The following is a 72,089-nucleotide window of genomic DNA, read 5'->3' as shown; positions in this document are numbered from 1 at the left end:
TGTGCTTTTGGTTTTGCTCCAAGTTTGTGCCACCGACTTATTCTCTCACATGGCTCGTTTCTGTTCCCCTGTTTTGATTGAATTCTGTCAAGCTTCGGGAAGTCTGTTAAGCTGTCTAGCCTTAACTTAGCTGGTTGTTCTGTGTTAGATTTTGACTCACCCTCGAGTGATCTGGAACCATTTCTCCTGTCCATTCCAGGTAGGATTGTGAGCATTTTTGTCTCCAGCACAGCGATTTTCCGTAGGAGTCTGTAGCAGTTGGAGCAGCACGAAGAACCCGCTGTAGTGATAGGAGCCATGGTAGTCCTGATAACTGTGCCCGAGTTTTTAGTCTGACGGCTAGTGGAAAACTCAGTTAACTAAATGTCTAGTTTAATGTATTTCTGTAATTCTGTGCCTTTCCAGTCGATCTATTGTCGGTGTCTGCTGATTGAGCTCTATATTTTAGAAATAAAAGATAAAAAATAACAAAAATAACTAAAAACTAAAAGCAAGCGGAGAGCAGACAGAAAGCGTGCAGCCAGAGCGAGTGTCAAGGACAAGGAGTGCAGGCAGTAGAACGTCGAGACAACAGTCAAATGGAACGATGGTTTATATTTGGTCTAATTACAGAAGTATTTCACATTTAGACTCACATTAGAGATCATACGTTTTAAAAACATGAGATTTTGAGACTTAACAACAGCTCGTTTTATTTTTGACTAAATAATTTTAACACAAACTTCATTTAGACTGAATAGAGAATCTCCATCTAGCGTGGCGTCTTTTGGAATAACCACGTTTCCCACAGGCCACCACCCTCATCAGTGAATATTTGCAGCACTGGCTTCATCTAGCGGCGACCGGTCAGTGAGAGAAAATCATTGTCTGATCTCAATTCTGCTCTCTGTCTTTTTGAAATGACCCTAAATCCAAAATAAGGAACTTCTTTATGTAAGGTTCTGCGGCGTCAGTGGAACTTACCACTCTTCCCTGACGTCGCAGGCCTTACAGAGCAGTAACGAGCGTGGCCTTAAATAATAGGCCAGCTCATTAGGGCGAACGACCTGCAGCTGCGGTTCCCTTATTTAAGGGAGCCTCGCCAGGCTGCAGGCGTCGCACCTTCTGCTTTTGTTTCCTTTTTGTTTGTTTGGCACTTCGGTGTCCGTGAGGGCTGATGGCGGCTCGCCCACACGCCTTTCTTAGGGTCAGAGGGTTACCCCGGGTGGCACTAGGTCATTCGGGTGTGTAGGCTGCAAGGCCGAGGTAGTTAGCCTTTTGCTTTTGACTCTATTAGGGTTAGTGTGGTGCGACTGCGAGCAGCCCTCGTGCTGCGTTTATTTTTTAGCGTTAGCTTTAGCACTGGAGGCCTCCTTAGCAACACGCTAAATCGTGGTTGTGGCAAGCCTGTTAAGCAGTGCTTATGTTCGCACGTGCTAGTGGGTTCAGCAACTGCCTGATGGCGATGCCGTTAAGCGCTCGGCTACAACGCCATTACCCGGTTCGAATCCACCTCCTTTTATTTTCAGCGCTAGCTTTAACACTGGTGGCTTCCTTAGCAACGCGCTAAAGCGTGGTTGTGGTAAGCCTCTTAAACAGTGTTTATATTTGCTTACCTTTCGCACTGGTGGCTTCCTTAGCAACGCGCTAAGTCGTGGTTGTGGCAAGCCTGTTAAGCAGTGCTTATATTCGCTTACCTTTCGCACTGGTGGCTTCCTTAGCAACGCGCTAAGTCGTGGTTGTGGCAAGCCTGTCGAACAGTACTTTTATCCGCATGTGTCATTAGGTTCGGTAACCGCTGGGTGGCAATGCTAGTAAGCGTTTGGCTGTGATGCCATCACTCTGGGTTTGAATCCGCCTCTATGACAGTACCTATCTAATTGCCCTTTTTGTATTTTTCAGATCGGCGCTCTTCCTCGGTTGCGACTTCGTTGAAGCAGCCGCCGATCTTATTCACCGTCCCTGCTGTTGGCACCGCCGGGGCTGCGTCCGGGGCTTGCGTCCCCTCGGAGTCTTGCCCCGTTTGTTTTCTACTAAGCGCTCTTTGGCGCTACCACATTTCCACCCTCCTGCGCCTAAATAGCGTGGTGGTTTACGCCTCCGGTTCGCGCTCAGGCGACCAGGGTTCGCGTCTTCCCTCTTTTGTTTCTTTTTCAGTTCTCGCTGCCTGCAGTGCCCAGCGGCATCCATCGGGGTTCCTGATTGGTTTTTGTTTCTGTTTTATGTTTTGTTTTCTTTATTTTCCATTTAAAAAATAAAATTATTCCTTTTCAATCTCCTCACTTGAGTCCTCCTTTCTCCCACATAACACTTTATGTCCTCTTTGCTCCATCCTTTGCATTGCTTGCACTAAGTAGTCATTTCTATCTACTTTGTAAAGGACCTTAAAATCCAATTTAGTTTTCAGATTTCCCTGTAACCAAAGTTACCAAAGTGTTTGGGAACAGGGCACAGTCTGGGCATTGATGATCTCATTAGCCAAAATAGTTTTTCAGTGAGGGCGAAGCTGAACCTGCGGTTTCCGTCACATCTAGCAGGAGCAGCGTTGTTGGCACGGCAGTCTCGACTACTTCTCTACGTCTTCATCGAAAGCTCCTTTGTTGGCACACTGGCATCTCCGCGAGGCTTCAGGTTTTTAGCTGATGAGGGCTGTCGCCATTCTGTTCATTCCTGGGAACTCACCCTGGTGCAGGGGCATGATAAGCCTCAGGAGAAAACCACCGTGCTGGTCTTGTCGTGGATGGCGTATTGATTTCTGCACTATTCCTTTTCTATCCACCTTCTCTGTTGCAGATTTCACGTCTTTCATTTAGACTTTGTTTCTATTATTATGGACACCTCATGACTTTTAGTCCCAGTATTGTTCTTCTTTGATTCGATATTTGCTGGGTTCTATTTCTTGCAGGCCAAATGTCACCCACCTCTGCTAATGTCTTAACTTTATAAGAGACATTAAGACCCCACTCTTCCCTTTGCAGGTACGTTATGGCCTAAGACACAAAGATTCACAAATCATCTCCAAATAACAGTGACATTACCTCCAGAACTCTATATACACCTCTTCAGCCTTGACTGTATTTTGGTATGAAAACTATAAACTAGCAACAAGGCAAACCCTTGATGGAGTCCAACACCCACCTAAAATGACTTTAATCATCAATACCAAGAACAAGGATACAGCTCCTACTACCCTATGCTACAATTTGGAATGCCAAAGTGACTGTAGCTTAAGCAGCTAAAGCTAGAGCCTTTGAGGAGTTCTGGCAAGTCCAAAGGTATACATCCAGATAACTGTAAGAGTTTCACTCTCTTTCCTTAGTGTTGTGGTCTCCACGATGATGCTACACATGAACAATGTCAGATACACACCACTTCACTGTCACCAGATTTTGATTTGTTCCTTTATCTATTGTTTTTAAAGAGCCGTCATGTTTCCCCTGATAAGTGTGTGTCTATTAAAAGTGCTCCAAGGAGGGAACAGTGGTAAACCAGCGACAGGGTCATGGGCGGATCCAACAGACGAGCTCCTGTAGCTCAAACTGCTGAAGAAGTTCATGCTGGTTCTGATAGAAAGGTGTCAGAATACACAGAGCATCACAGTTTGTTGTGTATGGGGCTGCAGAGCTGAAGACCAGTCAGGGTGCCCATGTTGACCCCTGTCCACCACCGAAAGCATCAACAATGTAAGAAGGTGACCTGGTCTGATGGATCATGTGGAAGGTCGGGTGTGTGAGCGTCGCTTACCTGGGGAACACACGGCACCAGGATGCATTATGGGAAGAAGGCGAGCCGGCGGAGGCAGTGTGATGCTTTGGGCGACGTTCTGCTGGCAAACCTTGGATGTTACTCTGACACGTAGCTCCTACCTGAGCATTGCTACAGACCATGTTCACCCTTTCATGGAGACGGTTCCCTGATGGTAGGATGATGCTCCCTGCTACACAGCTAAAATGCTTCAGGAACGGTTTGAGGAGCACAACAACCTGACTTGACTTGGCCTCCAAATTCCCCAGATCTGAGTCCAATCCAGCTTCTGTGGGACGTGCTGGACAAACGAGTCAGATCCATGAAGGCCCCACCTCACAACTTACAGGAGTTAAAGGATCTGCTGCTGACATCTTGGTGCCAGATACCACAGCACACCTTCAGGGGTCTAGTGGAGTCCTATAGGCCTCGACAGGTCAGGGCTGTTTTGGCAGCAAAAAGAGGACCGACACAAAGTAAACACAAAGTGAACAAGGTAAATGTGCTTGAAATGTTTTATAAATACTGTTTCTGTGCAAGGGGGGCACGCTGGTTCAGTAGATAGCATTGTCGCCTCACGTTAAAAAGGGCCTCGGTGTCTATGTGGGTTTTCCTCCGGGTGCTCTAGTTTCCTTTCACAAGTCCCAAGACATGCAGTCAGGGCAACTGGCGCTACTAGAAATTACTGGTGACACGTTTGGGGTGTTTCCTGCCTTTAAGTTGAGCAGTGCATGTAAACCTCAGTGAAATGGAATGTGGAGGATGGAATGCTGGGTAGATGGAATGCTGACAGCAGGCGACAATGTGGTGCTACCTCACACCTGACCATAATAATGAACAAAGCTCATCATTTACAGGAACGCAGCTCACTCGGCTTCCTCCAGATTCTTCCTGCTAGTCAGGCAGGTATGAAAAACCAAATCTAATATTTCAGATTCATTTCTACTTATTAATTCATCTTTATCAACAGCCAGATGCCCAGTAGAACCCAGGAAACAATAGGTCCAGGACAGGAATACACCCTGGATAGGGTACCAGTCCGTCCCAACACATCACACGTTCATTCAGTCACAAAATCCCCACTTACTCACTCACTCCACCCTCCGCAGGATATTTCCATTTCAAAATACACTGAATGCCAAATGTCTTTATAACAAAGCAGTTTCTTAAATAAAATTAATTTATTAATATTATTAACACATCTATGGACGTCTTGTCACCGAGTCCCAAATTGGTGAGTTTTCCCTCATTTTAAACCAAACAAATAGATCTTTGTGTTCTGGGGCAAAAACGACGTCTTACTTTTACTGTTACTTACTTTTAGCCTGTAATATTTACTACATTTAGATCTTTGTGATCCACATTATTGATTTGGCACAGTTTTTACGCCGGATACCCTTCCTGACACGACCCTCCCTATTTATCCTGGCTTGGGACTGGCACTACAATGGCACTAGTTTATGCATCCTAGCATCTAGGTACCTATAGGACAATTCAGTGTCTCCAATTAGCCTGTGGGAGGAAACCGGAGCACGGGGAGAACACGCAAACTCCACACCTGGGGATCGAACCCAGGACCTTCTTGCTGCGAGGCGACAGTGCTACCCCCAAAGCGACTTACAGTACTGTGACAGTATACTGTCCAAGCATTTTAGGGTTAAGGGCCTTGTTTAAGGGTCCAGCAGTGGCAACCTGGCAGTGGTGGGGCTTGAACCAGCGATCTTCTGATTACTAGTCCAATATCTTAACCGCTAGGCTACAGCTGTACTAGTTTAATACAATATTAGCCACCATTTCCACACTGTGACTGGTCTCTAATGTATAAAACGTTTTTGGAATGTTGGGCCTAATTTGGTCGCCCTGTCAGAACCTAGGTGAGGCAGGTTTGGATGCATTTGAATGTGGTTTATTAACGAAGCTCAGGGGGAGGGCATCACAATCCTAGAGGTGTAGTCAAACATAGGCAAATCAGATCAGGTACAAGGGTTTTGGCTGAAACACAAACAAGGTCAAAACACGAGCTCCGTGGCTACCAAACAATGAAACACTCGGTAAACAAGGGAACACACGAACACGCTACGATACTCGGCATTAAAATAACGAAATACAGAAACACAAACAGAGAGGAACTCAAACACATTAAAGTCATGAACACTCAATACACATAAATAACGTTTAACAGCTGAGATACAACATGAGCAGCTGTAGATCAGCTGTTATGGTACTGGACTAGTAATCAGAAGGTTGCCAGTTCAAGCCCCATCAACAGCCAGGTCGCTACTTTCGGGCCCCTGAGCAAGGTCCCTAACCCTAAAATTGTAAGTCGCTTTAAATAAAAGCATCTGCTAAATCAGGGGCGTCAAACTGGAGCTTAAAAGACGTACGATTGTTGTGACGGTTCGAGTAGTTACGAAGACGCACTCATAATTTAATGGGACACTGGCGCATTTAAGCGGCAACTGTTGACATCGTAGTCATGGCAACTAACTTTGACCTTCGCTAGGAAGTCGCGTCGCGTTTACGTTTTAGCAGCAGAAGAGCGTGGGGTAGCATACTCAGTAGCGTAAACAATAATAAATAGACGTTAATTCTATCACAATCCAGAAGCATCGTCTGTAAGTCGTAGACGTTTATATTCTCAGTTGTTTGTAAATGTTTAGCGAGAATGCTACAGCAATTAAGTTACAAATTTACCGTCATTCTGTAATTAAATATGGTCGTTACCGTTACTACAGCAATTATTATTTTTACACACAATGCTAACCCGTTAGCACTATTTTATGTTTGGTTAAATCTCATATTGTACTAGATGTAACACTGATGTAACTACAGCTGTGCGCCTGTACTGTATTACGTTCTTTATTGTTTATATTGTTTGTATTTTGTTGTTTTACTTCATTCTGATGCTCACAGTGTATCACACAGCTGGGAAGCAAATAAAACCGAACTGTATTCTGAAGAGAGATGTCTGTCTGTCTGTCTGTCTGTCTGTCTGTCTGAAAAGGGGGAAAACTCTTAGCAAGGGTAGAAATACCCTATAAAATAAACATAAACTGCATCTCCCGCAATGCATGCCTATTTTGTGACCTGCAAAGTGACTGTGACTGGCATCCCACCACTAGATGGCAGAGTTTCCACATCATCGTTTAACTGAGGCGATTTTCCAACAAGTGATGTTGAAAAATATTTACAAATAATCCCAAGATTTAGAAGAAGAGAAACTGAAGCAGAAGGAGGAAATGTAATGAACGACGTGAAAGTGAAACGAGTTTGTGCTTCAGGAAGAGAAAGCGGTGCGTCTCTTGTGTTTTGAGGCGTGTCTGTGGTAAAGGAGGACAATATAAATGTAGATATATGTTATAAATATACAGAATAAATTTGGCTTTTTGACACCAAATGCAGATGTGGCCCTCGGTGAAAATGAGTTTGACACCCCTGTGCTAAATGCTGCTAATATAACTGTACATGCTTGGGTTGGAAAAAGTTGACGCCTGTTTACCAGAAGATTTAGATAGAACTGTTTCCTGTTAGCGCTTTACTTAACGGTGTGGAGTATAAACACGCTTTACACTCGCGCCGTCTTTGCCGTGTTTCTTGTCGGCACTCGTGGCATCATCACGTCTCATGTTGTGGTTTTATTCTGCACGTTTTGAAGTCCTCGGTGAAAGAAACAGAGAGTTTTGATGAACCTGAACGAAGGATGGACGGGCAGAAGAAAAACATCCCGCGGCACAGTGGACAATTATATTCATTATATTCATTCATTCTAAATTCATGATTGTTTTGTTTACACTTGTGTTGCACCCTGGTCCTGAAGGAACATTCTTTTTATTTCTATATGTACTTTACAATAAAAGCCTCTTAAACTCAAACAACTCCAAATCAGAAAGAGTTGGGACGGTATGTTTCACTTTTATTTGATGTCAGACAGGATGAAGCTGATATATTTCATCTTTTATCTGCTCGACTTCATTTCATTTATTAATAAACATCCATTCCTGCATTTTAGACCTGCAACATATTCCAAAAAAAGTTGGGACGGGGGGAAATTAGGGCGATTAATGAGGGTAAAAAAACAAGAATCCAACTGCACTTAAGCTGTAGGTCACAAATGACCATCACACTACCACCACCACGTTTCACTGTTATTATGATGCTCTGGTGGTGGAATGTGGTGTTAGCTTTACTCCGGATGTAACGAGTCTTCCAAAAACTCCACCATTGACCCCAAAATAATCCCAAAAGTCTTTGTTGGTCAACAGTGGATTGCTCTCCCATTGTTCTGACCTTACATGAAGCAAGTGAGGTCATTACAAGTTCCTCGGAAGGTACACCAGTGTTCCAACCTTTCTCCTTTTGTGGACAACAGCTCTCACTGTGGTTTGCTGGAGTCCTGAAGACTTAGCAATAGCCTCCTAACCCTTTCCAAAGTTTTGCATCTTTAGATTGAGGGATCATGTGCTGCATCACATTACCAGACCGGTTCTATTTAAGTGATGTTTAGATTCAGCAGGTCTGGCAGTGATCATCCAACCCCACATTGTCCTGTCCTCAGGTTTATATTACACCAAGGGTACCAGCGCGTCACTTAGGTACCGACTCTGATAATGTTGACATTAGGTAATAAAAAGTCTCCTCCCTTTTATAGGAATCAACTCAGCAGAAGCGTGGACAAAGAGTTAGTGGATCAGAAGTTGATGTGAGTAGATGTTCTTTGCTCTTCATTTTAAAAACTAAGACACACTTACTGCTGCTCGGGTGGTGCAGCGGTAAAACATGCTAGCACACCAGAGCTGGGATCTCTGGGCAGCTACATGAACAACGATTGTCTGTTGTTCAGGGTTCCTCATAACAGGTGCAATTACGACCTCTGCTGGCTGATTGAGTTGGAGAATAATGCTGGGTGTGGCTCTCTGTGCACAAGGCTGGTCTGCATATGAACTCACCTCCTGCAGATGAAAAGATGCAGTTAGCTACTGCACATGTGTCGGAGGGGGCGTGTCAGTTGCGAAGCTCCTCAGTTAGCAGTGGAGGGTTGCATTAGCAACCAGGGTAATTGGATACAACTCAGAAGCTCCAGTCATAACTGCATGTGTTTGGACTTGTGGTAGGAAACCGGAGCACCCATAGGAAACCCACACAGACACAAGGAGAACGTTTAGACAGAAAGAACCCTAATGACCCGGCCAGGGAATCAAACCCATTCCCTTCTTACTGTAAGGCAACAATGCAATTCACTCTGCCACTGTGCCATGTTGGTGATTTTATTCGTCCCAATTAAGATATACTCAATTCCCCTGTGCACTCCACAGTTTCTCGATTCTCTTACATTAGCCAGTGATGGATTCGTACTGAGAATTCGTACAGCACGTATAGATTACCACGCTAGTCTCTCTTTTGATACACATGCCTTTGCTTTGACCAGACAGTAGGTGGTGCTGTTGCAAAGAGGTTATTTTCCATTTCTCTTAAGATAAGATTCCTTTATTGGTCCCCATGGGGGACATTCAAGTGTTATGCTTAAAACCTATGTGTCAGAGACCAGTGGCCATGCCTATTAGACCATTAGCCGAGCAACTCAATCGTCTTTTTAAACCTCTAAGCAGCTTTTTTGTTTAGATAATACTGTACATTAATATGTGTGTGCCTGTAATTTCTCACCCCTTTTCTAGGCTTTATCAAAGCAGTTTGAGTCTTGTAACACCTGGGGCATTTTTACCTATGTTTCACAAAAAATAAGGACAGAAGCTGGTTTGACACTGATGAATAATGGTTTGAAGACTTCAAGTTAATTTTGCAACAATCAGGCATAAAGAAGGAGACCAAAAATAATGCTAAATCTTTATCACTTTCTATCATCTAGATGCCAGTAGAGTAAAAGTGAAGTACATTAATCACAAGGTCATGGGTACTTCCACAAAACATTTCTGTCAGTGCCCAACACTCTTGTCACTGCATCCACACTCGCACAGTGAAAACGTGTGTTGTGTTCTAACAATTCAACCCTTTAAAAAGGAACGGACGATGTCTTCTCTGAGCTGAAGAGGAAACACTGGTTTACTGGTGCCCATGCTACGTGTAACTTACCGATAATGCTGTTTTGTACTACTGAATTGGCACAATAGGGTCACACACTACACCATCCATCACCAGGATGAATCTGTCTGGTCTCCTGAACTACATTCTGTTACGAAAACACACGTGAGAAGTGACGAGGGGTTTAATGACACCACGTCCAAAAATACACGTCAACAATAAGCGAGAGATCAGAGTTGTTTGTGTGCTGATGTGCAGAGTAAAATCAAGGAGAAAAAATAAAAGAATGAGTGGATTTGGATACACGACCAGCAGGGGGCGCCTGTTCTGTTCTGTAGTGAGTTAAAGGTTAATAAATATGTTTGCAGTGCAGCGTGGGTATTATGGCTACGTGTGGATGATAAGGTCACAAATACTGTAAAGCTTGTGTGTGTGCTGATGTATTCTGATAGAAACTATATTACCCCCTGTACCACGTTTTTACCCTCCTCCCCGGGTTTCCCCCTCACCCTGTATCCTGTGTTCTCATTGGCTGGTAGTTCGACGCTGCCTTTCACACTTTTTGAGTCGTCGACTGGTTCAGATATTTAGCACGCTAGATATTTTTCTTCAGTTGTTGAATGGTTCATACACAGCGATCAAGAGCCGAGTTGCCTCCAAGCTGCCACATCTAGCAGCGACCAGTCGGCGAGTGAAAATCAGGGCAAAAACTGTGTAGTGTGAAATGGGTATTAGTGACTACTGACAGGCAAATCATGATAACCTCATGCCATCCCACTCCTGTTGTCCAAACTCGACGATCTGGCAAAGTTAACTTAAATTCTAATCCAGTATTAATTTTCTACCTGGTTTTAAGGTAACGATGCAGCATTCAGATGAACTCAATCCAACATCTGTTAAGGTAAGCAGAGAGTGTGTGAGGAAGTATTTAGGGATACAGGAGCTCCTGAGATATGCCTGGGCCAGACCATGAGGGGGTTTAAATATAATGAACAATATTCAGTATGTGATGTTACTAGAAATCAGTCCAACTGGTTAAGAATAGGGTTGATGTGTGATGCATTTCTTCTATAAAAGCTGGAAATGCTTGACCATGTGGCACAAGCTTAGGTAGTTTAAGCATGGATTTGTATTATGAGCTAATTAGCAAGCCCTACATAAGATAAACAATAAAAGCTACCGAAAATGCTTAAAAACAATCAGAATATCACAAATATGTGGTAATCATATGTACTTTATCCATTTTACAGAAGCTAGCACAGAGGTGGGATTGCCTAAAGCCCAGGCATAATGCACCCAAGTTTGGTGACAGCAAAGTGACACAAGATCAGGTGAGTAGAGACTGTTTAAGATATGCAACATGCATGACCTCTTATTTCATAGTTACAACCACTAGGTTCCAACAACAACATCAGAAACAAATGTCACACAAATCAACAGTGAATTAAATAAAACACTCCCCAACATAAAGAAATACACATAGACCAAGTGATCCACACAAGATGCTAAACTGGCCAGACTAGACTTTGCTTACACAATACAGTACGTCACAAGGCAACAGAGACGGTCAAGTTCATTACACACCTACACCAATCAGCCATAACATTAAAACCACCTCCTTGTTTCTACACTCACTGTCCATTTTATCAGCTCCACTTACCATATAGAAGCACTTTGTAGTTCTACAATTACTGACTGTAGTTCATCTGTTTCTCTGCATGCTTTGTTACCCCCTTTCATGCTGTTCTTCAATGGTCAGGACCCCCACAGAGCAGGTTTTATTTAGGTGGTGGATGATTCTCAGCACTGCAGTGACACTGACATGGTGCTCGTGTGTTAGTGTGCGTTGTGCTGGTATGAGTGGATCAGACACAGCAGCGCTGCTGGAGTTTTTAAACATCTCACTGTCACTGCTGGACTGAGAATCGTCCACCTACCAAAAATATCCAGCCAACAGCGCCCCGTGGGCAGCATTTTGTGACCACTGATGAAGGTCTAGAACACGGGTGTCAAACTCACGGCCCGCGGGCCAGATCCGGCCCGCCACGTCGTCTGATGTGGCCCGCGACAGCTTAAATGACTGTACGATTGTTGTGATGGTTCGAGTCGTTACTGAGACGCGCTTATTATTTAATGGGACTCCTGCGCCTTTAAACGGCAACTGGTGACATCGTAGTCATGGCAACTAACTTTGACCTCGCTGAGTTGCCTTGTGACTTTTACTGCAAAAGAACGCGGGGTAGCGTAGTCAGTAATGTAAACAATAATAAATAAATACAGATAATTATCTTGCAGTATAATACCAAAGCATCGTCTGTAAGTCGTGGCGTTTATATTCTCAGTTGTTAGTAAATGTTTAGTGAGTATATCACAGCGCTTTAGTTACAAATTTACCGTAATTAAATACTGTTGTTACGTTACTATAGTAATTAGTATCTTTACAAAGAATGCTAACTCGTTAGCACTATTTTATGTTTGGTTAAATCTCATATTGTACCAGATGTAACACTTGACTACAGCTGTGTGCTTTTACTGTATTAAGTTCTTTATTGTTTTTATTGTTTTTATTTTTACCTCATTCTAGTGCACACAGTGTATCACACAGCTGGGAAGCAAATAAAACCGACTGTATTCTGAAGAGAGCTGTCTGTCTGTCTGTCTGCCTAGCTGGGAAAGGGGGATAAACAATTAGTGAGGGCAGAATGATTGTCTTAAAAATACACTGTAAAATCCTACATTAACTGCATCTCTCAAAATGCAGGCTGATTTTGTGACCTGCAAAGTGACACATCCCACCAGTAGATGATGTTACACATATTTACACATGATCCTAAAATGTACAAGAAGATAAGTAAGAAAATTAAGCATAAGGAGGAAATGTAATGAAAGTGAAAACAAGTGTGTACTTCAGGAAGAGAAACCGGTGCGTCTCTTGTGTTATGAGGCCGTGTCTGTGGTAAAGGAGGACAATATAAATGCAGAATTCGGCCTCCAAGAAAAACAACAGACTGCAATCACAACAGGATACGTTACAATCGGCCCTTTGAGGGCCACCATAATGCTGATGTCGCCCTCGTTGAAAATGAGTTTGACACCCCTGGTCTAGAAGATGAGCGACTCAAACAGCAGCAATAGATGAGCGATCGTCTCTGACTTTACATCTACAAGGTGGACTGACTAGGTAGGAGTGTCTAATAGAGTGGACACAGTATTTAAAAACTCCAGCAGCGCTGCTGTGTCTGATCCACTCATACCAGCACAACACACACTAACACACCACCACCATGTCAGTGTCACTGCAGTGCTGAGAATCATCCACCACCTAAATAATACCTGCTCTGTGGTGGTCCTGTGGGGGTCCTGACCATTAAAGAACAGAGTGAAAGGGGGTAACAAAGCATGTAGAGAAACAGATGGACTACAGTCAGTAATTGTAGAACTACAAAGTGCTTCTATATGGTAAGTGGAGTTGATAAAATGGACAGTGAGTGTAGAAACAAGGAGGTGGTTTTAATGTTATGCCTGATCAGCGTAAGTAGAATTTATATTCTACAGACAAGAAATGTTCCAGGAGTAGTTGTTCTATACTGAACAAAAATATAAACGCAACACTTTTGTTTTTGCTCCCATTCTTCATGAGCTGAACTCAAAGATCTAAGACTTTGTCTATGTACACAAAAGGCCTTTTTCTCTCAAATATTGTTCACAAATGTGTCTAAATCTGTGTTAGTGAGCACTTCTCCTTTGCTGAGATAATCCATCCACCTCACAGGTGTGGCATATCAAGATGCTGATTAGACAGCATGGTTATTGCACAGGTGTTCCTTAGGCTGGCCACAATAAAAGGTCACTCTGAAATGTGCAGTTTTACTGTATTGGGGGGGGGGGGGGTTGTCTGGGGGGGTCAGAAAACCAGTCAGTATCTGGTGTGACCACCTTTTGCGTCACACAGTGCAACACATTGATCAGGTTGTTGATTGTGGCCGGTGGAATGTTGTTCCACTCCTCTTCAATGGTTGTGGGAAGTTGCTTGATATTGGCAGGAACTGGAACATGCTGTCGTATACGCCGATCCAGAGCATCCCAAACATGCTCAATGGGTGACATGTCCGGTGAGTATGCTGGCCATGCAAGAACTGGGATGTTTTCAGCTTCCAGGAATTGTGTACAGATCCTTGCAACATGGGGCCGTGCATCATCATGCTGCAACATGAGGTGATGGTCATGGATGAATGGCACAACAATGGGCCTCAGGATCTCGTCACGGTATCTCTGTGCATTTAAAATGCCATCAATAAAATGCACCTGTGTTCGTTGTCCATAACATACGCCTGCCCATACCATAACCCCACTGCCACCATGGGCCACTCCATTAACAACGTTGACATTAGCAAACCGCTCACCCACACGATGCCATATACGCAGTCTGCCATCTGCCCTGTACAGTGAAAACCGGGATTCATCCATGAAGAAAACACCTCTCCGACGTGCCAGACGCCATCGAATGTGAGCATTCGCCCACTCGAGTCGGTTACGGCGAAGAACTGCAGTCAGGTGGAGACCCCGATGAGGACGACGAGCATGCAGATGAGCTTCCCTGAGACGCTTTCTGACAGTTTGTGCAGAAATTCTTTGGTTATGCAAACCGATTGTTGCAGCAGCTGTCCGGGTGGATGGTCTCAGACGATCTTGGAGGTGAAGATGCTGGATGTTGAGGTCGTGGTCGGCGGTTCTGAGGCCGGTTTGATGTACTGCCAAATTATCTGAAACGCCTTTGGAGATGCTTATGGTAGAGAAATGAACATTCAATTCACGGGCAACAGCTCTGGTGGACATTCCTGCAGTCAGCATGCCAATTGCACACTCCCTCAAAACTTGTGACATCTGTGGCATTGTGCTGTGTAATAAAACTGCACATTTTAGAGTGACCTTTTATTGTGGCCAGCCTAAGGCACACCTGTGCAATAATCATGCTGTCTAATCAGCATCTTGATATGCCACACCTGTGAGGTGGATGGATTATCTCGGCAAAGGAGAAGTGCTCACTAACACAGATTTAGACACATTTGTGAACAATATTTGAGAGAAAAAGGCCTTTTGTGTACATAGACAAAGTCTTAGATCTTTGAGTTCAGCTCATGAAAAATGGGAGCAAAAAGTGTTGCGTTTATATTTTTGTTCAGTATATGATATTAGCCTAAACTGCTTTTAATTAAAGATACAGCCTTTCAGTAAGGTTTAGGTCAGGACTTTAGGCCACTACAAAATCTTAATTTGGTTAGAGTGATGTTCTTATTCTGGGAGGCTTTGTTAGCTTTAAGCCAAATGTACCAATACCTTCCAAAACTTTAAATCCACTAATGTTTATTATGTCCTGCTAAAAATGTCTGCAACTGATATCTGGAAGTAGAAACGTTGAAGCTATGAATCAGAAGGCTACATAAGCTTACAAAAAAGAACAAGTTGACTTTTGTTCCACCCTTTTTCCAGACTAAAGTATCTTTGGTGGGAACAGCTGAATGGCAGCCTTCCAGTCTGTCTAGTATCGGACCAGAGCTTTACAGGAGTGAGACAGAAATTAACGTAAGTTTTTTCATTGTGTTCAACATCTCAGTTAAAGTGAATAAAGGTAATTTATTCTCTGTTTTGAAAAAGTTGGACAAGGCAAAAAAGTTGGTAAAATATTCAGGTTAAAGTATTTTGAAACATTCCACAGTGAGCAGATGAGTTGGTACCAGGTGAGGGAATCATGATCAGATATAAAATGACCCACCAAGTCTGTACAAGCAATGATAGCTCGTGGCTCACCACTATGTTCCAAACTTCAGGAGAGAATCAATCAGTTTAAAAGAGCATTTCATTCACCATCTACTGTACATAATATTGTGGAAAATATTCAGGGAATCTAGCAAGATCCCGGTCTGTGATGGTCAAAGCGAGACACCACTGTAGAATGTGCATGAACTTTCTGTCATGCTGCTGTGATAAATACAACCACATGACCTCAGGGGTACTGCAGAAAACTGTTGTTACTGAACACAGCCCACTGCTGCATCAACCTGAAACTCTATTACACAAAGAGAAACTCTGAGTTCTCTGGGACTTGGTCTCATCTCAGAAGTCTCATTAATAGGAAAGATGATCAAACACAGTGCTAAACACGCCAATGTCCCTACGTTTTTTGAAGTGTGTTGCAGGCCTCAAATTCTACATTTGTTTACAAATCACAGCAGTAAAATATTTGCCATTTAAGATTTCAAATGTAGCTTTTAATTGTGTTTTAACAATTGTATTTAAATAAACCTGTTTTCTAGCAAAAATCATGGTGGATGAACGAAGATCAATGGTCAGCGAGTTGGCGAAAAAATTATGGATCAGAGTTTGATGACAGCAGTTTGACACGGGTAAGTAAAAACCCCTCATATTTACCCAAAATACTTTGGGGTTATGAGCCACTTTTTGTTCTTGTATTACATGTTTATTGAGCCCACTGGTAAACACATATCCCAATACACAGCAACTTACCTTCCCAGCATGCATCCAGTGCCCTAGGGGTCTGAGAGCAGCATACCCGCTGTTTTGCTTTTACACTTGGGTAGGGCTGTGACCTAGCCAAAACAGTCTACCACTATCTAGGGGCCTGTGTTGTCTTTAGAAATGTACCTGCTTTTGATAGCCCCAGTGGAATTGCTTGGGCCTGGCTCTAACTTCTGAAGAAGTGGATGTGAAACCCTGGAATGGAAATGAATGAAGACTGAAACGGTGATTAGAAAGCATTTAAATCAGCGTAGTCACAACGTTATCACCTGCACCAACTATGCTTGGAATAGTATGGTGGTGAAATTCTCAGAAAGACAGTTACACCACCCAAAATCCTGACCTTCTCTGTCATAAAACCTCCCAGATTCCCTCTAGTAATGATTTTCCATGGCTTTCCACCCACAACCCACACTTCAACAGTGAGGGAAGGTCACTGCCTGGAGTGATTTCTATCACTCTTGTTGCTTGCAGTCTGCTGCCCACCCCCTGTCCCTCAACTCTGCAATCCACTGTCAAACGATGCTCTAGACCTCTCCAAGGTGCCCTCTGAGTACCACAACCTCCGGGAGGCTCAGACATTTTCTCCCCACCGACCTTATGACTGTGCTATAGACCTTCTCCGAGGGCCCCAACTTCCAACCAGCCACCGCTGCCACTTGTCATACCCGGAGAAAGAAGCTATGGAGAACTTTATCTCGGAGTGCATAGCAGCAGGACTCATCCGTCCTTCCTCCTCTCCATGCAGTGCGGGGTTTTTCTTCATCAAGAAGATGAAAAAGACTCAGAGGTTCTGCATAGACTGTTGGGGTTTAAACCAAATAACTGTTAAACATAAGTACCCCCTCCCATTGACCTCTTCTGGTTTTGAGTTCTTGCAAGAAGCAGCTGTCTCCAGTAAGCTGACACTGACATCTGCGACGCTTACCATCAATGTGTATTTGCAAGAGGGATGAGTGGAGGACAGCCTTCAACACCCTGCTGGGGAACTTTCAGTACCTGGTCATGCCTTTCAGCTTTATAAACGCCCCCTACAATCTTCCAGGCACTCGGGAATGATGTTCTGTGGAACGTCTTGTATCGATTTGTCTATGAATACCTGGACAACATCTTGATCTTTTCCCAGACCCCAGAAGAGCATGACGTTCATGTCTGTCAGGTTTTGACCGGCTGGCTGGAGAATCGGCTATTTGTTAAGGCTGAGAAATCTTCCACTTCCTCTCCAGTTACCATTGTTCCTGCCTGTTCCGCCTGCCTCTATCCCAGTCTCCTGTTTCCTTCATTGCACCTCCTATGTTATTCCTCTTTTGATTTTGTTGTCCTTGATAAACCTGTTAAAATCTACCTCTGAGTTCTTCGTGTAGTGTTCACGTTGTGGCTCCAAAAACTCTTATTGGCTTATTGACTCCACCCCATTGCAACAAGAAGGAATTTTTTTATTAATTATTAATTATTATTTTATATTAACATTCCTAACATGATTGCTAAAAATGTAAACAAGCAGTATTCAAAAGATGTAGAATTGGCAGCAGCATTAACAGTTCATAGCTAGTTTAAAAAAAAAAAATAATAGTATTTTGTTTCACATTTCAGGATGACGCATCTATCAAATTATTTAAGGAGCTGTTGAGTAAACTGGGCCTAGAGTGTCACACTGCTTAGCCTCTGTGTGCTCATATGTGCCACGCCCCCCTTCTCCGTGAGCACACTCACTCCTGCCATGCCTCTCTCCTGATTGGTCCCCCTGAGCTAATCAGCCCCAGCTGCTCCTCATCAAGGACCATTTATAAGGAGAGCTGAGGAACAGGCTGGCAGGGGTTATTTTGGTTATTTTTGGTTTAGGTTGGTTTGGACTCTCTTGGACTTCTTTGGACTCTGGTTTGCTCTATGTTCCTAGCTTCTGTTCCTAGCTTATGTTCCTAGTCATGTTCCTAGCTTATGTTCCTAGTCATGTTCCTAGCTTCTGTTCCTAGCTTCTGTTCCTAGCTTATGTTCCTAGTCATGTTCCTAGCTTCTGTTCCTAGTCATGTTCCTAGCTTCTGTTCCTAGCTTATGTTCCTAGTCATGTTCCTAGCTTCTGTTCCTAGCTTATGTTCCTAGTCATGTTCCTAGCTTATGTTCCTAGTCATGTTCCTAGCTTCTGTTCCTAGCTTATGTTCCTAGCTTCTGTTCCTAGCTTATGTTCCTAGTCATGTTCCTAGCTTATGTTCCTAGTCATGTTCCTAGCTTATGTTCCTAGCTGATGTTCCTAGCTTATGTTCCTAGCTTATGTTCCTAGCTTATGTTCCTAGTCATGTTCCTAGCTTATGTTCCTAGTCATGTTCCTAGCTTATGTTCCTAGTCATGTTCCTAGCTTATGTTCCTAGCTTATGTTCCTAGCTTATGTTCCTAGCTTATGTTCCTAGCTTATGTTCCTAGCTTATGTTCCTAGCTTATGTTCCTAGTTTCTGTTATTAATAAATCCTGTTTTTCTTATACATCTCAGCGTGTGTGTCCGCCCCTTTCGTCTCGTCCCCACCCCTCGTGACATAGAGAGAAGCATCAAGGACAAACTAGCTAAATCCTATTTTCTTCAAATATCAAAATCCACCATACAGCACAAGAAGCCCAGCAAAGAGACGGAACTGGTTCAGGCTTTTATGCAAAGACTTTTGAGAGCAGATTACACAGCAAGACACCTTTTCGTCAAAAATGATTCAACAGTGCCAACAGTTGAGAACATAGCTACAGAAGATGTCTACAGTGCTTTGTTTAAAGACAACCCTGTAAGCAGAAAAACAAAACAGTCCAACATTCACCCAATGGATGTTCAGATGGTTGTTTTCCTTTGTGCAGATCATTTTCTTAAACAAGTCATGGTAACCAAGCTGTCAGAGTGTCAGTACGCCATTCCTCTGCTGGTGCCCAATCCCTTCACCAAAAAGACTGAATTTCCCCTATGGACACTGAGCGAAATCAAGAGGAGCTGGAAGACAACTGATCCTTCAGGCAAAGCCATCAGCAGGGACTTGCATGTGTACAAAGCAGAAACTCCAATGGTGGCGTTCTTCAGGTTCGACTCAGTGTCTTTATCAAAGTCTCAGTTGATGAACAACCTGATTAATGAGAAGCACAACACATTCTTCCACAGACATTGTCCAGGCAGCAGTAACAACCGTCTACTGATGGAGGGAGTGGTGGAGATTGCCTGGTACTGCCCATCGGGGAATAGTTCAGACCATTTCTCTGAATGTGTCGCCTTCTGTAACCTACATGGTGATTCCAGCAACAATCAAACTCAAAGAGAAATTATTACTCAAATGGCCTCTGTAAATGTTGTCATTTTGTCTAGTCTTGATGGGAATGACAATAATATGGCAATCGTAAAGAAGCTTTGTAACTCCTCAACACCTCTTATTGTTCTTCTTACTGATGAAGATGATGATGATGCTGTGAGCCAATTTGGACAAGGAAAATACAGAATAAGACTGAAGGGCAGAAATCAGGCAGATGTATCTGCTGCACTCAGATCTGTGATCAACGACTGTCTCCTACAAAGACCGACGATGTTCAACCCTGAGAATATCAATAAATATTCAGTGGTCAGTGTGGATGAAGACAATGAGAGCTGTAGGAAAGGAAAGGAAGCAGCACAAAATATAATGAGGTTTCTGGAGGGAAAAGAGCCTTCCAAAATTAAAGAAACATACCTGCCCTGCCAGGGAAAACTGTGGCATGACTGGTGCCAGAAGAGCAAAGAGCTACGACGACTTCAAAGTAACACAGAAGCTGATGTCAGCAAAAAACAATTTGAAATGAAGGAAATAAGATGGAAACAGCAGGGACATGGCTTTACTGAGCTCATGGGATTGTTTGTTGGAGCTTTACACTCACTTTCAAACTCTGAGAGAATTTATTTTCTCCAGTGGACTAAAATTCAGCTGGATGAGCTCAGTTCAGGCAAACTCTCTGAACTCCGTGAACAATATGACAGAAAATGGAAAAAACTCTTGACATTGAAAAGAGACCATGACAAATGTCCAACATCAAAAACAGGTGACAAACTGAAAGCTGAACAATTCAATTTAGAAATAATTTCCAAAAAACTTAACGCTGCCACTTTTGGTTTAGAGCACATTCTGAGAGAGGTGGGTCAGATTTATGAAGCCTCAGTCTCAGAAAAAAAGAACCCGACAAGAACAACATTTGGAGACTTGTCTTACCTGCCAACATATGCTGCTGAACTGTTGATATCTGGACACCCAATGGAACTGATGGATGGTGATACAGCGTATGTTCCTCTGATCTGGATTTCAGCTGTTCTAGATGAAGTCATTAGGAAATTAGGGGACCTGCGAGTCTTTGTCCTGTCAGTTTTAGGTATTCAGAGCTCTGGAAAGTCCACCATGCTAAATGCCATGTTTGGACTCCAGTTTGCAGTAAGTGCAGGAAGATGCACCAAAGGAGCCTTCATGCAGCTGGTCAGAGTGTCTGAGGAGATGAAGAAGGAGCTGAGGTTTGACTACATTCTGGTCATAGATACTGAAGGTCTCAGAGCTTTGGAACTAGCTGGAAACAATACCATACATCACGACAATGAACTTTCCACATTTGTTGTGGGTCTGGGAAATTTGACATTAGTTAATATCTATGGAGAAAACCCATGTGAGATGCAGGAAATCCTTCAGATTGTTGTTCATGCATTCCTGAGGATGAAGCAGGTCAGACTGAACCCCAGCTGCATATTTGTACACCAAAATGTTACTGATATTGCAGCTAAAGAGAAGATCATGGATGGAAGAATACATTTGCAGGCCATACTGGATAAAATGACCAAACTAGCAGCAAAAGATGAATTAAACTACGCTGAGAACTTTAGTGATGTCATTGCATTTGATGTAGAGCATGACGTAAAGTATTTTGCACAGCTCTGGGAAGGCTGCCCACCCATGGCACCACCAAACCCACGCTACAGTGAGAACATTCAAGAACTAAAAAGAGAAATTATTTCTCGTGCATCAGATACAAATGGCTTGAAATTATCACAGTTTCAGAAGCGAGTGAAGGACCTGTGGGAGGCTCTGCTGGATGAAGACTTTGTTTTTAGTTTCAAGAATGCACAGGAGATTTCAGTGTACAGGAAACTGGAACAGGAGTATGGGAAATGGGCCTGGAGCCTAAGGAGTGCCATGCTGGGTATAGAAGATAAAATGCTTAACAGAGTTGCTAGTGGAAATGTAGAGACAATCCAAAGAGAAGATCTGATGAAGGAAATGGAACAGACTCTAGAAGATGTCCAAAAGGCATTCAACTCCTATTTTGATAAAGACAATGAAAAGGAAACACTGATTCAGTGGAAATTCAGATTTGAGACCCAAATTCAGCATCTTCATGATGATCTAATAAATGATGCAAAAAGAAAAGTGGATGACAGCATTCAACAGAGACGCCTCCGAAAGAGGTTGGATGAGGAACTGAAAACATATGAGAAGAGACTCTTTGAGAAGAGTAAAGAACTTGCTTTAAAACTCAAAGGAAATGTTGATAAGGAATCAAATGCAAAAGCAGAATTTGATTCAATGTGGGAGGGCTGGGTCTCTGAACTGACTAGACAAGCTCCTATAATCAAAGATGTAAACACATCAAAGGATGTCACTGATGTTCTGGTGGAGTTATATGGATACGACATGGCTCATAAACGAAATTCTTACGAAAGCATTGAGAGTTTGAATGAATACAACAGCTACGTCCCTAAAAGGAATAGCTTGTTTTGGAGAGATCCCATGTCATTTTTAAGTGGAAGTGTTCTTAAACCAGAGGATAACAAATCCATTCGGGATCTGATTTTCAAGACCACAGAACAAACCAAAACAAAAGTGGAGTCATTTCCATTCTCAGCACAAGGATACAATTCACACTACATCCAAGAAATCTTACGTGATGTCAGAACCCTGGTGCTGAACTTTGAATCGGATTTGAAGAGAAATCGAAAGATGTCTGAAGATGTCTGTGTCCTAAACAAAGCTTTCTATGTAGATCTCTCACTTTATGTGTTTGATCAAGTAAAGGAATGCATTGCTGAGCTTCACAGGAAATACAAAGAAGCAAACGATCCAGTTACTTACTTTGAGAAGAAAAAGCCTGAGTACTTCAACATCTTCCAGAAATACTGGAAAGGAGCAACATCAGCAGCAATACTTGGAGACCAAGTTTGTAGTAAACTAAAAAAACAGATGGTTCAGAGTGTCTACAACAGGATTGCTCAAGTCTTCTGTGGACAAATAAGAGAGAAAGAACCATTTAATGGGAACAGAGCTGATCTGGAAAAATACATTCTGAAATCCCTGGCAGAGCAGCTCGGAAATAAGGACGAGAAGTTTCATAAGTACTTAACATACATGTACTACCCTAGAACCCACTTTGAAGGGTTCATCAAGGACAAAGTTAAAGAATTCATGGCAGCAGAAAATTCTCAAGCTGTTTCTGCAATCAGAGGTTGTATTGATCACAGAGAGAAACTAGTCATGGGTGCTGCAAAATTGGCCACCGCTAGAGCCAGACAAGTCAACTGGGATGCAAACAAGTGGCTGGATTTTTTTTCAAGCAGTCTTGCAGATGACTTAGGAGACACTAGAGTTCAATTATGTGACGAGGAGACTAAAAACAGCATCAACTATGATGTGCTTGTTGATGTTATAAAGGAAAAGCTCTCAAATGTTGTTGAAGAGCTGAAGAGAAACCTTAGTAAGCTTTCAGACCTCAGGATGGAGAAGTTCAGAGAAAGGCCTGATGAGATCCTAATCAAACACTTCTGCAGGTGCTGCTGGGAGCAGTGCCCCTTCTGTGGAGCCGTCTGTACCAACAGTCAGAAAAACCATCCTGGAGATCACAATGCTGATTTCCATCGCACATCTGGACTGAACGGATTGCATCATAAAGATACAACAGAGTTTTTCATAGAGTTTTGCACTGCAGCAGTCGCAAGTGACAATTCATTCTACCCAACCAGTGATTGTGAGATCTCCATCCCTTTCAAGCAGTACAGGATGGCAGGAGGAAAGTACGCTAACTGGCTCATCTCCACTGATTTATCTGAGCTAGCTTACTGGAAATGGTTCATTTGTGAATTCCAGGAAAATCTTGAAAAGCACCAGAATAAACAGTTTAATGGTAAAGGACAGATTCCTGATGAGTGGAAACATTATACTCAATTACATGCTGTTGAAAGTATGGGGCTGCATTAATATCTTACAGAACTGCTGACACTTGTAAAGTATAGTAGTATGACTGGGTGTATTTAGGCAGTATGATGTCCCTAAAAACGTTTTAGTTTAATAGGTAATTAATATGAACTGAAATCCATGTTTGCTACCCGTTAGAAACCCCCTATGTTTGGTTTCTAGTTGCAGGTTTTGGTTATTTTAGCCAACCCTTTTATAACAAGTGCAGAAAATAAAACGTACAGTACGGCAATTATCATAGGCCAACAAAGACTTATAATAAACTATATACAAGACCTTTATGAATTTTAATAAGTCAGATTTGTAGGATATAACATTTATAACAAATCATTTTATAAGATGTATCAAATGTACCATCAATCAGGTGGTTGGTTGCTTTGAAATACTTGCTTGTATCCTTCAATAATTTTTGATTAACTGAACAATCAGCTACAATGCTTCCACAGTGTTTCCCATCCGGTTGCCCATATCAATATGTTCATCTATTCAAAACATACTCATAGTTTTCATTGTGTTTTCGTGGTTCCAATTGTCCAATACTGACAGCTATATAATATCTAATACTGTGTTTATGCTCTGTTTATGCTTCATGCTTTGCTTCATGGTAGAACTGTTAAAATTTTATTCTGCTTAAGATATAAGCTTGTAACCCAATTGATATTACTAGAAATTATCTTATGTTCTATTATTTCCAATGAATGTATAATGTTCTAAACTTTATCTGCATGGCATGTTATATCTTGTAATGAATTAAGTTGTTTTATTATTCACTTAATAGTGTGTATGTCATAATGAACTCATGATCATAGTAATATGTGCTAAAACTAACATATATTTGTTACTAAGAGTGTATCCAAGATTAACTAGTGAAGGAGGTTAAAATAAATGTTTCCAGGTGAACTAGATAAAAAAATAATCATTTAGAAGGTATATCTATAGCACCATCTAGTGGCCAGTAGTAATTTGCTTTTTTTGGTGAGACCCGGGAGGAGCCAGAGATTCAGTTACACCCACTGAAGGAGGTTCCTTTGCTCATTGGCTATCTCCAACCAAAACCACTCCTCCTATTTTCCCTTGAAATGGGGCGGTAAGCCTGACCCAAAAAGAGAGCAGACCATGTGAGAACTTCAAAGAGAGCAGCAAAGAGAGCAGAACTGAGGACAAAGAAGAAGAACAAAGCAGCGGCAGACTACAACACAAGCAGAAACGGCCTGCTTGCTTCTGAGAGCTCAGAGCTCGAGGCCTTGACTTAAAGTTTCACGTTCCGCGTTGTGGAGTTGACCTGAGACAGAGGTGAGAGCGAAGCGCTCCATCTATTGAGACCGGTAGAAAGCTCCAACGTGAGGTAACATCGAGGTAACATCCAAGAAGTAGACTCAATTTTCTATGCTTCCTGAAGGGCTTGGTTCTGTTGCTTATTTTAACACATACATCTATTATCGATTGATAACAGGCATCCCTATTAGGCCCCCTTCCCGATTCTCACCAAAGGGTTTCAGTTAGAAGTTCCTGGTATTGATTTAGTATTTACCTCTTTCTTTTACTTTTCTCGCTGTTTAATTGTTTATTCCCTGATTAATCACTGCATATATGCTATGTCTTTAACTTTTAATAAACATTATAATTCTTCAAATGTAGCATTGTAAGTTTAATAACTAGAACTTTACCCCTACGGAACAGGACTGATTCATCCTTAATTTGGTTTTTCTGGGATTTACCAAAAATTAAATCCAAGTGGTGCCCCCTTGATCTATTTAAGGTTATTAATTATATTATTAAAGGCTAACACCTTTTTCCCAATGTTTATCACTACATACTGTTATGGTGAGTGTGTGGAGGGGGTGGATCCAAGCGCAGAGTGATAGGTGTCTGTCTTTTTTTTTTTACTATTATTTATATAAATAAATACGTTTGTCTGTCGACAAGCAAATTATAGTGATAATAAAACTGATAATGACGTGTGCCAGATTCAAACCACCAATCTCAGACTTTCAACCCCCGTGTGTTACCACTGCACCACTGAGCCTGATGGGAAAACCGCTATAAGAAGTGGTGGGAAAGTAATGACGGCAAACAACAAACAATAGAGACGCCAACAACGCATACTCAAATTATTATTATAATAATAACAATTATTCATTGTAATGTAGTTGTGTGATGTTTGTAATTCAATAATTTCCTTCGGGATAAATAAAGTATCTATCTATCTATCTATCTATCTATCTATCTATCTATCTATCTAATCTATCTAATCTATCTATCTATCTATCTATCTATCTATCTATCTATCTATCTATCTATCTATCTATCTATCTATCTATCTATCTATCTAATCTATCTATCTATCTATCTATCTATCTATCTATCTATCTATCTATCTATCTATCTATCTAATCTATCTATCTATCTATCTATCTATCTATCTATCTATCTATCTATCTATCTATCTATCTATCTATCTAATCTAATCTATCTATCTATCTATCTATCTATCTATCTATCTATCTATCTATCTATCTATCTATCTAATCTATCTATCTATCTATCTATCTATCTATCTATCTATCTATCTAATCTAATCTAATCTAATCTATCTATCTATCTATCTATCTATCTATCTATCTATCTATCTATCTATCTCTCTCTCTCTCTATCTAATCTATCTATCTATCTATCTAATCTAATCTAATCTATCTAATCTATCTATCTATCTATCTATCTATCTATCTATCTATCTATCTATCTATCTATCTATCTATCTATCTATCTATCTATCTATCTAATCTAATCTATCTAATCTATCTATCTATCTATCTATCTATCTATCTATCTATCTATCTATCTATCTATCTATCTATCTATCTATCTATCTATCTCTCTATCTCTCTATCTAATCTATCTATCTATCTATCTATCTATCTATCTAATCTAATCTAATCTATCTAATCTATCTAATCTATCTATCTATCTATCTATCTATCTATCTATCTATCTATCTAATCTAATCTATCTAATCTATCTAATCTATCTATCTGTCTATCTGTCTATCTGTCTGTCTATCTATCTATCTATCTATCTATCTATCTATCTATCTATCTATCTATCTATCTATCTATCTATCTATCTATCTATCTATCTATCTATCTATCTATCTATCTAATAATTGTAATTAGGGATGTCCCAATCACGTTTTTTTGTTCCCGATACCGATTCAGATTATTAATTTTGATCCCGATCCGATACCGAGTCTCAAACCGATACTTGTATTTTCTAGATATTGCCTTGATAAGAACTGGATAATACTGTTCACACAGTGCACACTTCAACTACATTACAGTTATTCAGATTAATCCAGTGTACATGTTTAACAACTAAATAGCTCTGCAGTGCTGAAGGGAAAAATGCTGCATCCAAACTATTGGCTTAATGTTTTTGTATTTTTACAAAATCAATCAAAATGAGTGAGATAATTACAGTTTTACTTTAAACTTTACATTTGAAGAAAAAAAATGTTTAATGCAGTGATGCATTAAACATGAACAGAAATCTGTGTAGCAGCTTAACTTGAATATAAGAAAAAAAGTTACTTAAAAGCATTACAGTAAAACCTGAATACCAAAATAAAATAGAAAGTCGCTCTTTTGTTATGAAGGAAAGCCAGTTCTTAAAGTGCTTGTATTGTGACAATGGTTTGATGGACGTTTGTACACGAAGTGAGTGTGCTTTGACCCTTTAGGCCTTCCATAGAACATGAAATAGCGTGCTTGACTCTACTGTCGGCTATTCCGTACCGTAACAGAAGAAGTTAATAAAGTGTTCTGCTCCCGACAATATGTGAATACACTGTGTATTTATTTCTTTATTAAACGAGTGCATCACTACGTTGTTTTGTAAACCGGAGTGATCCTTAACTCACACACACTCTCACACATGAACGCAGCTCTGCTCCCACCGCCTCGTGAAACGCTCACACTGCAGACGTTACACTTCACTGCTGGACTTGTTTCACTTTCCAATTTAAAGTATTTCCATACAGCGGACATGCTGACGTAAAACAAAACATCGGGTTATGATCGGGTTTAGTAAAGCCGATTCCGATCAATTAAAAAATGCCTTGATCGGCCCCGATCCCGATCTTTGAGATCGGATCGGGACATCCCTAATTGTAATTGCTGCTGCTACACCGCAATTTCCCTTCGGGGATCAATAAAGTAAATCAATCAAGCAATCAATCAAACAAAGGAAAGTTATCAATATATGAAAACACAACACAAATTCTCCCCACGCTCTCGTGGAGAGGTGACTGGAAATAAATAAATATGGGGTGACTGGAAATAAATTAGACTGAGGCATCCTTCACAAACCTTTCCCAAAAGCAGATGGCAGACAGCAGCTGTGGTGTCTGGAGTTTGGTATATTCTTCGGAGACATTCCAAAGATGTCCCCCTGGTGATTACATACTTTCTGACAATTATTAATTCTTATTCTTTCTTGGGGTATAACTTTAAACCCAAGTTATAGTGTTAGAAATTATATTATGCATTACCATCCCTAATGAATATATGTTAATAAGAACTTTGTATTGCATACTTATATCATGTACTGATTATTAGGTTGTTTTTACTCACTTAATAGACAGTGAGTTTGTTGTAATGGACTTGTAATTGTGGTAATGTTTGCTAAGCTGTTGGGTTATGTTCGTAGTAAATTGGTCACATTTAGTGTGCTGGTTGCCTCTACTGGACAGCAGTGGCGATTTCTCTAAGACTGCAAGAGAAGCTCAGCTTCCCCTAAAATGTCAAAAATTAAATGGTGAAATATGTACAGTTGTGTTAACATTTCATTGACTACAAATGCGTTAGAACACGTTCATTTTGAAGATGAGTTGGTTCAGAATCAGCTAATTATCACAAATCCACTGACTAGAACTTCTCATACATTCCCGGAGCGTCGATGCATTTGCCCGCAGAAGCTGAGCGTCTCTTCACTTCTATGGGACTGCATGGAGGGTTTTTTTCATTGCTTCGAAACTCGCCGGTCATTGGATAAATGCCACGATTTTGTCCCGCCCCCGGACGCTGAACGTCTCTGGGGGTGAATGGAGCTGTGGGCGGGTCTGGACACTGAGCTTCTGCAAGATGATTGGAGGATCAGTCGAAAGGCTGAATCCCCGTTTTGATTGACAGCTATCACTGGGAGCGATTTTTTTTTTTTTTTTTTTTTTTTTGCGAGTGAAGTCGAAAGACAAACTGAAACCCATTTCAGATCATTTTCTTGAAAAGGAACAGAGAGCAGAATTTATGTATAAATAAATTGACAAATTTTATGATGTAAGCCGACAATGAGCTTCCCCTCTTTGAAAAACCAGTAGCCACCACTGCTGGACACAATCTTCTACATCTGAAACTTTGCCGTTGGCCAAGGTAGAGTTTTAAAACTACGATCCGAATTTGGTTGTGCACAATAGTGGTGTGCGATACTGCAAAATTTGGTATCGATCCGATACCAAGTAAACACAGGGCCAGTATCGCCGATATCGATCCGATACCGATACTTTTTAATGATTAAGGTAGATGCATCTTTAAATTGCTAAATCTGATTGAATTTTCATGACATTTAGGTGTATTATTGTAATACATAGATTTTGTAAGTAGCTGCTGTCAGTAGGGTTGTAAATAAATTCAGTTGTTCTGGTGCTTTACTTTCTCACAACATTATCATCATGATGTATCAACACCAAGCAGCTAACTCATAGTTGTGTTTGCTGCGTGAATACATTTGTAAAATTTGAATAGTGACCGAATACACGTGTCCTTGTTCATTTAAAATAAAAATTGCTATTCTGTTTACATTTATAAGCACAAATTCAAAAGAAAAGAGCTCTCATTCACCAAAACACGGAATAAGAACCTCACTGCGCATGCTCCGATTCATTTGCATAAGGTACTTCATGTACGTATAGTTTACACTATTATTTATATAAAATCGCCCCTATTATTGTATCTGCAAAGCAAACTATTCAAAAACTTACAATCTTTCAATGCCTACCAGTGTACTGATGTCTGTTAACGTGATGCACCACAACAGAACACAGCAGAGCCGGACGAGAGGAGTGAGGTGAGCATGTAAGATGTGAGAGGAGCGAGTCTGTACACCCATGATCTTTACTTTCTGATAAAACTAGAGAAACGTGCTGAATGTAGCGGAGAAAAAGTAAAACTAAAGTATCGATCCCATCACACTGGTATTGATCCAATACCAACGCTGGTATCGATAATATCGATATTTGGATCGATCCACCCAACACTAGTGCACAAAGAACCTCTTCACTACCTATCACCACCCTCTGGGCCAGTGATAGCTCAGTGGTTAAGGTACTGGACTAGTAAACAGAAGGTTGCCGGTTCAAGCCCTGCCACCACAAAGTTGCCACTGTTGGGTCCCTGAGCAAGGCCCTTAACCCTCAATTGCTCATTGTGTAAGTCGCTTTGGATAAAAGCATCTGCTAAATGCTGAAAATGTAAATGTGCTACAACCAAGAGAAAAGAAGGAAGCTGTCGGCTGAGTAGCCAAAGTTCAACGTTCCGCGTCATGGAACCTGAGACAGAGGAGGAAACTTAATCTCTTTCTGTTGAGACCGGTTTGAAAACTCCAACGCGAGGTAACATTGCTACCAGAGGTAGACTCACTTTTTCTATGCTACGTGAAAGGCTTGGTTCTGTTGCTTTTTAAAAAATGTACATCTATTACTGACTGATAACAGGCATCTCAATTAGATTTCAGTGTTTCCTGATCCCACCAAAATTTATTTCAGTTAGAAGTGCTTAGCATTGATTTAGTACCTACACATTCATATTACTCATCTTACTATTAAGTTGTTTAATAGTGTTAATCCCTGATTTATCCCTTTGTCCATGCTATATTTTAAATGTTCAATAAACATAATAATTATCCAAAAGCACTGTGAGTTTTATTCCCAGGAGAGAGAAACAATCAACCTTACAGATCAGTCACTTTCAGTTGAAGTAAAGTTTGTATGATTTTGTTTTGTTTTGTGTAATTTCTCTTAAAATTGCTAGTGGCACCCCGTAATTGATTATTAGCTAATAAGTATGACATTATTTAATTAATTAATTAGCTGCTAACAATTTTTCTTAACATTTGACAGTAAACATGTTTGGTTGTAAATAGTCATTGAGCATGAGAAAGGCATTATTCAAATTAATTTGATTCTAATATTAAATGTATAGCAATAGTTGATCCTGCACTTAATAGTTGTGCCTTTATGTAATGACTGCCACACGGGGGAGGGCAATTTAATGTCTATTGTTCTGAAATGAAGTATCTAAAACACTTGTGTTTAGGTGTCCACATTCTCTTTGCTTGTAATGTATCTTGTAGGTAAACTTGTAGGTATGTAGTTAGTTCTACCATACACAATTTATGATACTCTCAAGTCCTTATTTAGTGTCAGTGTACAACCATAGGACTGTTGTTCATGTAATTACCAGTATCTGTTGCAGTAAAAGCATTAATAATAATAATATGACATTCTAATAAACAGCTAAAATATTGAAAAGTGGTCAAATAAATTTTTACATAGCAATCATTGAGTCTCTCAGACATAGAATTGATCTTAGTCTTGGGTCACTATTTTGCTTGTTACCTCTATTGCATTAATCAGTTTTACCTGCTCTTTAACATAGCCAGTTAATGTATCAGGCCCCACTATCAGCCGGGAATACTAACTAGCTTGAACCATGGACAGGATAATTTGTAATTTATTAACTCACACAATAATAACAATCATAATGACAGACCAATCAAAGTGAACTATATACAGCGGGGGAAATAAGTATTGAACACATTAACATTTTTCTCAGTAAATATATTTCTGATGGGGTTATTGACATGAAATTTTCACCGGATGTCGGTAACAACCCAAATAATCCACACATACAAAGAAATCATAACAAATAAATCCATAAATGAAGTTATGTGTAATAAAGTGGAATGACACAGGGAAAAAGTATTGAACACATGAAGAAAAGGAGGTGCAAAAAGGGATGGAAAGCCAAAACACCAGCTGAAATCTGTCCTTATTTAGAAAGCAATCCTGCCCCTATCAGTGCAAATTAATATTAGCTGGTTTAGTCCTAACTGTTGGCCTATATAAACATCACCAAGTTGTCACACAAGAAGCATCTTGTGATGGGTAAAAGCAAAGAGCTCTCTCAAGACCTTCACAACCTTATTGTTGCAAAACATACTGATGGTATTGCTTACAGACATATTCCAGTGAGCACCATTGGAACCATTACTCAGAAGCAGAAAGAACATAATTGTACCATAAACCATGACCAGGTGCTCCCTCCAATATTTCTGACAGAGGAGTTAAAAGAATAATCAGAAGAGTTGTCCAAGAGCCAAGGACCACTTGCGGAGAGCTTCAGAAAGACCTGGAATTAGCAGATACTCTTGTTACAAGGAAACGATGAGTAATGCACTTAACCGCCATGGCCTCTATGTACGCTCACCGTGCAAGACTCCATTGCTGTAGAAAAAGCTTGTTTAAAGTTTGCTGCACAACATTTGGACAAGCCTATAAAATACTTGGAGAATGTAGTCTGGTCAAATAAGACCAAAATTAAACTCTTTGGATGTCATAGCACACACCATGTTTGGAGGGGAAATAGAACTGCACATCACCCCAATAACACCATACCAACAGTGAAGTTTGGAGGTGGGAACATCATGGTGTGGAGCTGTTTCTCAGCATATGGTGCTGGTAGACTTCATTTAATTGAAGAAAGGATGAATGGAGAAATGTACCGAGACATTCTTGATAAGAATATGCTGCCATCTACCAGGATGCTGAAGATGAAACAAGGATGGACATTTCAACTAGACAATGATCCCAAACACACAGCCAAGGAAACTCTTGGTTTCAGAGAAAGAAAATAAAGCTGCTAGAATGTCCCAGTCAATCACCCGACTTGAATCTAATTTAAAATCTATGGAAAGAACTGAAGATCAGAGTTCACATAAGAGGCCGCCTGAACCTTCAAGATTTGTCTGGAAGAATGGGCCAGAAATACACCTGAACAATACATGCAACTAGTTTCTCCATACAGAAGGCAAGGCAAGGCAAGGCAAGTTTATTTGTATATCACCTTTCATACACAGTGGCAATTCAAAGTGCCACTTTTTCATAAGGAAAAAAAAAGTTAATTAAAAGCATTAAAACATTCCTGAGATCTAGAACCTCAGAAAGACTTCTTGCAAACATTTAGTTACAATTAAGACAACATGAAATTCAAACAAGAGAGATAAAAAATTAAGAACATGAAAAATTAAAAGAAAATATTGTAAAATATACCCTACAATTTGGGAAATACGAAATTAAAACAAGAGAGATAAGCAATTAAAACATGAAAACTAAAAGAAAATATAGTAAAATATACCCTACAATTTAGAATGTACACTACTCTATAAAAATAATTATTAAGAGCAAGAAAAACTAAAAGAAATGAAGGTAATAGCAAAAAATTTTAGCTCAATCATAGGCACAAGAAAAAAGAAAAGTTTTTAACCTGGATTTAAAGATTTCTACATTTGCGGAACATCTAATATCTCCTGGCAGTCTGTTCCAGTTATATGCAGCCCAACAGCTAAATGCTGCTTCACCATGTTTAGTTTGGACTCTGAGCTCAACTAGCTGACCTGAGTCCATGGATCTAAGAGATCTACTGGGTTTATATTCTCTAAACATATCTGAGATGTATTCTGGGCCGAACCCATTCAGTGATTTATAGACCAGTAGCAGCACTTTAAATTCTATTCTGTAACTAACCGGAAGCCAGTGTAGAGATTTTAGAACTGGAGTGATGTGCTCAGTTCTCTTCGTCTTAGTTAAAACTCTAGCAGCAGCGTTCTGAATGAGCTGTAACTGTTTAATGGTCTTTTTGGGAAGTCCAGTTAAGAGACCATTACAATAGTCCACCCTACTGGAGATAAAAGCATGGATCAGCTTCTCTAGGTCTTGTTGGCACACTAGACCCTTGATTTTGGCTATAGAAGGCGTCTTAAAGCTGTCATTACCAACAAAGGCTTTTTCTGTGTATGAAAAGAAATTTCAGTAAGCGTGTTCAATACTTTTTCCCTGTGTCATTCCACTTTATTAAACATAACTTAATTCATGGATTGTTAAACTTAAATCAAATCATTTGTTATGATTTCTTTATATGTGTGGATTATTTGGATTGTTACCAACATCCGGTGAAAATTTCATGTCAATAACCCCATAAGAAATATATTTACTGAGAAAAATGTTAATGTGTTCAATACTTATTTCCCCCGCTGTATACTAATTCTAATGAAGACATGAGGAACAGCTGGGTGTGATTAACACAAAGATGAATAAGGGGCAGGAGGCGGAGACATTGGGGGTAGGGGGGTAGTAGAAAAACAAACACAAACATACCATGTGCTGGGGGTATTCCAGAAAGCGGGTTTAACAAACTTCAAACTTAACCCTGAACTCCGAGTTGACTTATCTCGCCGTGTCATAGCCGGAGTTTTTGGTTCCAGAAAAGCGGTTCAGGGTTAGATTACTCAACTCTGAGTAGATTGAACCCAGCAGAAGCGCGTTCACGGTTAACTATAAACAGGCATTCTCAATGGAGTGGAGATAAATGGATTCATCATGGATGTGAATGAAAGAAAAAGTAGTCTGTAATATTTTACACCAGTAGAACTGTTTATTTTAATGTTTGTGTGTGCAGATCATGAAAATGTTTTAGACGTAACAGTAATACAGCAGCGTTCGTAAAAAAGACGTCGCAAAGGGCAAAAAAAATGTTAGTTAAATGTGAATTAATGTGTGAGTTTGAATTAAATAAAAAAACTTTTTTAAACATAATTCAAGGATCTGGCAAATGTTTAATATGTCAGTTGTAATATTTGTCTCGATTTTAAAAGTTTTTCCCTTTAATTTACTCAATCTAGGTGTAATCCATGTGGAATCAGATGCACATGGCAGCAGATAAAAATGAAATACCAAAACTGTCAATGTTCAAGGCTGTTTATTACATGTAAATCATTAGTTTTCAGTGCATAAACTGTGGAATATTAAGAACTGCATTGGTTTAGTCTGAACACTTTTATTAGCATCTCTCCAGTGATTGGTGGTTTTGAGCCTCCTGCAATTGTTAGTGATCTACAGTAGTGTTCAAAAAAATAGCAGTGATTTTAAAAAAGTGAATAAAGCACAAAATCATTATAATAACTTTTATTTCCATAAATGCAAATGCACTGAAAATACTACACTTTCAATTCTAAATCAAAACATTAACAACATTTAGCCAGTTTGTGATCATCCTTTACAGAAAGTTAAGAAAAATGAATATTAGGCTGTTCAAAAAAATAGCAGTGCAGCATTTTTCTTTAAAAACTCAAAAAATTTATCTATAAACTGAAAAAGTTTGAGGTTTTACTTTACTTTAAATTACTGAACTAATATTTAGTGGCAGAACAATTGTTTCCGAGATCTGTGTTGCATGGAGTCGATCAACTTCTGGCACCTCTGAACAGGTATTCCAGTCCAGGATGATTAGACGACATTCCACAGTTCTTCTGCAATTTTGGGTTTTGCCTCAAAAAGATATCAGCCCACAAGTTCTCTCTGGGATTGAAGTCAGGGGATTGGGCTGGCCACTCTATTACCTCAATCTTGTTTGTCTGTAACCAAGATGTTTTGGGTCACTGTCATGTTGAAACACCCATTTTAAGGGCATTTCTTCTTCGACATAGGGCAACATGATCTCCTCAAGTATCCTCAAGTGCTCGGGGGTCGTCTGACATACTGTCTACGGCCACTAGACCCAAAAAGAACAATTTTGCTTTCATCAGTCCACAAATGTTGAGCCATTTCTCTTTGGACCAGTCAATGTGTTCCTTGGCAGATTTGAACCCATTCAGGACGTGTTTTTTTCTTAACAACGGGACTTTGCAGGAGTTCTTGCTGGTAAATCAGCTTCACTTAATCATCTTCTGTACTCACTGGTAACTTCAGATGTTCCTTGATCTTTAGGAGTTGATCATTGGCTGAGTATTTGCCATTCTGGCTATTCTTTGATCCATTCGAACAGTAGTTCCACGCTTCCTTCTGCGTCTTTCAGGTTTTGGTTGTCACTTCAAGGCATTTGAGATCATTTTAGCTGAGCAGACGATAATTTGCTGCACTTCTCTGTATGTTTTTTCCCTCTACAATCAACTTTTTAATCAAAGTACGCTGTTCATCAGAACAATGTCTGGAACAACCCATTTTACCCAGTATTTCAGAAGGAAATGCGCTATGACCAACCTGTGCAACATTTGCCCCCCTCCTACCTTAAATAAGGGCCAGAATTGACACCCGTTCTTCTGCTGAATTAATGACTTCACCAATTGAACTCCTCACTGATTGAAAGGGGGTTGTTCAAAATAATAGCAATGCTTCAATTACTCAGAATGAGAGGCATGCATGTCTTAATTGTTGGGTTTGTTTTGTTTTCATTACTCTACTACACTTTCAAGTAAATCTTTTCCTATGTAGAAATAGCGTTTCTACTAAAAACAGTGATTCATCAGGTTAATGGTGTTAGACTGCTATTTTTTTGAACACCACTGTAAATGTCCCTAGATCCTGATGAGTATGAATAATGTTCTTTAATACAAAAAAAACAAACCCACTGTTGAAGGACGATAAAGAAACCATCTCCTCTGCCTCAGAGTGGGATGATACTGGGAGGCCTACAGAGGAACAGGATATGTTGAACATAGAGCATGGCATTTCATTTGATCTACCATGATAATGTGTGTGACTGTCCTCTAACAGAATGTGATGGGCAGATCCCGAATCAAATGAGGGACCGTCCACCTCCAAAGCTCAGCTTAGAACAGTAAAAATGTCTTATCAAATATCTGAAATATTGAGACACAAAAAGCTGTTTGATCATAACATGCTATTTTTGCCTCTTTCTTTCAAGTTGGGTGTAAATGATCTATACAAGGTCTATCTGGAGAAATAAACTGTAAAGTGTGATCCTCAGGTGGAGCATATAAAACAAACAAGGCTAGAAATTCAGTTGCTTGAATTTGAGGTGGGTGTCGGTGCTAAGAGTGTATAAATATAAATGTTCTCACTAAAGAATAAGGACAAGGAAATGAACTTGTTGCATTGTTTTATTTTCAGTGATCATGCACAGAGCCTGACCATGTGGCTTCAATATTTGTAATGTGAGGAGCATCACATAAGATCTTGATGGAGAAGTAAGTTGCAGAACGTGTATTAAATGTTACACTGCAGAGCTATTTTTTTTATTACTTTCCAGTTTTAATCTTTATTAATAAAGACAAACCTGCGATTCTGTGGCATTCATCTTTGATGTTTATTACAGACAAACAAGAGTTTCAATGCTAGGCATACTTTTCGTTAGATACTGTTTGTATTGAAAAGACAACATTTTAATAAAATAAAATCCACATCTGTCAGCTACCCACCCACACACAGCTGTAACATATATACATATGATAATATGTGTAAAAAATAATACTTGAATAGACCCATAACAGGGCAGTTATAGCATTCATTGATATGTAGTAAAATCATTATCATTCTTTAACATAATTTTGCAAAGACTTTTTTTTATTTGTGTACAGATAGGGTTTTCACTCATTAATGTGGCTGTAAAAATACTACTACCAGTAAAAGGATATATATATATATACAGTATATAGGCTGTGTTTTAAGTAACAACCATGTTTGGGGTTAATTACTACAATCAATTTAAACCACAAATTATTTTAGCTTACTAAACTGTGTGTGTGTTAAAGGTGTTCTACAGTATATTAATCCATAACACTCCATCCATAATGCTATAATTAATGTTGTAACAAGCCTTTTTATTAATATTGTGATTATTGTGATTAATAATGTTGCAACTGCCCCTTGTGGCCATGGCTGGATTACTGACCGGGCCAGTGGGGCCAGCGCCCAGGGGCCCTTGAGGTCAGGGGGCCCCGGGGGAGCCCTGGCCCAAAACATTTTGCGATGCCTATCAACATTTATGATACAATATATTTTTATTTCCGAGGGCCCTCCATTTTAAGGATCCTCTGACTATTAGGGACTTTGACCCCAGGGCCTCTTGGGGGCCCTAGCCATGCTTTTGGGGCCCCTAGCCATGCTTTTGGGCCCTAGCCATGCTTTTGGGGGCCCTAGCCATGCTTTTGGGCCCCTTATGAAAATGGATGAGGCGTTGTGGCACTGCTCTGACTTCGACTTCTGGCTATTAGGGGTCCTAGGAAAGAGGGAGGCATATTTTTAGAGGGCCCTGGTTATGAGAGCCCCTACCAGGGGGCCATAGAGAAGAGCAGGGCATACCATTAGAGGGCCCTTGATCATGAGGGCCCCTACTATGGGGCCCTTGACTTTCATAGAAATCGTTTACCATGGCTCCTTGACTTTCAACTCTTTGCCCAGGGGCCCAGACTATCCTTAATCCGTCCTTGCTTGTGGTAACCGTCCCCACTCTCCCCGAATTGACTGACTGTGATAAAAACGGAAAGGTTTGCGAATAAATCCATCCGGAAATGACTAATCTGAGTTTAATGACTCGTTCCTGACTAAGATCTCTTAGAATAATTAGCGCGTCGGTATTTACTGGATCCTGGAGTAAAGGACACGCCAGGTTTACATGAGAAAAGTGTGTGTAACCCCGGGTTAGGTTTAAGTTAACCTGCCAGCGAGCAGGTTAGCTTCAGAGCGTAAGTTGCTATAGTAACTGACACAGGCTCTCTTTATTCTCGGTTTCTGGAACGGAAAACCTCGAGTTTTCATTAATTCTGAGTTAACTTACCCGGTTTAATCACTTAACCCGCTTTCTGGAATACCCCCCCTGGACAGATTAGACTGTGATCATGACGGAAGTGGCCTTCTCAATGTGGCCTGAAATGCATATGCCGAAAACACAACAGAAGATCCCGAACCCTTGTCGGCAAATTTTACAAGCTCAGGTTGTCCTAGGGAGACACTAACTAATCTACTGTACACTAATCTACAAAACTGTTACAAGAGCCATTGTGAATTATCAACAGATTATTTCACTTTGACCAATCAGTGCTGCTCAGGATGGATCCTCTAGGGTTTCTGCTCATTTTTCCAAAATGGCGTTAATACCAGATGAGGTAGGGCCAAACACAAATACACAAAAAATGTTTAGTCCTCAGTAGCAGTAGGAAATTAATGATTAGAAAATGAAGTATGGAGCACTATAATAAAATAAATGGCATAATAAGAACTACCAATGCACCAATGTGTACTTAAAGAACAACCTGGTACCAGATACTCATGAGACTCCATCAGAGCTCTTGTGGAGTTCATGCCTTTCAAGTGGTTTTGATAACATATTAGGTTGGTTTAACAATCAGGAACTGTAATGGTTTGGAGGTGTAATAGCACCCATGTCATGGTGACCTACACGTCTTTGAGAGTACCATTGTTGATAAGGATCTACATATTTGCAGCAACAAGGGTTCAAGGGTATTTTAACCAAGCCAAGCTTCCAGCAGCACGGCTATGTAACCAGTGAGTGCTATCAGATGCTAGACTGGCCCGTCTGCAGTACAGACCTGACCCCTATTAAAATCATAATTGATTGATTACTTTATTGAAATTACAGTGTTAAAGCAGCAATTAACAATGATCACAAACATCACACAACAAACGACATGTCAGAGTAGTGCAAGAAAGTATACAAAGTAATATACTGTAAGTTCTATAAGGCAAAAAATAAGACATACAAATAAAAAAATATATAAAAAATATCATAAAATAAGAATATAAGACGTCTAACACAGAACAAAACTAAGCTAACCTAAAGGTGCATTTATAGACATTATATATGCAATTATAAGCTGTGCAAATACAACAGTACCAAATCAAATAGCAACATTTACAAGGTTTATTTTCTTCCATGGGTTCTATAGGCTCTGTGTCCTCCTCTTGTACCAGTCAGAGTCATTATAGGTGCCTCAAGTTCTTAGGAGCTTTATACCACAACTAGGGCGTGTTTAAAGAAATACCAGCTAATGTCTCATCATAATTACCACCCACACCCAACTTATCTAACACATGCTCTCAGTTCTCACAGCATTTCCTCACCACGCTGCAGGATCTTTGAGGTGCACCATGTGTCTGTACATTGTGTTTTTGCTGGTTGTTATTGTCATTTGTGTTGCTGTTTACCAACATGTTTTCTCATCACATCAAACCTTAAAGAAGCAAGAAAAAAACACCACAAGGACCAAAGTTAATCAATCCCAGGTTGTATACATTATTTTAAACAGTTGATAATTAGACTGTAATAGATGTTATTTATTGTGTACTACACAAAACTACACAACAGTATTGATTAAAAAAAACAGCCAAGGTAATTTTAGCCATAAACAGGAGTGATGTGATTTGAATTGTGTAAGTGTTATGAAGTTATTACTGTAGTACATTTGCCCACAAACAGAGTTTTATTATATTTTTAACATCCATTTATTCACATCATCATTGAAGTGTATCATAAGATATTGTTACCACTTAGTGTTAAATCTTAGGAAGAATTGCAGTTAGATATTTTGTGTGTTGGTGCCGGCTATGTTCTACATACTATGTTTTAACTTTTCCTTTGTACGTAATAGGTATATTAAATATAGTAATAATTATATAGCACTAAAGACCTGTGGGTAGTGATATGCTACGTCTGTCATTTTCATAACGTTTTAGATTAGAGAGCATTTTTGGATTATGTGTGAAATAATTGTACTTAATTACATGTATATATACAGTATATATATACTGTATATACAGTATATCAGACACAAATACAGAATCTGGACTTTACTACAAAGCTGGTTGACTGTTTCTGTAAGGATGTGGCTTCATACCCAATTCCATGTGTATTACTGGTGTGTGTTTTGAACGTCTTTATAACTGTTGTAGTAAACAAGGCATGTGTTCTGGTAACTGGGTGAAGCTTCAGACGTTTGCCAGCACTAAAACGAGGTTTCTTACCTGCCGGCGATTCGCCGCCTTTTCAACTCATACCTCAGGTGTTTCTTCCATGAATTACCACTGGTGAAGAAAAACTCCCTTAAAATTACAGTAAGAAACCTTGAGAGGAGCCAGACTCAGCAGGGACCCCCGTCCTTCTTGGGTGGTCTGGAGGATATTTTAAATAAATAGGATTTACACAAATCATACAAACACAGAATTGAAATGAACTAAAAGTTATAACTAGCAATAAATAATAATAGAGGTATTATTCAGTCCAGTCTGTGATAAAGTCTGTAGTTAGTTCTTGTCATTCTTGGTGCAAACACGCCTGATCCTGTCAAATCTGGCAGGAGCAGCATTGCTGGCACGGCTCGACATTCCTTAATCTCGGGAGGGTAAACGGGTTTCCATCAGAACCACCTCGGGGTAAAACAACAGAAGTTACAATGTAAAACCGTTAGGAGTAAAATATCAGTTTTACAGAGAATAGCTTTAGAGTAAATAAATATGTTTTCAGTCTAGACTTAAACATTGAGACTGTGTCTGAATACCGAACAGAGGCAGGAAGATTATTCCAGAGTTGTGGAGCTTTGTAAGAAAACGCTCTTCCACCAGCTGTGATCTTTTTAATTTTAGGAACTATAAGTAACCCTGCATCTTGTGAACGAAGTGGACGCGCTGGGCTGTAGTGATTAATAAGCTCACTCAGATACTGTGGTACAGACCATGTAGCGCTTTATAGGTTAGTAAAAGTATTTTGTAATCAATGCAGAATTTAACTGGCAGCCAGTGTAGAGATGATAGAACAGGAGTGATATGATCAAATTTTTTAGTTCTAGTTAGCACTCGAGCTGCTGCATTTTGAACTAACTGGAGTTTGTTTATGGATCTACCAGAGCATCCAATTAGAAGAGCATTACAATAATCTAACCGAGAAGTTATAAACGCATGGATCAGTTTTTCGGCGTCATTAACAGATAGTATATTTCTTATTTTAGAGATATTACATAAATGATAGAAAGCAACTCTAGTAATATTATTAATGTGTGTATCAAAGGAAAGATCTGAATGTATTGTGACACCCAAGTTTTTTATCTCAGAGCTGGGAGTAACAGAGAAAGTGTTTAGGTTTAGCACCAGGTTAGACAACCCCCTCCCCCCCCCCCCCCCCGCCAAAAAAATAGCTAAAAAACCTCTTGCACACAGCAAAGGACATGACTGATAACAGAACTTTTAAGAGCTGCTAACTAAGCTACTAAGCTAACTGATCGCGTTACAAACACATTAATGTGTACTACATAGTGCCCTAGATAGTGTGAAAGACAATAGATTTATGTTCCCTACATAGTACACTAGATTGTATGTCAAAAGAGAATTAATGTTCCTTACTTAGTGCACTAGATAGTGTAAAAGATAATAGATTTATGTTTCTTACATAATGCTTTAGGTAGCGTATTAGTTAACAGATTTATGTTCCCTACATAGTGTACTAAATTGTATTATCAGATCACAGATTTATGTTCCCTGCATAGTGCACTAGATAGTGTATTAGATAACGCATTCATGTTCACTACCTAGTGCACTAGAAAGTATAACTAGATGATGATTTGTGTTCCATACATAGTGCACTAGATAGTGTATTACATAATTAATTATGTTCCCTACATAGTGCACTAAATTGTATATCAGATAACGGATTTATATTCCCTACTTAGTGCACTAGACAGTATATTAGACATTTGATTTATGTTCCCTACATAGTGCACTATACAGTGTATTAGACACTTGATTTATGTTCCCTACACAGTGCGGTAGATTGTATATCAGATAATGGATTTAATACGCGATCGGGGAATAAAGTCTGTGTCGCCTGCATGTGTGTGAGTGTGTGTGTGTGTGTGCATGTGTGTGTGTGTGTGTGTGTGTGTGTGTCGCTCTTGGCCGCTCGTTCTAGATTCCGGGGGATTTTATCTGACTTGTGGGCATCAGGGAGCCGCTATGTATATGCGGGAGACTCCTGGAACTTCCAGGACACTTGGGATGTGTTTCTGTTTATGCATCATTTCTCCTAGTTTTCACTACATCTTTTCACCACAAATTATTAAACAAGGTTTAGTATTTTTTTTAAAACATGGTCATAGGATCAATTCTTCTTATACAGTGTACTAACGGCAGTTTACTTTTAATGTTTTTACCCATTATTATCTCACAATGACTGACTCAATAATATTACCATACCTTCATTCAGAACTACACAGCAACAAGCTCTTTCAGGTTCAGGTTTCTCTATGTGTTTATCTCAAAGCTAAATGTCCTTCTAGTTCAGAGTCCTTCCTCCTCTTGGTGGAATTAGCATTCACAAAAACCTTTACATTTTTAAACAATATTGAATAAAATGCTAATGCTAATTATTTTCTTTTGTAGCCATTGTCAAGGCCATTATATGAAGATTTATCAACAACTCACAGACGTGTTACCAGTAAATCCAGGAGTGGTCAGAGCACCTCACCACCAGTGCAGGTAAGAACAGTCTCTCGGTTATTTGGTCTCTTCTCGATTTTACTAAACCTAACCTAGTATACATGTACCAGGGTCTAAATATATGGTCACCATACTTTGGTTTCCATTGTCCTTCTCCCTGTAGTTACAAAATTTAGGTGGACCTCCAGCCCTAATTAAAAGAACATAAAACTTAACATAACATGCTGTCCCATAACATAAAATGTTTAAGAAGATGCAGGACATGTAGTATCATTACACAGAGTACGTTCAGGTACTACTCTTAACCTTAAATCATTGGAAATAAGTAACTTTTGTCTCCAAACAGATTCATTTTTAATCATTAAAGCATTTTGTACTTGTGCGGTTTATCTATATACCTCCAGCCCTATCAAATCACACACTGTCCAATTCAACACTTTAGTAAAGTTTATCAGCATTTCATTCAGAAAGGGTGCAACTGCAGTCCAGGGGTTTACCACGCCTTGTCCCCAAGAGACTATGGACTGGTGTACTAGTTACACTGATGGTCTCCACTGTGCCGTTAATGAGAACGCTGAACCAGCTGCCCCTCCTGTTGATGGCATTTTGTTAGCAAGAATTTGTGTATATGTGGTATTCACGACACCCAATCCAGTCCCGGCTTCTCCCAGTAAAGTATAATACCAGGCTCGTCATCGTTGTGGTGAACATGAAGTGTATGGTGGTTTTGTGGGATACAGGCCGAGATGGCAATAGTATCTTCATTCCCCCACCAGCCTGTAGTCCTAAAAGAATAAAGAAGCCCATCCCCATGGTGATATCTGTAACAACATTATTCCCTTCAGTAACAGTTACTGGCAGACACACAACTCCATTTTCCTGGCCAGGCATCATGACCAGTATGATGTTATACTTTCCGATAGCAATCACATCTGCAGGATCAGGGGACTCGCTGGGATTTTGCACCCACGTGCACCATTGACATTGGAAGGGTTAGTAGCTGGATCCAAGCCCAGCTGTTCCCCTTTGTGAGGTTTCAGTTGGGGCTGTTATTCCTCTTAGAGGCCCTATTACCACTAGTACTACTAACATTTGGGCCAGACTGTCCCCTGAATTAATCATTACAGGTTCTTCTGTGTGATTCATATATTTAGTTCACTTTGATAGTCAGATGCTATGACCCTGACTGTGGAGCTTTGTGTAGTTAATACTCTTTAAGAATCTAAATTTTCAAACCTGTTTCAAACCTGCAGTAGCTCTAATTGGTATTTGTGTCCTTTGTCATTAACCAATATTGAATGGGTTGACTAATAACTTTTGATTTAATGCGACATACTTGTATTCATGATTTCATACACAATAAAGGAATCTCCCCTTCTGTTAGAGAACAATTATTTAACTATTGTACTGCCTGTGATAAGTGGCCCCTCCATTCTAATAGATCCCCGTTTCCTACTTTTTATAACATTTGTTTCAACAAAACATTCATATGCTTAATTATTCCAGCTGCTTCTGAACAATAAGGAAATACCCTGGTAAAACATCCAGACCTGCAGCTTTCTGAGCTTACCTGAACAACAAACTCTACTACTAGTGTAAAATAGACCGCTTGGGTCGGGCGTCATGCTGTAGTCCTCGTTATGCCCATATTTGGAGACCTGGGTCTAAGCCCAATTTTCAATCGCAAAAATGAACGGCATTAAAAAAAAAAAAATGCTACTGCGCATTCATTAGGCGTCACTGAACTACACCAAAGCGAGGTGTACTATGGTGGTCGTATCGCTTTGTGGTTTGTCCTCCTTTTCAAGGATGATTACAGAAGTATTAAAAGAGGTGAAAAGCACTTTCAGTCAGGTCATGTGGAGCAGTGGAGCCTCAGTGCAGGTCATCTTGTAGGGCTTGTGAAAGCAAGCTATGAACAGAAGGGAAAGCTCCATCACGTCTCAGTGAGTATTAGATAAAGGACTGCACTGTAACCTGCGTCCATGCTGAAAACTCCAGCTCAACACCAGCTTCTGTTTCCTTTTTCTTTTGTTCCATTTGTGTCATTTGCAAATATAACAATTAAAAATGTTTTTTTTATTAACAGCCTCAAGCAGAACCCCTGGATTCACTTGCTGTTGACATCATCATTGCACAAAAGGCAGATCTTGGACTTAAGGGTATCCTTTCATCTATGAAGGTGTCCGTGGAAGAGAGAAAAGCTATTCAGGTCGCGACAGTGGGCCAAAACACTAATCCCTTGTGGCACACCCTCAGACAGGGCAGGCTCACAGCTAGCAACTTTGGTGCTGTACTGCCAGCACTGCAGAAGGGAAGGAACGTGGCACCTTCCACTTTTAACCGTCTTCTGGATCCAAAGCCACTGGACAACATCCCCGCTATCCAGTGGGGTAGGGATAATGAGAAAGAAGGATTAAAAAAATTTAAAGCTTTAACACAGATGTCAGTCAAAGAGTCTGGTCTGTGGCTGTCAGCTTCAGGGGTGCTTGGTGCCTCTCCAGATGGTCTAGTGGGGTTATCAGCTCTACTGGAAGTCAAGTGTCCCTACAGTGTGTGGGACATGACAATTGAAGAGGCTGCCAAGAACAAGGATTTTTACCTTCAAAAGGAGGGTGGAATCTGGCAGCTTCAACAAACCCATACATATTGGCACCAAGTGCAAGGGCAACTGCATGTCACACAGCGGGACATATGTTACTTTGTTGTGTGGACAACTAAGGACTTTAAAATAGTTAAAATACCGCGAGATGAAGCTTGGCAACCCAACCTGCAACTTCTTGAGCAGTTCTACAAAGACCAGATGCTTCCAAGGATACTTGAGAAGAAAAACTTGTAAATATGTAAATATAACTATCACAGTTTAGTTGAACACCCTACGGATCCTTTGTTCTCCATAATCATTAGGAAATTAGTCCGCAAGTCTTTGTACTGTCAGTTTTAGGGATTCAATGCTCTGGAAAGTCCACCATGCTAAATGCCATGTTTGGACTCCAGTTTGCAGTAAGTGCAGGAAGGTGCACCAAAGGAGCCTTCATGCAGCTGGTCAGAGTGTCCGAGGAGATGAAGAAGGAGCTGAGGTTTGAGGTTAGATACTGAAGGTCTCAGAACTTTGGAACTAGCTGGAAAGATAAGATAAGATAATCCTTTATTAGTCCCACAATGGGGAAATTTACATAGTTAGACAAGAAATGGTGGTCCCTGAGGAGCACAATATGGTAACACGAAAAAAAGCCCCTAACAGCACACAAGCACATGTAAACATAAGAACATAACATAGTCACACAACGAGCCATGGGTTAGGGATATGGGGATAGGAAAAGTAACCAACTACGACAAGCAGCCATCCAGCGATTTGCAGCCATATGTCGGCGCGCGCTGCAGCTCGTCCTGTCGTATTGGTGGGATTAAGCTAAGAGTGGAGACATTGGTTGGGATTGGGAAAGAGTCTGTCAGTCATTCCATTCCTGCAGCAAGAAAAAAGTCTGTACAAAGTTCATGATAACATGCCTGTTTACATCTCTTACTGCCCAGAATGAAAAAACAGTCAGTGGAGGCAGGGTAGGTACATAGCAACAAGTCCTCTGGAGGAATTTACTTATCTGCTAGGCCGTTGCTGATAACAGGGGAGCCAAGAGCAGAAATGACTTTTGTTTTGTCTGAGCACTATAAAATTTTAACACGAACTCTCAGAATTAATGCGTCTCTGGTTCATCTCATTTCGCAAAGCCGTTAGTTTCTCCAAGATGAAATCCATATTGCGATTAATATTCACAGTCTGAGTTCCAACGGCTCTGCCCACCATATCAATCAAATTGGGCAGTTTCTGGGGACCTTTGACAACTGACCCAACTCTTTTAATTTCCCGATACAGCAGGGCGAAGCCTAATCCAATCAGCAAAAACCCCACAATCAAAGTTCCGAATAGATAAACATCCTCTACGTCCTCCAACGAAAGAGGTGCCAGGCACACGACCCTCCACTTCCCCCACGAGTCCATCGCGTATCCTGCCATCTGCGTTCCGTCGGGGCATGTGGGTTCCCCCGAACCCGAACTTCTCGATGAGAAGATGGTGTCAATAGCATTCAGAGACCATTTAACCAATTCCATAATTTGTTCTTTGAGGAGCAGTGCTAGAAAAATCTCTGTAGAGCAGAGTAGACGAGACAAGATGATACAGGAGAAGCCAAGCAGGGAAGATAAGGGAGGAGGAGGGAAAAGTGCGTCCGTCTTCCACGAGAGCTAGGATGGTACCATACATCACGACAACGAACTTTCCACAACTTTCCACATCATCAGACTGAACCCCAGCTGCATGTTTGTACATCAAAATGTTTCTGATATTGCAGCAAGAGAAAACATCATTGAGGAAAGGAGGTGTTTGCAAGAAATGCTGGACAGAATGACAAAACTTGCTGCTAAAGATGAATCATCAACGAAAGATGATTGGATTTTTTTCTATAAGTCTTGCAGATGAATTAGGAGACACTAGAGTTCAGTTGCCTGAGCAGTATAAGGATATGACTGACTGTGACATCCTAGTTGAAGTTATAAAAGAAGAGCTCTCAACTTCTGTTGAAGAGCTGAAGAGAAACCTTAGTAAGCTTTCAGACCTCAGGATGGAGAAGTTCAGAGAAAGGCCTGATGAGATTTTAATCAAACACTTCTGCAGGTGCTGCTGGGAGCAATGCCCCTTCTGTGGAGCCGTCTGTACCAACAGTCATAAAGACCATCCTGGAGATCACAATGCTGATTTCCATCTCACTTCTGGACTGAACGGATTGCATTATAAAGATTATAAAGTTTTTATAAAGACTTTTGTACATCAGCAGTGACAAGTGACAATTTATTCTACCCAACCAGTGATCCAGAGATCTCCATCCCTTTCAAGCAGTACAGGACAGCAGGAGGAAAGTACTCTAACTGGCTCATCTCCACTGATTTTTCTGAGCTAGCTTACTGGAAATGGTTCATTTGTGAATTCCAGGAAAATCTTGAAAAGCACCAGAATAAGAAGTTCTATGACAATGGGAAGATTCCTGATGAGTGGAAACATTATACTCAGTTACATGCTGTTGCAAGCTTAGGACTTAAATAATAACGTAGTCCTAGGCTTAGAACACTAAGAATGAAAAGGATAAACAGTGTTTTTAAGCAGTTTTTTAAGTGTTTTTGAATCTGAAAAAATTGGAACAGTGGGGAAAAGGCAAATGAAAAAGAAATGCAGTGTTCCTACATTTACTTTCCTACATTTGTTTGCAGATACTATGAAAATATTCCCTGGTCAACTTTTGTTTGTTAACATACATCTATCCCTGCACTTCAGGCCTGCAACACATTACAAAAGACGTTGGTATGTGGCCAATTTAGGGCTAGTAATGATGTAAAAAAAGAGATATAATTATGATTTGGTACATACATTGTAAAGGCCAAGTCTCTGAAGACTGTCGTAAAAAGGTTAGCTTTTATGCTTAGTATAATCTGAACAGTATTATGCTGCTTGTGCATAAATCCTCAAAATCATACTTTTGCACGAGGAAGTGTGGCTGGAGTGGAAAGTACAGAGATAAGCAACACGTCTGTCGTTAAGCCGCTGCAAGGTGTTGTAAACAAATAAGGAACACCAGTTACCACTGAATGTTTTACGTCCAAGCTTTAGAAGAAGTGCTGAGACTGTAACATGACTAGAGCAGTATAAAGTGAGGCCCATAGTTCTGTTCTTTGTTCTTCAGCCAATACACTGCAATTGTGCTAATAAATTCTTCAATCCAGTCAACTTTAATCTTTCATTTATTTGATCATCTGGCCTTGTTTTCCACGACAGGACCAACGATAGGCAGAGGATCTCCTGTAACGGTTATGTGGGCTAGACTGACAGGAGGGGCGGACACAAATGCAGAGATGTGAAGAACAGCAAGGATTTATTAATAATTAAAGATAATACAAAGGAATACAAACAAACATACAGGGCTAAACAGGCTAACGGGGCTAAACAGGCTAACTGGGCTAAACTAAACATGAAACACAAACCTAAACCCTAAACTAAGCTAAACAGGGACTAGACAGGACTGGACAGGACAAAACAGACTAAACTGGACTAAACAGGCTAGACAAGAACTAAACAGATGAAACATGGAATGAACAGAACTAAACAAGAACTAAACAGACTAAACAAGGCATGAACAGACTAAACAGGCTAACATCACAGGAACAGGCTAAACTGACCGACAGGAGCTAGGAGGAAGGTAAAACAGAGTTACCAGGGGCAAACAGACAGAGATACCAGGAGCTAACAGACAGAGTTACTAGGAGCAAACATACAGAGATACCAGGAGCTAACAGACAGAGTTACTAGGAGCAAACAGACAGAGATACCAGGAGCTAACAGACAGAGTTACCAGGAGCTAACAGACAGAGATACCAGGAGCTAACAGACAGAGATACCAGGAGCTAACAGACAGAGATACCAGGAGCTAACAGACAGAGTTACCAGGAGCTAACAGACAGAGTTACCAGGAGCTAACAGACAGAGTTACACTCAATAGTCTCCAACCAGCCTTTCCCTGAGCCTCTCCTAAATAGTAGCAGCTGGGGCTAATTAGCCCCAGCTAACCAATCAGGAGAGGGAGGCTGGCTGGAGACTGGGGAGAGAAGGGCGTGGCACACTGGAGCACAGGATCACCCTGAGGCTCCAAGCGTGACATCTCCAGTTTGTCAACAAATGTGTGAGAAAATTATTGAAACCTTATTAAAAACAATATTAATTGCAGGGGATTTGCAGGCCTGAAATGCAGGAATGGAAGTATATTAACAAATGAAGTTGAGCAGAATTTTCCGTATTGTTCCAACTTTTTCTGATTTAAGGGTTGTACATTATAATGTGTCTCACTGATGTTTAAGAAGAACTGATATTTTATATTGAAATATGTTGGTGGTTAGGTTGAAGAAAATTTTAATTATTCATGAGTACTTCAATGTTTAATTAAACACACTGTTTTAAATAAATTAGTTAATATAAATTATACTACATTTTAGATGGGGATGTAAAGTGAGCTTTAATTTTACAGTTTTTTTTTATAATGTATATCTGTGTATCTGTAATCACTGTAATTTTGAGTGAAATCTGGCAGATATCAGACACTTCCAACTGTGGCTTTGGTGGAGAAATCATAATATTGTAAGACTGGTTTTAATCTTTTGGTTTCAGTAAATCAGATCTTGATGCTACACCATAACATGCCTTTCTGAAGAATTGAGTGTTTCCAACCTTGTGGCAGCATTTTGGAAAATGCCCCTTCCTATTTGCCATGGCACTCTCTTTGAGAATAAAGCAAACTCCATAAAGAAATGGTTTGATGTGGAAGAACTGGCCTGCACAGAACTGTTACCTCAATCCTGTTAAGACCTTTGGCACAAATTGAAATGCTGAATTTGAGTCAGGAGTTGTTCTCAACAAGTACCTGACCTGTTGCTCTAATGAGCATGTAAAAAGATTAATTAAAAATGGACAGTGATACCTGCATTATGCCAGATCTGGATTATACCTGACCATCCAGAACTTCTTTTTTTTGCAAAGTAATAGTTTAGGTTTTCTCTTTTTATCAAATGACCATTGGTACATGTACTCTTACATGTTTGCAGTTAACTTGTTCATCTGTGTTGCTGTATATTGTATGTATATTTTTAACACACCAAGTTTCAGGGACAGAAAAGTATGTTTAAATCATTTAGTTCCAGAAAATAAACATGTTGCAGTAATCATTGAAAGCCTTTGTTTTATCAGACTAATGACAACCTTTTTAAAATCAACGTAAAACATGTAAAACACAGCTTTGCAAGCTCGATAGCAACGTCGGGGATGATGCTATCCAGCCAAGTCTCCATAATTACTGTCACACAGCTATTCTTGCAGTGTGGACCAAACCTCAGTCGTATTTTGTCCATCTTGTTGATGAGTGACCAAGAGTTGGTGAGAAAGAGACTCGTCAGGGCTGTTCTGAGGGGTTTAGCTTGTAGCGCAGCTCGTACGCCAACTCTTTTGCCTTGCTTTTGTTTTCTTTCCCTACGCCGCCTCCGACACCTCTTAGGTGGAATGATGGTAATTATTCAGCTGTGCTCTTAAGGATGTAGGATCTCCAGTGGGATGGAGTTCGGAATTTTTAAGGTGTAATCCTGACATCGATTTCTGATTTTGAGCAGTTCGGTTCGTCTGTAATGTAATCGTATAGCGAGTGTTTGGACAAGTAAACTTAACACACATACAAAAACAAAAGCGCTGCTGTATTACTGAGAGCTCCGAGCCGCATTTTAAGATGGACGCTGCTTCTACATGTGAGAATAATAACAGGTTATGGGGATCCTATTTTTTTAACACAGGGGCTTAACACGAGTATTAAGGATGCACCACTCTCATTATCCCCGTTTTCTTACAATACTGACCTCAAAAATCTAAGTTTGAGTCGATAACTCTCATTATCCCATCCTATAACGATACAATGGTACCCGAGCTGATTCTTTATAATCTAAAGCAAAACATGTTGAATAACATCAATCTGATTCTGTTCAAGCATTTTAAGTAGCGCTCTGGTAAATGCTGCACATAAACATAATTACTGGTTAAATAAATCATTTATAGATAAGAAATTTATTATTTTACATTTCTGCTGGATTAGATTAAAAGTACTGAACATATTACCAGTGTTAAACTTAGTTGTAGGTTTGTAGGTTTACTGTATTGTAAGATTTATTTGGGAAGTTTTAATAATCAAACATGTTTACTATGAACAGATACAAATAAAGAGTCGTTGCTGCACAGTTACAAAACATAATTTTTATGTAATACAGTGATCCCTCACTTATCGCGGGTGTTAAGTTCCAGGACCACCCGCGATAAGTAAAAATCCGCGAAGTAGCGACGCTATATTTATTTTAATATTTATACATTATTTTAGTAGTTATACACTATTTTACGTTTTTATAAACACTCCCCACTCACTTATACACTACATAACACTTTCCCATTCCCTTAATAACCTTTCCCACTGTTTCTTTTAAAACACTCCTTAAATGTGCATACTGTACACTAAAAGTGTTTTAAACTCTTAAACCTAGATACGTAATTTTTAAAATTTGATATGGGTACTCACCATTGAAGAAGATACGTCCTAGAGGTTCAGTAGATTGATGATAATGACGAAATTCAATCTCTACAGTAACGAAAATTTCACAAATAGCGTACACAACACCGCAGATGAAACACTACGCACACGCGACAGTCAGATGCTAACGTGAAATGGTTACTGAGCCAATCAGCGACTGGTATACAGAGCAGCATTTTCTGGTTGGTTGCGTTCCATCAGTCAACCAATCATGTGTTGTTTACAATCTCACGTCGGCAAGTAGCGTCTCAAGCGGCCGCTGGGTAGGTCCTACTTTGTGTTTATGGTGTGTACAGTATTCATCCTACGCATGTGAAGAACGAGTACCGCAAAAAACAGCGAAAATACCGCGCTAAATATTTTACACTAATATTTAAGTGAAAATCCGCGAAACAGCGAGTCCGTGAAAAGTGAACCGCGAAGTAGCGAGGGACCACTGTATAGGTGAATAGCGCCAGCGCCCTCTGTTGTTTAAATCGATTCATTTTACATGTCATGTCGATTTAAATAGTGGAATTTTTGAATCAGTTATTAACTGTATTGAGGTGAATCGTTACATCCCTGTTTAAAACATTCAGTAAGTTTATTGAATTTTAGACTTAAGGTTTGCACACATGCACCAGATTTGCTTCTACTGAAGCGACTGTATAGCAACACACATCCACAGCAGCAGCATTATATAGTGACAATTGTGTGTATGTATTATTTTAACTATAAAATATAATACAGAACTGTAAAGATATTTAAATAATAAAATATTTTGTTATTACAAATTTCTAGAGCTGTACCTAACAATTGTTTTATATTTTTTATCAATTAAGCTAACAAGTTTTTTTTTTTTTTTTTGATTAGTTGATTAGTTGATTAGTTGAACAACTAATCCAGTGGTTTCCAACCGGGGGGTCGCCACAGGTTTTGATTTAACAACCATTAAATCATAAAAAGTACTTCATAATGTGACATGTATGCTTACTTAATTACCAAACCTCCGGAAGTTGTGTATGCGGAAGTTGTGTCTGCGTGTTTTCTTGTGGGACTCGATGCGTAAATCAGACGACAATATTACATTTTGTTATTTATTTAAAGTTAATTCAAAAGTCGGAACAAACGATTGCTTGTACATTTTAATTGCATACGCTGTCATGGAAATGAACACCAATGGAGAAAAAACTTAATTATTCGGATACTCGGATACCAACGCTGGCTGCCAAAATGTAGAGCCAAACATCACATTAAAGATGATTAACAATTAATGATTAGTGATGATTACTCATCAATAATTCTGATAAATATTTGTTTAATTAATATTAGTTCTGTTACAGTTTCATATTTGTTTAAACTGTTACATTAAAGAATTGTATTTTGAAAAGACCTAAGAAGGCTAAATTTGTTAGGGTGCCTGCAGTAGCTGGCGAACTTACCCCGGGTTCCCGGCGAAGCAGGCGTTACAGACCCAAACCCAGCAAGGCCTCAAGTAGGAGGGCGGCTAATTAGGGCGATTGCCTGCAGTTGCGCCTGGCCTATTTAATCCGCCAGTGTGCAGCAGCGGGCGTCGCACCTTTTGATTGTGTTGGCCTGTGTAGCCCGGTGGCGAGAACGTCCTCTCGTCCCCATTTTGCAGGGAAAGACGGTAGCCCGGACGGTTTTTAGGCCGTTCGGGATTGTAAGCGCTGTGCTGAGGTATAGTCCTTTGATTTCCTTCATCCTAGGCAGGGCTCTAGACTAACTTTTTGCACTGGTTGCACTGGTGCGCCTAACTTTTTTTCTTAGGTGCACCAGCACAAAAGTTAGGTGCACCCTAATTTTCGACCGCATCGCATTTAACACCGCAGTTTTACAGGTTCACTTTTTTTTCGCTGTCCATATAGGCAATATTGACTTGTAAATGATTAACTAACAATATGGTCAACATGGCCTCGTCTGATGATTTGCCTGCCGCTGAAAGGCAGTGGGGAGAGGGGACACTTGGGCGGTGCATTTATTGGGGCACGTAATGTGTTTTATAGATGCATTGTGCTTTTCAGCCTTTCAATTCGAAATGTATTAGAACCAGTCTCAAATACACTATTGCCGGCCATGGTCTTCCCATGCTCTTTACAGTTAATTATAGTATTATAGACTAATTATAGTACACTATTATAAAAATTATAACAATAATAATAGAGTAAATGTGTGTATGTATGTCTATCTATTTATATGTGTGTGTATATTTAAAATTATATGTATATATATATATTTGTGTGTGTGTGTGTGTGTGTGTATGGGGCTCTAGAGTGTTAGAGTGTAATCTTGAATAAAGTGCATTATATTATCGGCTTTACTGGATCTTTTACACAGATTCCCAAAATCACTTGCGGTGCACTTACTGCGGTACACTTATTCTAATATTTCACTGTCTTTTAGTTATTTTTATATTTTACTTAACGAAATATACGAAAATATTGTGGTGTTTTTACTTTCGCTATCGCCGCACTTTACCGCTAGCATTAGCCTATTGCTACTAGAGGGTCGGCTCACCACTGTCCGGGATGTTACAGGTCTCTTGCTGTGTGGTGATGGAGGTGTGGGAATAAAAGCACACGACAAGGTAGACTTCACTGTCTAGCTCCAGAAACCGAACTTTAATGCTGGGACTGCCCGGCGAGTATCATATACAAAACTAAACCAACTGAACGCACATGTATAAACCTGGTGCTGCATTCTGATTGGCTGAGCTGAATGTCGCTCACATATCGCCGCTACAATATTGTCCCGCCCTTCACTGTCTCTGATTGGTTTAGACCATGATTTGGGCCTGATGTGTGTCTGTTGTTCAGAGTAGCGGAGACTTTTTTCCCCTTGAACGGCTGGTCGCACCGGTGCGACCTCAGATTTTTTTTAGTCGCACCATTAGGGAAAGTGGTGCGATTTCACTCAGCCCTCGCGCTGTCTGTTTGTTTATAGCTTTGTGCTAGCTCCCCTGTTGCTAATAGCAGGATTTCAGCGTCTGGTGCCACGTCTCGTCCAAACGCTTATCTTTAGCTTGTGCCTAGTGGCTCTCTATCCTCTCTTTGGCGAGACTGCAGCGCGAACGCCCACACTGTAAAACCTAACAGTGTTTCTTATTGAAATAATTAAGTTAACGTAACTTAAATATTACAAAAATTTGGCATCACTTGAGTTGATAAAGTCAAACAAACTCAAAAATGTATTGTTGCCATAAAAACTCAATATTTTTAAGTTAGCTCATTTTCTGGGTATAATTTAAGTTAATGTAAATTAATTCAAATGTTTTGTATTTACTATTTTCTCTGAGTTAACTGAGTAGTTAGTACTTTTGTGGAAAAAAGTCCTAGCTTTCTTCCCCTTTTATTTCATCCAAATACATGTGTTGTGTAAGAGTGCATTTTTCAAACAGACTGTCTTTTTCAAACATGGTTAAATCAATGATGAAATACGTTTTATTTTGAAAGGTGAATCAATATAGATTTCTGACATTGTTTAACATCTTACTTTTCAACACTCTTAAAGGGGTTCTTTAAAAAGGGTTGATTAAAATATTAAAAACATTACGGGATTCTAACCCGCGCGTCTCTCGACTGTGTGACCGAGAGCACTGTGTTTTCCCGTCTGGGTGCGAACGCGTGCAAACTGTGTGGAATCGAATCAAAACTCGATTCTGATTCACTCATGTGTTGAATCAGTAAACCGTCTTTTCATGGAACACTCTCAGCAGAGGCGAAAAACGCGCCAACCCTAAAGCCTTCAGCGCTCACGAATACCTGAAGACACTTGGAAGAAATACGAGAATGTAGATAGACAGCATATATTTTCTTTATAGTTTTTGTTGCTGGAAGAATTAAAGTCTAACTAAACAAAGTAGGACAGTTCTTTCGTGTTTAGCTTATGACTGCTAACGCTTTTATGGTGCAGTTTAGCATGCTAACGTTACCTCCCTGAAGTGAGTATTAACTAGTAACAGACACTTAAAAACATTCCGGTTTTGGACCGTATTCAGGTCAGTCGTTTAAAACATGCTGTTGCGTTTTGCAGGCACTTCCAATGTGTACGGTGGCTGAACTAAATCATTGGTTTGCTCACAGCTATTTCGGTATATAACTACACGAATTTGCAAGTGTTGAAAGTAACACAACCATTCAGCTAAGTTAAAGCTAGCTTGTTAATACGTTACTCCAGCTCGCTGTTATTTCATTCAACACTTGACAAATGTTGCCGTGAGTGTACGCTATTGAAATGCTAAGTGCTTTTTCCCTGAAATAAAGTAATACACGAAACATGACTTAAATACTGATTAGAAGTGATGTTAATGTTAGCTAGCTTGTTTTGTAAGTGAGTGGGCTAAGCAGGTGGCAGATATATCTGGATTGTGTCTGTATTTTCTTGCTAATCATTATTCCCCAAGTGAAAAATGTCGAACAGTCGAATTTAGATTCGCCACATTTTATTGCTGTGATTCATACTAATTTCGTCAAACTCATTGCTTTATTCTTTTACTTTTTTAATTTTGGGTGTTTGCTGAGGTGAGAGACATAATGTGGAGATGCAAGTTGTGTGTATTTTCTAGTTCTATCAGGGTACAGTTGTTAAGACATTACAGACTCCAACATGGCCAGTATTCAACAGTTTCACCGTTGCCATGCTTGTATCAACACTGCATGTGCACATTTAGCAGTTTTAATTCACTCAAGATACACATGTCTACCGTGCATCCTGTGAAAAGGACAGAAGGCAGAAATAGTTCCAGAGTAGTCAACAGCGTGGCTTTTCATTGCCCTCTGTGTGATTTTAAGCAGCCTTTTGTTGAGAAGGACATGTTTCTTCATTTAAGGGGGCATTTAAGACTGAAGCAAACAGTGTCATGTCCTTTTAGGCACTGCATGTTTAAAACAAATGTCTACTCCACATTTAATTCTCACAAGTGTAGAGAACATCACGATGCTTCAGAATTTGATGTGTCCATTGTAGTGCAAAGTGAACCAGATATTTCTCATGACTGCAAAATGGAGCAAGATCCTTTAAATGTGTCAGATGAAGATGAAACCATACCAGAGACAGGTACCAGCACTGTTGAATTAGCAGAACAATTGCAGTATAATCTGGCAGCCTTCTTTTTGAAATTGCAAACAATTCTGCATGTATCCGAAAGGGCAACACAGGAAATTATTGAGCACATCGATCAGTTATTTTCACTTTCAGAACCTATTGTCAAAGAAGCTGTTATCAAAATTCTGAAAAAGCATAACTACCCTTTTACTGACACAGTTGTAGGTGAAATTGTCCATGCAGTTTCAGAGAGTAATATTTTGCACAAATCCATTACATGTGAAGCTCCTCTATCAACAGCTAAAAGGAGAAAATCATATTATGAAGAAAAGTTTCCATATGTTAAGCCTATTGAGTACCTTATTGAGTCAACTCAGCACACGTACATGTATGTGCCCATTCTCTCATCTCTGCAGGTTCTGCTGAGTAAAGCAGCTGTTTTTGAGAAAGTCCAAGAAACCAGCACACAGCAACCTGGTGAGTATTCATCATATTGTGATGGTTCTTATTATCAGGAAAATCCACTTCTCTCAGGTGAGGGTTTGAAGGTATCTGTAATTCTCTATGTGGATGAATTTGAAATAGCAAACCCTCTGGGAACCTCAAAGAAAATACACAAAATATATGCTGTTTATTGGACTTTAGCTAACCCACCAGCAAAGTACCGCTCAGCATTACACTGCATGCAACTTGCACTTTTGTGCAATTCTAATGATGTACGGCAGTTTGGATATGCAAAAGTGTTTGAACCCCTATTGAATGACCTTAAGACATTGGAAGAGGAAGGTTTCTATATCGAGACAGTTGGACACTGTCTCAAAGGAACGGTGTACGGTGTTGTTGCTGATAACCTTGCTGCCCATGGGCTAGCTGGCTTCACTGAGTGTTTTAGGTCTACATACTGCTGCCGGTTTTGCCTTGCTACTAGAAATGACATGCAGACATCAGATGCAACCACAGGAAGTTGTGAAGTGAGAACAAAAGAGCACCATGATCATCTCATTCAAGGAATACATAACAGTGACAATGAAGGTGATTATGGTGTTAAAGATAGTTGTGTTCTGTCTGACCATCTGTCTTATTTCCATCCCATCACAGGATTTCCACCGGACATCCTACATGATCTATTTGAAGGTGTTATTCCAGTGGAGCTTGCTCTTTGTTTAAAAGGTATGATAACAAAAAAATATTTCTCTCTGGAGGATTTGAATAGGGCAATAATGGCTTTTCCCTACCAACATTATGATCGAGTTGACCGCCCCCATCCAATTCCACAAAATGTTGCCACTCGAGGATCAATTGGTGGCAATGGGCATGAGAACCACACTTTGCTTAGACTGCTCCCTCTTCTCATAGGTTCAAGAGTTCCAGAAGGGGATACATTTTGGGAGATTTTAATGGAATTAAAGGATATAGTAGAGCTTGCTGTGTCTCATACCTTCACAGATGAAAGTATACAGTACATGGCTTGTAAGATTTCTGATCACAGGCAACTGCTTCAGGATGCATTCCCCAACTTACAGTTGCGGCCTAAACATCATTATCTTGAGCACTACCCTGAGCTCATAAAATGCTTTGGTCCTCTGGTGCATCTGTGGACAATGAGGTTTGAGGGGAAGCACAAAGTTTTCAAGAAAATTGTCTGTGGCACGCACAATTTTAAAATTTTTTTGAAAACTTTGGCAGAGAGACACCAAAAAATGATGTCATTCTACTTGACATCACCGACATTTTTCAAGCCAAAAGTGCAGACCTCAAAAATGGAATCTGTCTTTGTTGAATCATTGCCCACAGATGTACATGCATTTGTATCAAGCATCACAAAAAGCAGTACTGTGTATGGCACAAAAAAGGTAACCATTGATGGCACACCTTTTGTAGTTGGCATGTTTGTGTGCACAGGTATCCATGCTGCCCTGCCAGTGTTCAAGGAGATCAAAAACATACTTTTCGCCAATGAAATATACGTTTTACTCAAAGATTTTGAGGCTTGGTATATTAAGCATTTGCGATCATATGAGCTCACAGTTCATGAAGGAGCGAGCCATATGGTGAAATCTGTATTTCAGCTCATGGACAGAATTCCACTGTGTGCCTACAAAGTGTCAAGCAAACTAATTCTCACAACTAAACATTTCATTGCAGTTTCTGAGTAAAAGAGCAGCACCTGATCCAGCAGCCATCTCATCCCTCATAACTACCTGCAGAGCGCAATAGGTGAGGTCTATTTTGTCTATAATTTAGTGACATGGGGCAGCAAATGTTGTTTTGATAAATATTGCAAGTACCTTCACAACTACACTGATGTGCCCAAAATCATGAGATAGTAGTATGTAAATTGATTATGAAGTGGTGTAAGAGTTTCTTGTCTGTTTGCATGGAAAATTCTAGCCAGACGCTGCCAGTCACAATCATTAAGCACCCGTGAGTGGCCACTGCATTGTCCACTTTGGGTGGTAATGCCTTCTATGACATATTCCCAGTACACACGTGACAGTGTGGATCGAGGAATGTAAAATGACCGCACAGCTTTGGAAATGGAATGTCCCATCCGTCTTTCACCCATTATCATGCCTCGTTTGAACCTTGCCATGAGTACGCTTGGCCAGTGTTCACCTTCACTACAAGATAACGCCTCACAACCTATACAGGTGTGGGCATTCCCAAGCCGTCCCCTGAGGTAATGCCACTTCATATTCATTTTACATACTGCTATCCTATGACTTTGGGAACATCAGTGTATATTTTGTCTCTGTTTCTGTTTTGTGTTTGTCATAGGCTCACCTTGTGCAGTTCAGATGGCAACACCTCTCAAACTAAGGGTCATCCTTGATGATGTAAATGCAGAAAAGCTTATTTTGCCTTCTCGTCCTGAAAGTGTTAATGACCTTATACTAAAAGTGAAAAATAAGCTAAAATTGACCCATGATTTTCCTATGTGGTGGAGTTCAGTCTAAAAGAGGGGAACTGTGCCTTTGAAAAGGAAGGGAAATTTTTGAGAATGACCCGGGACCAAAAGCATAGTTTTCTAGAGGTTGATGGCTGCTGAAATATATAGACACAAAGCATACCCAAGTGGCGAACAGATACGCAAGGCGGCTGAGGCGCTTGTGAGTAAACACCCATGCCTGAGAGAGAGAGGTTCCATAACAGGATATGATGGCTGGAAGAACCGCCTACGTTTCAAAATGGGCAACTACGGAACAAAACTAAGCAGAGTTGGTGTAAAAGATGTGGCAGTCAATGCAGGAAAGCGCAGCAGGAGCAATCCAGAAGCATTAGCATCCCGGTCAAACATAAAGAGACCCAGAAGAGGTGAAGTCCACTTCCTTCCCAATTATCCTTCTGGTGAGAATAAGGACACATTGGAGACAATGAGGCTAGAAATGGTGGAAGAGTTCAAGAAAACCATTGCAGAAAGAGACATGATTCTCATCCATAAACACATGCAACGCACCTTTGCTCTTAGGCGTGAAGAGATTGTGAATTCTGCTCCTCCTATTACAGAATTGAAAGACAGATGGCCTGCCCTATTTTGTGAAGCCCAAGTAAGTAGTAACATGAGGAGCAAAACACAAAAAACAAAGTAGAAATATTATATATAGTTCATTTATTAGTCATGACAGTACTTGGTTTGGACTTAAGAATTTTTAAGTGTATTCTAAAATTGACACAAATTTAGGAACAATTACTATTTTTTTAAATCCTCACAAGAAATTACCTTAAGTCATACTGTTAATGTCATAAAAGGTCACAGTGCAAAAGCAATGAATATGCTTTTGGTTTTGTTACAGCTCTATAGTGAGTTCCACAGGATCACCAATCAGAACCTGCCAAATTTCTTCTTCGCCGGACTTGATAAATATACACAACAACTTCTAAAGCTTTACAGACAAAAGACAACTGGAGTATTTGGAGAGAGGATGGCACATCTTCTGAGGGCGTATGAGGAGCAGGTATGATTGTTGTACATTGTTGTATTAAAAGTAATGTAAACATTTGGAAATGTGTTAACATATACAAAACTTGTGCAACAGGATAAGAACGACATAAGCGCAGCAAGAGCAGCAGCCCTGGCTGGACTACCACTCTGTTTAAAAGAAGACTTTTCAGCTGTCTTTAAGACTTGCAAGGTACATTTATACTTTTTCTTACTTTTATTGATTATTTATCTTGTTTGTGCAGATATGCCTATGTTTTGCATAAAATATTAGAGCCTCCCATGGACATCATCTTTTGCAATGTTGAGGATGTTTTATTTTTTTCCCCGTAGAGATATTTTCCTGTTAGGCCAGTATGCGTATGACCCCACTTACACCTCAACACATTGTCTGATCTTAACAAAACAGCATTTCTTCTGCATTCAGTTTAAAAGACAGTTGTTACATAGTAAAAGCACTTGATAAGTTGAGCCAGAAACTTATGTTTGGGAATTATTTAAATATATCAAATTCATTACTATGATTAAGTTCTTCTTAGAGTAATTTATTTTTAAATGTGCTTATATTCAAATCACCAGTTGTTGCTGTAGGACAGGGTTTTCCAATCTTATTTGCAAAGGGCTGGTGTAATCGGGTGGAATCATGTGAGCTCCTGCTCCTACAACTTACAACCACACCAAGCCATTGCCACTAAGATTACACACACGTACTGTAGGATAATTAAAATATATAAAGTTCAATTTATAATTGGTGTTGGAGTTGATGGCAGTGTTTTTCCTCTCGATTGTGAGCCTATCATAACTAATTGTGTTTTTCTTCTTTCAGGAGGAGGAGTTTGAAGAATTCCACAAGGGGCCAGTGGCACTGGTGACCGTGGTAGATGAAGACAGTGTTCCTGCAGTGATTTCATTTCAGCCACTCAGTGTTTCTGTCATCCTTGAGGATCAGGTAGTAATGTCCCACAGATCTTGGGCAAATGCACTGGTAATTTTGTTTGGCTTAATATATGCTCTTCATTTGAGCTATCCAGAGAAGCTGACTGGCTCCTCTGAGTTCATCCAGATCGTCATCTTAAATCTAAATGATGGAAGAAAGCAGCTCAAACCGAAGTTACAGGCTTTGAGGAATGAGCTAGGTTAAAGTTATCAGACTGGATTTGTTGTGACGGGTCAACAGTGTTTTGGCTTTCATACGTAAGTCCAATATCTAAAAACAACCGACCTGTCAAATGTTTCACTGCCAAAAATAGTACATTTTTCAGAGAGACATTTCGGTCATCCAAATGTTTTTCAGTATCATTCTTTGTACTGAAATTAATCAAGGAGGCAGTCAGGTTTGAAGTTGTAATGTTCCTTTCTTAATCAGTTTATCTAGATTTTAATCAGTTCATTTTGATGAAATCCAGAAAGTATATCAGTTTGTGCTCTGTTTAGAATGACATTTTAACCACATGAATAGAATGTAACTAGGCCTGTCACAATAGCTATTTTTCGGATGATATACTGTCCCAGAAATTATTGCGATAAGCGATATTGTCATTTTTAAGACCATTTTATGCCAGTGATAATAGCAGAATGATTTAATTACACCATTTTTAAAGAGCTGAGAAAACTGGATGGAATGGTTGTTTTAGATAAGCTTTTAGGTTTGTTATATTACCACTTTTTATTGCCACTGCTTTTAAACAAAAACAGCATACCAGTTTGTTAACAGGTTCTCCTCATTTAGCACGACTGAAAAAAGTATTGGTGACATTGATTCGGACATAAACAAATATGCAATTCAATACATTGCAGTCATCAAAACTTACTGATGCCATGCCCATATATTGTACGATCGTGACAGGCCTAAATGTAATAGTGTTATTGTTTAAGAAGTCAGATGTTCTTTATTGATTGACATATTCAGATATAACACTGATTTTTAAGAGGTTGTCACTTTTGTTTTTATTTTTCTTAAAGCAGTAATATGTAAGCTTTTAAGAATATTTCTTTTTTTTTTTTCTTTTTTTTTCTTTTTTACAAAAAGTATTTGCTCCTTGAATTTCCAATAATTTTGATTATTATTTGTTTAATTTTTTTTATCAGTTTTTTTTGTGACAACTGATGTGGAACATTCAGTGGTGTTGAAGTTATCAGACTGAATAAATGTTTATATTAAAATGTTTATATTAAAATGAATTTCCAATAATTTTGATTATTATTTGTATAATAATCAAAACATTAATATAATGTTTATATTAAAATGTTTGTATTAAAATGAATTTCGAATAATTTTGATTATTTGTTTTATTTTTTATCAGTTTTACAAGTTATCTGAATAAATGTTTACATTAAAGTGTTTTGGTATTGATTCTGTAATAAATTACTTGCATTTAAAGCTGTTTGCTTTTTTTGTGTTTAAACATTTGTATTGAGCTAATGCTAGTTAAATTATTTAAGGCAATCAGTTTCCTTAAATGAAATGAGTTGCTGCTGTTTGATGAGAAGTTGTTACAACTAAAGTCTAGTGTTTTATCTTGATCGGTGAAAATGAGTTAGTTCAACTTGATTTGCAGGTTTTGTGTAAAACAATGAATTTAAGTTAGTGTAATGTAATTCCCACAAGTCACACATACTTAATTTTAATGAGTAAGTACAACTATTACATTTAAGTTCAAAATACTTAAACACAAAATTGTAAAACAGTGAACAGATTTAGTACAGTTTACTTAATTTATTTAATTGTATATAACATTAAATATATGCTTCGGTCATACTTATTTACGAAAATTATTTATGCTTGAATTATTTGAGTTAATAAACTTAAATGGTTTAAGGCAATCGGTTTTCTTAAACCATTTGAGTTAACCTAACTCATCAGGTTTTACAGTGTAACAAACACAAACTAACACATGTATAAACCCATTAGACCAGTATAGCGTTAATACATTAATGAAAGAATATAAAGATATGAAAAGTAAAACATATTTACAAAGACTTGGAGCATTTTGGCTTTTTAGCATTTAATAAAGTAATAAAAACTGAACTACCACCGTATATATTATTATTTATGTGCTTTATATGTTTACATGTAGTATTTATTCTTATGATTTTTATATAACAAACTGTAAAACTGAATTTATTTAGGATTAAAACTCAATATCATTTTTATTATTAATGTTAATTCCTCTGCATCTCCAGTTCTTTTATTTATACTTATATATGTATAAATGTATACAATTATATCTAAATATATAAAACATATATCTTTATTTCATTAGAATAAAGAAAATAAAAAATGTATGTGATACATAAACTAGATAAACGTTTATATTTTATTCCTCAAGTGCATTATGGTTATATAATGTATATAATGTATATAATACAATAATGTGTTTGTGTTTGTAAATTACATTTAAAGTAAAAGCTTAACAGCTACAGTTTTAAATAAAGGTACAGTGTATCACAAAAGTGAGTACACCCCTCACATTTCTGCAAATATTTCATTATATCTTTTCATGGGACAACACTATAGACATGAAACTTGGATATAATTTAGAGTAGTCAGTGTACAACTTGTATAGCAGTGTAGATTTACTGTCTTCTGAAAATAACTCAACACACAGCCATTAATGTCTAAATAGCTGGCAACATAAGTGAGTACACCCCACAGTGAACATGTCCAAATTGTGCCCAAATGTGTCGTTGTCCCTCCCTGGTGTCATGTGTCAAGGTCCCAGGTGTAAATGGGGAGCAGGGCTGTTAAATTTGGTGTTTTGGGTACAATTCTCTCATACTGGCCACTGGATATTCAACATGGCACCTCATGGCAAAGAACTCTCTGAGGATGTGAGAAATAGAATTGTTGCTCTCCACAAAGATGGCCTGGGCTATAAGAAGATTGCTAACACCCTGAAACTGAGCTACAGCATGGTGGCCAAGGTCATACAGCGGTTTTCCAGGACAGGTTCCACTCGGAACAGGCTTCGCCAGGGTCGACCAAAGAAGTTGAGTCCACGTGTTCATCGTCATATCCAGAGGTTGGCTTTAAAAAATAGACACATGAGTGCTGCCAGCATTGCTGCAGAGGTTGAAGACGTGGGAGGTCAGCCTGTCAGTGCTCAGACCATACGCCGCACACTGCATCAACTCGGTCTGCATGGTCGTCATCCCAGAAGGAAGCTGACGCACAAGAAAGCCAGCAAACAGTTTGCTGAAGACAAGCAGTCCAAGAACATGGATTACTGGAATGCCCTGTGGTCTGACGAGACCAAGATAAACTTGTTTGGCTCAGATGGTGTCCAGCATGTGTGGCGGCGCCCTGGTGAGAAGTACCAAGACAACTGTATCTTGCCTACAGTCAAGCATGGTGGTGGTAGCATCATGGTCTTGGGCTGCATGAGTGTTGCTGGCACTGGGAAGCTGCAGTTCATTGAGGGAAACATGAATTCCAACATGTACTGTGACATTCTGAAACAGAGCATGATCCCCTCCCTTCGAAAACTGGGCCTCATGGCAGTTTTCCAGCAGGATAACGACCCCAAACACAACCTCCAAGATGACAACTGCCTTGCTGAGGAAGCTGAAGGTAAAGGTGATGGACTAAACCCAATTGAGCACCTGTGGCGCATCCTCAAGTGGAAGGTGGAGGAGTTCAAGGTGTCTAACATCCACTAGCTCCGTGATGTCATCATGGAGGAGTGGAAGAGGATTCCAGTTGCAACCTGTGCAGCTCTGGTGAATTCCATGCCCAGGAGGGTTAAGGCAGTGATAATAATGGTGGTCACACAAAATATTGACACTTTGGGCACAATTTGGACATGTTCACTGTGGGGTGTACTCACTTATGTTGCCAGCTATTTAGACATTAATGGCTGTGTGTTGAGTTATTTTCAGAAGACAGTAAATCTACACTGCTATACAAGTTGTACACTGACTACTCTAAGTTATATCCAAGTTTCATGTCTACAGTGTCGTCCCATGAAAAGATATAATAAAATATTTGCAGAAATGTGAGGGGTGTACTCACTTTTGTGATACACTGTAAATGTCAAATAAAATGTGATATAAATTTACTCACCTCTGATTGAGTTGTGTAGTTCAAGCCGTAGCCTAGTGACTAGTTATCCAAAGGTTGCTGGTTCAAGCCCCACCACTGCTAGGTTGCTGCTGTTGGGCCCTAGATAAAGGTGTCTGCTAAATGCCGAAAATGTAGTAAAATTTTCTGTTTCTCCTTCTGAAATTAGCCTGAACTCCACCTACTGTAAACCACTGGACTATACATGACGAGAGACGGGCGGAGACACACACACACACAGATGTTTCTAACATTTATTTCAAACAATAGACAACTAACGCACGACCTAAGCTAAATGCTAATGTTAATCTAAATACAAACAACATCACTAAACTATTCTGAACAGGTACAAGACTAAACAAGACTTCTAACCAAGGAGTGTGACTGGAAATGTTATATTTTCTTAGTTATTTGCATTAAACTCATAAGTTTTTGCTTTCTTATTTAATTAGCAGGGTAGAAGAGACTTTTTTTGAAGGTTTCAGAATTCCAAAGACACACACACACACACACACACACACACACACACAAACACACCCACACACACACACACACACCCACACACACACACACCCACACACACACACCCACACACACCCACACACACACACACACCCACACACACACACCCACGCACACACACACCCACACAGCTGTGTTCATAACAAACTGACCGTTCTTGTAAATTGATAAACAAGTTTGGTGTGGAAAGTCGGTCTTGAACTAGATTACTGAGCCAGTGTTGCCAACTCCTCAGTAAGGAAAGCTGCTATTGGCTTTCCTAAAAGTCGCTAAATGACATCATCACCTAATTTGCATAAGGGTTGGTGCATGTGGATAGGTATATCTCTTATTATAAACAGTGATAGAACATCTCAATAGATTTATATTATTATGAACTATAGGAAGCAGATCTCGATAGATCCATTGATCTGTATCTCAGACATTTATCTTAAATTTATTTATTAGGATTTTAATTACATTCTATATGAGCCAGTATACAAAACGTTTTGTAGTAAATAATATGCTAAGCCTCTATGAGGAACATCTTCTAAGGTTTTGCCTCCATGATTTATCTTACCCTGTTGGATATAATCCCAGTATGGGAACTATAGATCACACAGATTTTATCTATAGTTACAAAAAACATGGAATAAGGAACAAATAGAACTGACAAGCAAAAAGCAACAAAAACTAAGTACAAGATTAGGTAATAAATGCTGAACATCTTCACTCAGTAATGAACTTTATTACACAACCTTTACTGTGCCAGCTGAACTGCTAAGAAAGCATTTTGTGTTGTCATAATGTTTTTTGTTTTTTTTTAACATTCTTTTTATTAAGGTTTTGCAGTACATGTGACAAAGACAGGACAAAAATTAAACGACAGTGTAGCGTTTACATATTATTACAAAATTATTATAAGTTGCCACATCACAAAACCCCTCCCTGATTCCCAGTTGGACCTACCGTAAAATGCTGCCTATATAGACAGCACACTAGCTTTTCCAACACACTCAAGGAGTGTCTGGAATGTTAGGGGTAGTAATATCAGAGAAATACTCCAGGAATGTTCCCCAAGCATAAGAGAAACCCTCTGTGTTGCCCTTCGTTGTGCAACGGATCTTCTCTAAATAAAGGAATTGTGCAACATCCCTTAGCCAATGATTATATGTAGGCGAAAAGACATTCTTTCATCTAAGCAAGATTAGGTGCCTTGCCAGGAGTGTAGAGAAGGCTACAACGCTGGAATATGAGGCAGAGAGTAAAACGTCTTTGCGCGATAACCCAAACAGAGCGACCAAGGGGCAGGGTCTGATGGGTTTGTTCCAGAATGGTAGAAAAGCATTGGAAAATTTATCGCCAGAAGTTTGTAATAGCGGGACACTCCCAAAATATGTCAATAAGCGTGGCTGGGGCCAAATGACATCTGTCAGAAGTGGGGTCGAGGTTTGAATGAATTTTGGCTAGTTTAGATTTGGTCCAGTATACCCGATGTACTAGTTTAAGCTGAATTAGACTGTGTCTGAAGGAAACTGAAGAGGAGTAAATTCTGCGAAGGATTTTACTCCAGCCTTTGTCGTCAAAAGTAAGTTGCAGGTCAGTTTCCCACTGGTGTCTCACAGATAGTGGAGAGGAGGAGGTATTGGCCAGAATCATAGAATACAGACGAGCGATAATGCCTTTTCCAGTTATTTCTACACCAAGGAGCGAATCCAGCATTGTTTTAGAGGGAAGATTGGGAAATTGTGGGAACACTTTTTTAACATAGCTTCAGATCTGTAGATAACGAAAGAAGTGGGATTTAGGGAGGGTAAATTTCAAGCTTATTTGAGAAAAGGAAGCAAAAACTTCATCCTCATATAAATCCTGAAGGCTCCTGATGCCAGCTCGGTGCCAACTATTAAAGGCTGAGTCTAATAGAGATGGGGGAAACAGTGGGTTGCCGTTGATTGTGATTGAAGAAGGAGATTGTAGGCCAAAGTGGGCTCTAAATTGACGCCAAATACGTAGTGTGGTTTTGACTACAATTTCTTTAGTCAAAACCACACTACTACCACACTTTCTTTTCTTTAAGACAACCTTTCGGCAGAGGGAGGGGTAAAGAAAGCATAGCCATAAGGGAGATGGGTCTACACGAGTCAATTTCCATTGCAATTCATGCTGGGACCCAATCACTGAGCCCATAATGACCCTCACGCCAATAGAGCACTCGTTGGATATTAGTTGCCCAGTAGTAGAATTGGAAGTCTGGTAGTGCAAGGCGTCTATATACTGTATATATACAGTGAGGAAAATAAGTATTTGATACACTGCCGATTTTGCCGAAGTTTTCCCACCTACTAAGAATGGAGATTCTTTAAAGATTCTTTAAAGTCAAAATTAAAGCCTGTAATTTTTATCGTAGGGACACTTCAACTGTGAGAGACAAAATCAAAAAAAAATCCAGATAATCACATTGTATGATTTTTAAATAATTAATTTGCATTTTATTGCATGAAATAAGTATTTGATCACCTACCAACCAGCAAGAATTCTGGCTCTCACAGACCTGTTAGTTTTTCTTTAAGAAGCTCCTCCTATTGTGCACTCATTACCTGTATTTATTGCACCTGTTTGAACTCATAACCTGTATAAAAGACCCCTGTCCACACACTTAATCAATCACACTCCAACCTCTCCACCATGGTCAAGACCAAAGAGCTGTCTAAGGACACCAGGGACAAAATTGTAGAGCTGCACAAGGCTGGGATGGGCTACAGGACAATAGCAAGCAGCTTGGTGAGAAGGCAACAACTGTTGATGCAATTATTAGAAAATGGAAGAAAAACAAGATGACTGTCAATCTTCCTCGGTCTGCTGCTCCATGCAAGATCTCACCTCGTGGGGTAAGGATGATCCTGAGAAAGGTCAGGAATCAGCCCAGAACCACACGGGAGGACCTGGTCAATGACCTGAAGAGAGCTGGGACCACAGTCTCAAAGATTACCATTAGTCATGGCGCCCCCCGAGGCGGACGTGTTTGCTCGCTCTGCACAGGGATGTAACTTTTTTCGACTTTTTTTTTCTTTTTGTATGTATATTTTTCTCATTTTGAACGTGGTGCATAAATGCCTTGCATTACGGACATACAGCAGACAGGCATTATTGGATATCGCTGCACATAACTTTGAGTTTACTGGTCATATTCCGTCGGAGCTGCAACTCATTGTGCGCTCACATAGCCACCGTCGCTACACCCAGGAAGGCCCAGAAGCTCCGGCCTCGAGTGAGTACGCGGACCCAAGGAAAGCGCTTCGTAGGCGGCGACGTAAGCGAGGCAAGAGAGGCGGGCTCCATGCTAGGCTAAAGGCTCGCGCTAGCCGACCACCGCTACCCAGCCTCTTGCTAGCCAACGTACGGTCTCTGGAGAACAAGTTGGACGAACTAAGAGCCAGAATTACATCGCAGAGGGAAATAAGAGAATGCTGCGCTCTGATTTTCTCTGAAACCTGGCTTCTAGAGAACGTCCCGGACTCTGCCGTTCAGCTCGAGACTCATTCATTACACCGTGGAGATCGGACTGCAGCCTCCGGTAAAACAACAGGAGGGGGTGTGTGCGTGTATGTTAACAACGCGTGGTGTAAAGATGTACAGACTGTATATAAGCACTGTTCCCCAGATCTGGAGTTTTTATTGCTGAAATGCCGTCCCTTTTATTTACCAAGGGAATTCATGAGCGTGTTTTTGGTCGCTGTTTACATCCATCCGCGGGCTAACTACACAGCGGCGCTAAGTAAGCTCTATGACGTCATCAGCGCGCTGGAGACTAACCATCCTGACGCTGTTTTCATTGTTGCGGGTGATTTTAACCAGTGCAATCTACGGACTGTATTAACTGAATACCACCAGCATGTGAAAATTCCCACCCGTGGCAAGAACATCTTAGACCACGTTTACAGCAACATACGTGGTGGATTTAGGGCTGCACCCCGCCCTCCATTTGGAGAATCAGATCACATCTCTTTGTTCCTGTACCCGGCCTATAGACAAAGACTCAAACAATCAAACCCTGTTAGCAGACAGGTTCAGCTATGGACATCAGAGGCTGAGAGCACTCTACAGGACTGTTTTGCCATAACAGACTGGGATGTGTTTAGAGAGGCAGCCACTATGGAAGACTCTTCTGTGAACATAGATAACTATGCTGAGTATGTGACTGGGTACATTGGCACTTGCATTGAGAACATTGTGCCCACCATAAAAGTCAGGAAATTCCCTAACCAGAAGCCCTGGATAAATGGTGAGGTACTGCAAATGCTACGAGCACGCTCTACTGCATTTAGATCTGGTGATGAGACTGAGCTCAAAGTTGCACAGTACAGACTGAAGAAGGCCATAAGATCAGCCAAGAGACAGTATAGAGAGAAAACAGAGGGATTTTACTCCACTACTGACCCCAGGCATATGTGGCAATGTCTGGAACAGATTACAGATTATAGGTCCAGGCCCAACAACACCATAAGCGCCTCAAACAGCCTTCCAGACGACCTCAATGCATTCTACACCCGCTTTGAGACGTCGACCCCCACTAGCCCCACAGAGAATACACACACCTCCATTACGCAACCCTCCTCCCCCACACCAGTTGTCTCACCAGCCCAGGTACACAAAGCCCTGAAGAGGATCAACCCCCGCAAAGCTGCAGGACCTGACAACATTCCTGGGCGGGCCCTCAGAGCATGTGCTAACGAGCTGGCTGATGTTTTTACTTCTATCTTCAACCTTTCCCTCAGACAATGTACAGTTCCCACCTGTTACAAGACCACCACCATCGTCCCTCTCCCCAAGAAGAACCCCCCATCCTGTCTGAATGACTACAGGCCAGTAGCACTCACTCCAATCATTATGAAGTGCTTCGAGAGAGTGGTGCTGGCCCACATTCAGAGCAATATACCAGGCACTACAGACCCCCTACAATATGCATACAGGGCCAACAGGTCTACCTCGGATGCCATCGCCGCAACCCTTCATGTCTCTCTCTCACACCTGGAACATAAAGACTCCTATGTCAGGATACTCTTTATTGACTACAGCTCCGCCTTTAACACGGTTATACCTCACAAACTTACACATAAACTGTCATCTCTTGGACTACACCCCACCATCTGTGACTGGCTTTTAAACTTCCTGACTGGCAGGCCTCAGTCTGTTAGGATTGGAAACAGGACATCAACCAGCATAATCACCAATATTGGTACCCCGCAGGGCTGTGTCCTCAGCCCTATCCTCTACACCCTGTTTACCCACGACTGTGTCGCCTCC

The 72,089-nt window shown here is 40.1% G+C and overlaps 1 protein-coding gene across 1 annotated transcript; it reads left to right on the top strand.

Annotated features, from left to right (window-relative positions):
• Window positions 1-16,233: 16,233 nt before the first annotated feature.
• Window positions 16,234-45,922, top strand: LOC134303257 (interferon-induced very large GTPase 1-like). The gene is made up of 6 exons (XM_062988612.1): window positions 16,234-16,252; window positions 16,771-17,086; window positions 18,782-23,502; window positions 43,824-43,906; window positions 44,022-44,075; window positions 45,173-45,922. The coding sequence occupies exons 1-6, from the start codon at window positions 16,234-16,236 to the stop codon at window positions 45,920-45,922; spliced, it is 5,943 nt and encodes a 1,980-aa protein (XP_062844682.1).
• The last annotated feature ends 26,167 nt before the right edge of the window (window positions 45,923-72,089 follow it).

This window comes from Trichomycterus rosablanca, chromosome 2, assembly GCF_030014385.1.
Source record: "Trichomycterus rosablanca isolate fTriRos1 chromosome 2, fTriRos1.hap1, whole genome shotgun sequence".
Classification (NCBI taxonomy): domain Eukaryota; kingdom Metazoa; phylum Chordata; class Actinopteri; order Siluriformes; family Trichomycteridae; genus Trichomycterus; species Trichomycterus rosablanca.
This window is presented reverse-complemented; position numbering and strand designations above follow the sequence as displayed.

What these genes read in the sequence shown, in the direction of transcription:
- LOC134303257 (XM_062988612.1), top strand. An exon ending in TCAATTACATGCTGTTGAAA is followed by an intron (nt 23,503 to 43,823) that starts GTATGGGGCTGC and finishes TGTGGGATACAG; the next exon opens with GCCGAGATGGCAATAGTATC. An exon ending in CCATCCCCATGGTGATATCT is followed by an intron (nt 43,907 to 44,021) that starts GTAACAACATTA and finishes TCACATCTGCAG; the next exon opens with GATCAGGGGACTCGCTGGGA.